General features: G+C 42.5%; 2 protein-coding genes across 2 annotated transcripts; both read left to right on the forward strand.

The window, feature by feature from the left end:
• The first annotated feature begins 3,822 nt into the window (after positions 1-3,822).
• On the forward strand, positions 3,823-16,145 carry npm1b (nucleophosmin 1b). Its single transcript, XM_079228933.1, has 11 exons — positions 3,823-3,892; positions 4,178-4,260; positions 4,925-5,044; positions 5,346-5,439; positions 5,860-5,948; positions 6,183-6,244; positions 6,424-6,490; positions 10,395-10,493; positions 14,416-14,511; positions 14,618-14,692; positions 16,014-16,145. Exons 1-11 carry the CDS (start codon positions 3,844-3,846, stop codon positions 16,065-16,067), a joined length of 888 nt encoding a protein of 295 aa, XP_079085059.1. The 5' UTR covers positions 3,823-3,843; the 3' UTR covers positions 16,068-16,145.
• A 20,269-nt stretch (positions 16,146-36,414) lies between these two features.
• On the forward strand, positions 36,415-46,536 carry fgf24 (fibroblast growth factor 24; the record flags this gene model as incomplete). The annotated part of the gene is made up of 5 exons (XM_079229019.1): positions 36,415-36,446; positions 36,643-36,679; positions 41,403-41,580; positions 44,500-44,606; positions 46,246-46,536. 5 exons carry the CDS (start codon positions 36,415-36,417, stop codon positions 46,522-46,524), a joined length of 633 nt encoding a protein of 210 aa, XP_079085145.1. The 3' UTR covers positions 46,525-46,536.
• Between the last annotated feature and the right edge of the window lie 25,553 nt (positions 46,537-72,089).

Genomic DNA, 72,089 nt, shown 5'->3' on the forward strand with positions numbered 1-72,089 from the left:
CAAATGTCGTGTTTCACATTAGACCTTTGTAACATTCTGCAGTTCATTCGACACTAATGCCAACGAGCAAGGCGTGCAATAAGGTGTCATTCCCACAGATGACCTCACACACATTCCCTCAACGACATCACACGGGAAACATAAGCAGAGGAGACTTCTGTGGGAGAGATTGTTTATACAAAAGCAAGTCGAACCAGAACAGAAAACACCTGCATGTGCATACTTGGAACAAAGTAGCATTGAGATTTCAGTTCCTCAACATGGTTCAGATGTTTTCAGTGACACGTTTGTTGCTTTATACAAAGCAAGAGAAAATAAAGATTAGTCTGGTTTATTCAACATGTTTGTTTAACTGTGACTTGATGGCCATGGGATTATTATTTTATAAAAAAAGGTACCACACATGACTAATACTGGTGGTAAGTAAATACATTTACTCAAGTACCGTTAAGTACACATTTAAAGTACTTGCACTCTACTTTACCCTTTAATGCTTCAATGATTTTTGTTTTACTCCACTACATTTGTCCAACAGCTTAAGTTACTTTTTAGTAACCAAGTATGTCCTTGTCCTTTATGTGTTGAGATAAAAGCTAAATAAACCATTTAAAAATCCTGTTGGATCAGCTGGAAAGATTCCCCGTCACAAAGCTGTGTTTCTGAGCTCGTGACAAGTTGAATCCTCAGAGACACGTGGTGACGCTGCAAACATATGAAGATCTTATAGAATATGAAGCATTGCTGTATTAAAGTAGCCAAAAGTAAAGCATTTGCACATCTTTACACACTAATGCAGCAATCATTTTAAACCAGAAACATCATATAAGTACCAAAAGTAAATTTTTCTTTGAAATACTTTTATTTAATATTACTTGTAGTAGAGTATTTTCACAGTGTGTCTTAGTATTTTTTCTGAAGTAAAGAATCAGAATACCTCTTCCACCATACTGACTAATACGAGCATCAGCCTGATATTGAAATTCTGTATTTTTTCCCCTCCTTGATGCCATAATATGTAATAATAGTGGTTCTCAGCTGCTGAAGCCACCAGACTTTAGAAGTCAGCAGCGGCCGCCTCAGACTGCCAAACTCCAGATCGATGCTGATTGTGTTGACATGTGAGGCTTTTGTTGTCAAAAGGTTGTTGACTTTGAAACGCTGCCGCGGCCCATCAGCATGAGTTACTCAGAACATACCGATTGCATATTGCAGAGGAATTCTGCAGCGGAGGGACAAGTCCTGCGTTGTAGAATCTATAATTCTAAGAGCGGGCCTCCGATGTGACGTGTAGCCATCCGTACAGATGTTCCCCTCTGATGTTTGAAGTGCTCTTGCAGTATAAACGGGGTTTGTAACATGTGTGAAAACAGAGTTGTGAAAATCTTCAAATGGGCACGAATGAAAATGAAAAAAAAAAAAGTTTTTCTTTCACTAGATGTGAAAAATGAACCCATTCAGCCCATTCATTGACGACCCAACATCAGTAATGACTCGACCACAAGGCCCTGGAGATGCATGTTAAGATAAGTTGTGTTATTTTCTCTCAGGAAACACATATGATGCTTCACGATGTCATGTGACTTCCTTTGAGGTCAAACTCCTGAGTGGAAACTGTCTCTTTCAAATGATGGTGACTGGATTGGCTTTGCCTTTTTATATTTATATATATATATATATATATATATATGTATATATATATATATATATATATATATATATATATGTATATATATATATATATATATATATATATACATATATATATATATATATATATATATATATATACATATATATATATATATATATGTATATATATATATATATATATATATATATATATATATACACAGACATATCCAGAATGTCTCTTAATTACAGCTCACATAGGGAACTTTTGACAAAATATTCACATATACTGTCATATTCTGGATGTACTCTTCAATGTGATGATTATTCAACTTAAACTGCCGGCTGCTGAAGCAGGAAAAGTCCTGGAGTGAAGAATGAGGAACTCTCTCTGCAGCCTGACAGCGTGACTCAGACTTCAGAGAGAAGTCGACCTGCCGACCCGACGCGCTCTCATGACCCTCTCTCACACTCATTCAGTCACACACACACATATGCACACACTGCACAAATAGTGATGCATGGTTTGCATACAAGAGGACATAGAAGGACTAAAGACACATATATACACAGAGGTAAACACATTGTCCTGTTAACATTAGTGCAAAGTAAGTGCTGTTAGTGGTAAGGCATGTTATGATCAATCATTTTAAAACCCAGAATGTAAGAATATATAAACAGGCATTGAAGACGACTGTGTAATAATAAATGGACCTTTTTATATCCCTCCACCCTCAGGAATCTGCACTAAAGTTAATGTGTTGGCCAAGTCCAAGTGCAACAACATCATATCTGCCATGAGAACGGATCTGCGGACGTGTCCTGGCAGCCTGTGACACATTAATGCCTTCTCAAGTGTTCAGGCATGCATGAAGACAACTCATTCCTCGTGGGTGAACTACACTGGCACTGCGGATCATTGACTCGACACCTGCTCGCTAATGCAGGCCGGCCATGCTGACTCACTCTGAGGCGCTCATTAAGGTTACAAAGACGTTTCACAATTAAGCAACTCGGTCGTTGTTGCACAGTTTCAGACGTTCTGCTCTCGATGCCGTGAGTGTGTGTTTCCTGAGATGCTTCTTTTTTTTTCATGCAATAGAAACGAATCAGGGGTTAAGTCAGGGAGTCAAGGTGAATCTGTTGGCGCTGAACTGGAAGGTCAGACGCTTGGAGCACACTTTGAGTAAGACGACTCACCAACGGCTGTGGCCTTGATTCAAAATCCTGCAAAGAGGAAAGCAATTAATCTCCACTGCTCTAGGATTGAGAGTACGACGAGGAATCCAGTGACACAAATATAGTCTTTATTAAAAAGGAAGGGTACAATTTACATCTTAAATCCTTCATCCACATAATAATCTGATTTAAATGATACTTAAAAGAGGATATATTTACCAAGACACACAATCACAAACCAAGAATATAATTATCTTCATGCACAAGTTGTTCTGCCCCCCCAAAAAACAAACTATTGATAATACAAATAGATGGTGTGCAGTTTGATGAGTTTCAAATTAATTTCTCTCTATCTGCGACTGCTCTCCGTTTTTATTATCAATATTTTTAACCACCACAGAAGACTCTTTTAGTACCGCAACTGCCCCCTGGGCTGCCCTTTTAATATTACTGACCAAAGGCCTCTTTTATTTAGTCCAAACAGCGCATTAAGTGATAGACATAAGGGAGAATATCCCAATCTTAATATAACAAGCTGTAAAGCGTATTTGAGGAAGCCATTACGAATTACGAGACAAAATACTCAAAGACCATGCAGATATTGAGAAAATCTTATAGAACTTACTTGAAAATTATACATGCCAAGATTATTTGCCTTCTTGTTAACTGTCATGATGCGTATTGCTTTCTCTCTCCTTGCACATATTTAAGTGAATAAGCAGCTAACTAAATAACTAAATAGTAATAATACTACTGTAATATTCTCTGTTGAAATATAATGCATGACCTAAAACCTTTCTGATTATTGAGGTTATCTTTTTTTCATATTTTTGTTTATAAGTTATTTACTTATTCTCTATTACGAGAGCTCCACCTAGTGTTGAGGCACGAGAATGCACTAATTCATATGTCCCGCCCAGTATTTAATTCTATTGGCTCCAGCGTTCATAACTCGCGGGCACGTTCCGCTCTCCAATTGGCTCAGCGACGTCTCCGTCACACCCGTCTACGGAAGTGTAACCACCCACAACAAAGATGGAGGACGATATCTCAGATTTGTGCAGACCACAAATGTACTTGTTTGGTGAGCTCGCTTATTCTGGCAAACCTTTTAAAACATATTCGGTCACACAAACATCATTTCTCTCTCGTCATAACGCACAAATAGTATTTTATTAATTTTAAGCTGGAGGAAGTGAAGCTAACTCCCCGCTTTACTCGCGCCAATTCAGCTCTTTTGTTCGCTGGCCGAGCAAAGCGCGGGGATTCCGCAGCTTCAGCGGGTGTTGTGTGCAAACTATTTAATGTATTTGTGTGTCTTGTTCGAGGGAAGCGTTTAGTGACACGTTGCGCGTATCGTTTTCTCCAGGTTGCACCCTGAAATCGGACAAACGGGAGTTCAAAGTTGACGTAGACGACGATGATACGGAGCAGCAGCTGTCACTCAAAGCAGTAAGGAGGACACTTCATGTTGCAGTAGTAGTTACAGAGTTATTACATGCGTTATAGATGTGTTATGCATTGTTCATGTGTGTTTTTATTGACTTAAAACTAAATGATGGATGCAGTTTTATAGCTCTTTATTATTTTTTGTATTTTATTTATCATAACTCCTGAACAAGCTTTTCAAAACTCTGATATAATAGTTTAATATTTTGGACACATACAGAGTTATGATGCCCAGGTGACTGTAGTTACACATATGTTATTTTGGTAATTTCCATGATTTCACATAGGAATCGCTTTTTCTTTTTTTATTCATATTTTATAGTTTGTAAATCATTTTTTGTCAAGTGTAAACTAAAAGTAAGAAAAAAGACCAAATGGATGTCTGAAATGTAGTTTTTTGCTTTTAATTAAAATGTTACTTTTTTTTTACGTGAAACAAAGAAAATCAAGAAAGCTGTTCACCCTAAAATTTGAGCCGTACCGATAACATCTGGATTTTTAACAGATGGAAAAATGGCCTAAACAGGAAGTATTCGTCTGTCAAATCAATGAATAAACAAACAGTTTCTGGCTGCATCAGCTCAGTCAAAGGGTCTCAGGAGCGATAGTGAAGCATATGGAGCCATGCAGGTGGTGTTGCAGGTGGTCATCTGTGCTGCTTTTCCAGGTGTGTCTGGGAGCCGAGGCGGAGGATAAATTCCACATGGTGGAAATCGAAGGCCTCACGTTTGATGGGAAAACTACCAAAGTGCCACTGGTGGTCCTGAAACCGTCCGTCCTGCCTTCTGTGAGTGACTGACATCATTCGGTGAAGTATTTGAGGGGCTACTCAATGGTATATATGTGAAGAAATACTAGTCAATATGTATAATCGATAACAATAGTTGGTATACTTTTATTTTTTGTAATATTAAAAGAAAAATGTCTCTTTATGCTAATAAAATTACAAAAACTGAAAAGAAAAACTCATCTATGCTGTGGAGTAAAAGTGTGGAACGTAAATGTGAATTCTGCATCCTAATAAATGATGCAAAAAGTGATTAAAGTGCATATTTTGTTGTTGTGACTGTGATCTTTTCCTTGTTTAGATGAGTTTAGGTGGATTTGAGATCACACCTCCAGTTACCTTCCGCCTCCAGTCTGGTTCTGGACCGGTTCACATCAGCGGGCAGCATTTTGTTAGTGAGTATTTAGCAACAGCTGCTTCTACTGATAGTTGCTTCTACTGATAGTTGCTTCTACTCACAGTTCACATCATTAACAAGACGTACTTCACTACTTCACACTAAATCAGTCAAGGTAACGGTTAGCTTTATTTTGGAGGAAGGTTTTCCAAAATATAAAAGCAGTGTGTGTTTGGTGCTACTCTTCTTACTATAACTAATCACAAACAAAGATTTTACAAATATCTTTGCTTTAAATACTTCTATGTTGATTCACGAGAAATAAAACGCTCTATTTCGAAACGATAGAATTTTTTTGCATTTTTACTTGTGGACATGACATCACTCTCTGTTTCCCATAATGTTTGAGTCCACACGAGGGCTGTCCAGGTAAATCTGAGGGAAATTCATCACAAGTAACCGGCGTTTGCTTTTGTAGGCGTGAAGGAATCCGAGGATGAAGAGGAGAACAACAGCTCACCGGTGAAGCGGCCGGCGGGTCTGATGTCGGGGAAGAAGCCTCCATTGGTAGCGACCTCAGTGTTTTTAGCCGCAGACCTATTTCTACACTTTATTTTAAGTTGACATGATTGCAAGATCGGTGCTGATTTGTTTGCTTCACGCCCGCTAAACAATATTTTAAAAGGTTTATTGTTATTTAATCCGAAGATAACAACTTAAAAAATAAATAAATGACTCCTCAGTCCTTTTGTAAAACGATAAAGATGTTTCTGACAAAATCATGTTTAATTTTCCTTATAGAAAAAACTAAAGATGGATTCTGACGACGATGATGAAGACGACAGTGACGAGGACGATGACGAGTATGTCTTTTAATGCTGGAAAAAAACACACATTTATCTCCCTAAAATCTTAAATTCAATGCACAAATAATATAAGGAATATTTTTATGCACCACGTTTTTTTTCTATAATTTGTGCACATCACATTGCATTTTACCCGAGTTAATGTTTTTTCTTTTTCTCTTCCTCCTTGCTTGTAGTGACGACGACGACAGTGATGAAAATGATGTGAAGCCTCAGAAGAACGCCGGAAAAGAGCTCAAAAAAGTAAGCTGGCTCTTCTTTCTTTTTTGTTCTTCTTCGTATCGACATTAGGCAAGGAGAGTTTATTTGAATTCATACATGGCGGCACCTCAAATATGTGAAGATTGTCTTGAGTGTCTTAGAAGCAAGGGATGACGTGTACAGTTGACCGGCAACGCATGTTTTACAGGCCTGTAGTGATGAAATTAGTCTGAACCGATGCTGCTTCTCAGTTACTGCTTCAACCGCTCCACTGGCTTATGAACACCGAATACTTTAAATAGCATTTGTATTTTTAGATCGTGTTTGAATAAAGTTCTATAGATTGAAATGAGACAGTTTTTTTTGGCAGTGTTTGTTACTCATTTCCCATCACGGTTCAAACCAAACTAAATGTCACACTAAACCTGCAGAGCGGATTAAATGAGTTTGGAGTGTCTCCAGTTGTCCACCAGGTGTCAGCGTAGCCACGGGCTTTTTTTTTTGTGTGTGTCAAAGGAATTTCCTCTGTGTCTGCGTTCTGCCCGCTCCCCCCTTTTCTGCTTCTACCACCCCATGCAAACTCCCACAGACTGTATCCTATAGTCGCATTTCATTTCAGCAGGCCCTTCCCATTCTTGCACTCGCTGACCGTCCACCTTTTTTCGTATGAGACAAAACATGGAACTTTTTTTTTTTCCATCCTGTTCGCTCATGTACCCACCTGTTTTCCTCCGAGTAAAACACAGGGTCTGTGTGGCGTAATGATCGGATTTCTCCTCTGTAATCTGCTTGAATTCTCACCGTCTCACCAACAAGACGGCACTATGTTATCCTGCACACACACACACACACACACACACACACACACACACACGTACACTTACTGTAAATGTGTAAGTAACGCATGCATACTTGCATGGTGTGCAAATATTGACAGAATATCTCCAATACATATGCAGAGAAAGAGACACACACACACACACACACACACACACACACACCAGTTATGGGAAACCTCTTCCCTCATTTTTCTGTAACACTGCATATCTTTGTCCCTCTGTCATCCCACTGTTAATATGATTGCTCCTTTTTTATCGTCTCTCGTGCCATTTCAGCGTTGCACCTGGCCCTTTTCCCTTTGAACACTTGTTTTGCGTGTTACCACAATCATTTGCAAGTGTGTGGGTGCATGTGTGTATCTGCCTTTTACGTCGGTGTCTGTTTGTGATTTCTTTTTTTTGTTTGGGGGGGGTTAAAACACGCTATCCAAGTGCAAACTGTGCCAGGCAAAAGATCAAAGCAGGGCAGATGCGCATACTTGCGACGTGAGCGCCGATCCTCGCCTCGGGGTCAGATGACAGCTGAGCATTTCTGTCACCTGTTCTGTCACCTCCTCCAATACCTCCACCTCCACCTCCTCCCGTCTCCTCGTCCCCCTCCCCCTCCATGACCTTAATCCTTTTCTTCACCCCCCCTCTCTTCAGCTCCGTGGTTATCCCCGTCTCATTCTTTAGTAATGAAAGAACTGAACTTAAGAAAGTAGGGCTGGGAGCAATTATTATGTTTTGGACTGCTAAATCAGCAATATGTCAATGTAGTTTTGGTTTTAAGTACCAACCAAAATGTGTCTGAGGCCTTGTGTATGGACAGTTGGTATCCGATGCTCAATCTAGTTTTCTTTGATCAGAAATATTTCATCCAAACAGGAAATTGGGACATATTGCTAATTTTAGAATCCAATGATTTAACTTCCAGCTTTTTTCCTGCAGTATTGCAGTGACTCTGGTATCGACACATATTTTAACTCGGTTTTAAGTTCGACTGCACTCCACTGAAAGTGTCCTGGTGCCGATTTCCGTTTGGTGACGTTGATGTTTTCTGCCGTTTGTGAAGCGCGGACCTGTTCGTGGAGTTGCGTAACCTTCGGGGTCACGTTGCCCACGTGTGCCTTTTTTGTATTTAGATGTTTAAATTGCAATTTGACAGCATTGTCATGAACGTACGTCCTCAATTTGAGATGATCGTCATCATTTTGACAACAGAGCAGCTTTGCTGTGCCAGTGTTGGTGTTGAGAACAATGCTAAGAACAAGACACAGTCTGAGTTACCTGATATTTAAGGAGACTCCTGGCAAAAAAGAGGACATAGTTTGCGGCGCTGAAGGTCTGGGCTGTGAGCCTCCAGACCGCTGCGCCTCGTGTTCAGCATTCTTTGCAGTCATGTAGCTGACCTCCAACTAGTCTTAACAAAGAACGCGGCGAAGACACTAAGTGGGGTAATGAGTGAGTTACTGAAACATAGTTTTTTTTTGCTAATTGTTTCCATGTGGTCATGTGTCAAAAGAGGCCAATAAGCAGGTCCTCACTCCGACAGAGACACCTTCCTAACTTCTCTATCCAAACATCACAGGAACTTTGCTAGAGTCTCCACTCTCTAGTCTTCTAGTGGTGAGCTAAAGTCATTTGGTGAATAACGATTTATATTAAACGCAGAAAGGAGAGACGAAAACCAGAGGAGTGCAGAATAACAATCAGACACTGAGGTGCATCTATGGAGGATCTGAGGAATGTTCCTCTATTTCATTAAAGGATGTCCTTTGTGTATTAATAATATCCCTCTGATTTGCCAAAAAAATAAGTTTGGCAAGTTTTGGCACAGGAACCTCCTTCCAGCATCTTCTCGTACCAGGCTTTGCTTTAGGAAATAACACGTGTGATTGCCTTTGTAGCAGTTATGTCAACACAGGCAATTACACTTCTAGACCATTCCGAGGAAAAAAGGGGTTGGTGCTCAGGAAATGCGGGTACTTGCCTCGGCTATTACGAGGTAATTACACAGGCGACTGAGAGCCACAGGAAAGGCCTCCAGTGCGGAGAACAATGACCAGCATCTGATCAGAGAGGGGTAGGTGTTGCGCTTTGGCGATGACGCCGTTAGCTATCGGCTGGTAGCGGTGGCGATTAGCTGACGGGGAAGATTGTTCGGTGATGTGCGTGCACGGCCGGCTACGTAAACACTCACAAGTTTAAAGAACAGCTCTCAGGTCGACGTTACTCCACGATATCTTTATGTGGGATAGAGGTGTTTGCTGCTATATTATGTCTCTGACATCAGGACCGCCGCTGCTCCTTTAGCCTTCAGAATGACATCATTTGTTGTAGAATATACACTTTGGTCTTCACGGGTTAATGCGTTTTTAACAAAAGTCCACATGTGCAGCGTTGATTATATTATTATGACTTTACACAGGGTGAGTGAAAAAATAACGTGAACACCTCATGGTGAAAGACCGAAGGGAATTTACCAGAATTGCGCTTCACTACAAAATGTGGTTCACATTACGCTCACACGGCAAAAAATGTATTTGTCAGCCATAAAAGAGGCTCGGCAATTAGAGCTTTGATATGGGAGTTTTCATAACAACATGACACAAAGCCCCGAAGGTTATTTTGATATTCAACATAACATGTCAGGAGGGAACAGTCGGAAAGTCCGCGTTCACAAAGAGTTTGAAACCCACAAGGGATACGATGGTGTATGAATATATGAATTTATCAATATTTACACGGCGATCTAGACTTTGCAGCAGAGTTGAGAGATTTCATTCAGTTACTTTAAAGCTAGTCATAGCTTCTTTTTTTTTGATGAAGTACTGATTACATTTACAGCTTCTTTTAGAATCCCCCCCCCATGCTCCCTTCTCACCTTTTTTGGTTTTGTTTACTGCAATGATTCCTTTTATTTCCTGAGCTTAAAATTGTCATTTTAAATATTCAACATAACAGTCTGACACACAAAAGTTGCCTTTAATAGAAGAAAGTTGTTTTTCTTATCCTTTCATTGCTTAAACGTATTTATTTACATGTGAGATGAGCGGTTTCCTGGACGCATAGGGCTGCAGACGTCTTTCTTTACGGGTTTGTGGTTGTGCTCTTTGTTTTCTCAGAGCTCAGAGTTTCCAGCAAAGAAGCCCAACAAGACTCCGGTGAAACAAAACGGCCCCGCAGGGAAACCGTCGGGACCGGCAGGGAAACCCCAGACGAAGGTAGGAACGGCTCGGCGGCGATTGTGGTCGGCGTGCGGTTATTTAATCAGTCGATTGACGGCCTACTGCAGATCAGGGGTCAGTTATTAGGGTCAACTCGGTGGGCAACACAGGTTTACATATTCACTGAAAACAGACCTGTTTTTGCTTCTTTTGTTTTCTTTTTTCAGATAAACAACATAATGTGATGTTTGATATCTGGAAAAACTCCATGTTTCATCCGTCTCCCCATCTTATGCTTGTTTCTTTAGTTTTTTACTATCATTAAAACAATTAGTTTGGTTAGATGTGTGCAGGGGGATTATCGGACTGATTCATTGTGTATGCAGCTATGTCAAACCCAGCAACTTAATTCCTGAAAGACGTCTCATAAGTATGTAGGTAATGTATTGTGTCAGGGCAGAGCAACAAATGTAAAACCTCGTACTTCTTTGTAAAGCGGACTTGGACCTCCCACTTCTGACAGCCAGTCTGAGGTGAACAACCTGATACGGCCTGCCAGCAAAACGCATTGCACAATGCAGTGCGCTTCAAAAACCTTTTTGTGTGAAATATATTCCGGTCAAGCCCGAGCCTGAGAGGACAAAAGGTGTCTGTCTCTTCAGGTAATTGTCTACATTTATTGGCTTTCACAATTAAAACATGCCCCCCCCCAAAAAAAAGAAACACAGCCAAGGAATGTGATGAACGCACATTGCAATTAGCTCAACCTGATAGTTAATTTCTTGGATGGAATGTCTTGGACGGCCGCCTCTCAAAACCCACAGCTTGAACTCTGCCTCTCTTTAAGCAAACACACCTGACCTCCAAACGGGTTTCCTGAGGCAAGGTTTAAACCCGTGACCCCTCGGCCTGACCCCGAACGTCTTGAGTTGCATCCCCCCCCCCACTCCCTCCCACTTTGATGCCCCCCAACTCCCCGCTGCACACATACGCACGAGGGAAATACAAATTGGCAAGCGCCTCCGCGAGCTCACACATTTCACAAGTTATGTTACTGTGATTTATAAAAATTCCTTGGACGGAGACCCGGCTGAGATAAGGCGTTCGGTTCGTTATGTGCCGGCTGCTCGTGGGATAAAAACACGCTGAAGAACATTGTCATCTCCTCTCTGACGTCTTGATAGAAAGCTCTGTGATTTGTATCATGTTGAACGCAGAGCTTCTGGATTGCTGAATTTCTAAGGCGATAAAGCCCCCTTCCTCCTCCTCCTCCCCTCCCCCCAGGGCCCCCGGGGTTTATTTTTTTGGTGTGTGTGTGTGTGGGAGAGTGCAACTAATTCTGCAGTGGCCGCTGTCCAGACATAACACAGCGGCTCTTGAAATGCTCTGGGGGATTAGCCGATGGGCAGCCGATCTGCCGAAAACCATCCCGCCAGTTTAACCCTCTGGCCCGTGGAGCGTCCCCACCCTCCCCTCTCCACCTCTCCACCTCTCCACAACAACTGTTCCCTCTCTACAACCTCTTCACACCCCTCACTTCCTGGACACACCTTCTCCCAATTGCTCCCCATTACCAGCGTTTGATGTCTGGTGCAGCTTGCGCTTCCAGATGCCCCCGAGGAGCCGGGGAAGCGGGCGTGGATGTCTGTTTTTTTTTTTTTTTCTTTCTTCTTCTTTTCTTTCTCCGCTAAACGCAGGTGACCGGTCATTAGATCGAACCCCGTCAGATGTGTTGCCAGCACCGTCGTTCTCACCTCTCCGCGGCCCAGCGTGCGGCCGCACCTCCTCGCCGTACAACAGGCCCGGCATGAGAACCCGGCTAACTGATCTGAAGTCACTTCATCTTGCAGCTGGTGTCTTCTGATTGATGCGTTGGGAGTAGACGATGCCTTCGAGCGCACGTCACGGTCGTAAAGCGCACACACCGCTTGTGTCGGGCTTATCCCAAAAGGGTGTGAGTCATTGTTTTAGCAACTGATTGACACGTGTTGCAGCAGGTGCCTGTGTTGTTTGTGTCTCTGGACTTTTCCCGTGAGTGTAAGGATGTTAAGTAACAACTACATGAATGACATTCACATTAAAAAAACTCCTTTTATTTACTCTAGTCACAGGTTTTTACCCCCTAGACACGGCCCTCCAAAGCTCTCATTCACACCTCTGGGCCGACCCGGCTGAGCAGAAAGTGTCGCACCATGTTGTTTGCGCTGGATTGAAGGGACGAGACGCTGCATCAGATGATGGTGTGCTTGTGATTAAGTTCCATGTCTCGTGGCATCTGTAATCAGTGTCTGGTCCAGATGAAAAAGCTTGCGCTGTGTTTATCAGCTGTTTCAGGTCCACAGCTGTCCCTTGGAAGTCGAGAGCTTCCCATAAATAATAAATACGTAGTACATTTGTCTGGCCGGGAGCCAGCAGCATATGCGCCGTTTCTTTTGTAGTGTGGTATGTGTGCGTCAGGGGTTTCTTCCCTTTTATACCTTTTGATCTGTGCTATAAAATGCTGCTCTCTTGGGGACAGGGACAGATGATTGCAAGAGAGAGAATTTATTTTCTCCAGAACATTCCACCTGCTTTTAACTATTTGGAGTCTCACCCTGTTTTTTAAAGGTGTTTGAAGTAAGAAGTGGTAACACATGACATTTGTTGATTGCAAACATCCAAAGGAACTTATTTACTGACCGCAAAATGTTGTCGTACTGCATCTTACATTTCTGACACATTAGTGTTTATAGCGGAGCTAAATCTGCTTTAAAATAAACAGTTTTTTGCTTTCAATATACTTTGGTTCTGACTCAAATAACAACATGGAAAAGCAGAGCCAGTAAGTAGAAATCTGTATAAAAAAAACGGTGAAAATCTGATACAAACAATTATATTCAGACCTACTTACAATTCCTTTAGGAATCGTGACCTTTACCCCGAAACTATCGGTGCCATTCTGCACCCACTGAGCTCCTGAACTGCAGCGTTACCATAATAAAGTGTTCTGAACGGTCCATTTGCTCGTAGGTTTGATTCCGTTGTCCGACTTGAGGAGTTGCTCGTCTGTCTTTCCTCTCTCACATGCGTCTCTGGCTATCGATGAAACCTGCAATTTGACTGGATTCCACACCGGCTTTACGTGCAGGGACAAGCTCCGTGGCTTGTGTAACATGCAGCCACGCCGTGTGTGTGTGTGTGTGTGTGTGTGTGTGTGTGTGTGTGTGTGTGTGTGTGTGTGTGTGTGTGTGTGTGTGTGTGTGTGTGTGTGTGTGTGTGTGTGTGTGTGTGTGTGTGTGTGTGTGTGTGTTGTGTCACATCCAGACACTTCCTAATTGAGGACCTCTGGGGCCTCGGCTGCCCGGGTCTGAACACACCTGCGGGGGCCGGCGAGTTCAGAAATGACGAAGAGGAGGAGGAGGGTCGCGTGTGACCGTAGCGGTTCAGTCTTGACCGTCTGTAACTGTTGTGACGGGTAGAAGTGTAATCTTTTGCTTGTGGAGGTCATACATTTGAGCATGATTTTAATGCAAATAAATAAATGTAGCTTTTATTCCTTCAGTCCAGTTGTTAGGGTTTGACATCAGAGGAACATAACAATCTCTATTACTCATTGGAGAGTCGGGGCTTGCCCTCTCCTGCTTGCAAACAATAAAACCATAATTTGTACCCGATGTATTTGTTAAATAAAAGGATGGTGTAATTAGGCTAGAATTTGCTGTCCTTTCTGGGGCTTTTATCCTCTTCCAGCTGGTTGCCCACGCCAAGCCCGTAAACACAGACCCAGACTGAACGGGTCATGATAGACCTGTCGGTCAGCGCCTGGATCATCACCAAAAAGAGTTCACGTGAGAACACGGGACAAGAAAACAAAACGAGTAAAAGGAGATGTATCGTGGCCCTAATAGGAAGCTCTCTTTGTTTAATCTACAGCTCTGTAAATCTCTCTCTAGTTGACGTATCAATCGGTGTTTCTTATCTCGTTGATATATTTTTCAAGACACTTGCCCCAGGAAAAGACAAACCCCAGGCCGGCCCGTCTAAGTCTCCCTCTCTGACAGAGATTAAGAGCAGGTTGTCCACGGCAGCCAAGGAGGTAAGGCTGTCATCCTCTGTTTTGCAAATGACCGCTCTTAATTGAATGTCTGACGCGCGGTTAAGCTGATGATTTAATGCGCTCTTTTCTTTTCTTTCACCATCAGGGAAAGCCGCTCCCGAAGACCGAGCAGAAGTTTGAGAACTACGTGAAGAGTACTTGGAAAATCCTCGACAAAAAAGTGAGTTTTTTTTGTATTATGCAGCCTGCGTATTTATTGATTACACGGGGTTTTGAGACCTGGCTACGAGGCATCTGAGACGTTTTTTTTATATAAACGTTTTATGCAATTTATATCAATTTCCAGCTTCTTCTTTTTAAGATAAGATAAGATAATCCTTTATTAGTCCCACGGTGGGGAAATTGCAGTATTACAGCAGTAAAATAATATAAATAAACAGTAATAAAACGGTAAAGAATCTACAATCGCAGTATTTTACATACAGACGGAATAAAAAATGTATTTACAAAGTTTCTGTGTTTTTTCCATCTATGCATTTCGCCTCGTAAACACTCAGCAGTTGTTTGCATTCACACCAGCCTTCATTTTGAGCTTCAAGAGCTTCTTCTCCTTCTGTTGAGGAATGCGTCACTGTTCACGCCGTCCTCGTACCGTACTCCGTCCATTCGGCCTCAAACGTCTCTCCGGCACAGCGCGTTCACTTTGAATTATATTCATCTTGTGTCAGCGGGCTCTTTCGAGATGGAATGGGAGTACACCTGCCAAGGCGAACTCTTTCCCCCGTGATTTACTGGAGTGTGTGTCTTTTGTAGCCTTAATGAAGGGACTGGCGGTATGTGGATGGTACCAGTCTCTTTTGGCATTCAAGGCCTTTTGACCAACCCAAAAGAGGGGCTTTTCTCTCCCTAAATGCAGGACTTAAATCTTTTCTAATGCTGCTTGTCATTTCAGAAGAAAAACAACAGCCCCCTGCACTTTGTTTTGTGGAGCACGAATTAATCACCCAGAACCCTTTTTAGATCACAGGCAGTGAGTCTAGATGGTGAAGCTGTGTTTTCTGTCTTTGTAAGAAGGCGGTCACTCATAAAGGGCTATTCAAATATGAATTAGCGATCACTTGGCAGTGTTAAAGCGTTAGCCGTACAGTTATGAGAGCAGGTGGAAGCTCTTCAGACCGGCACTAGGGCTGGGTGGAAAAGGGTGGGGTGGCTGGAGAGAGCTTGTTGATCCCACTGTGTAGAAACATCTGTGGAAGTGCTTTGGTTTCATCAGCCAAGGTCTGAGATCTGTCAGACCTGGAGCACCTAGTCATACACTCTGGTATGTGCTGTTGCCCCCGCCCAACCCCTCGTCGTTCCCCAGCAGCCCCGGCTACACTCAGCGTTCCCACAGGCCAGACGCACAAAAAGCACGCTGGAGTAAAAGTGAGTCATATATGTGTAAGGCTGTGCAGCACTTCATTTGGAAGATGTCTAATTCCATGTGTTTCTTTCTCTCTCTTCTGCTGTTATCTCTCTCTCCTCTTCCTCGTCTTCCTCAGGTGGTCAAGGACCTTTGGGCTTTTGTACAAACACTGAAGATTGAGAAGAAGTAACAACCCGTGTGTGTTTTTTCCGTCCTGCTAGACATTTAAAGGCACAGTCGGCAATATTTGCCTATATTGCGTCACCATTGCTAACTTGGAGTGAACGGAAAGGTCCGAAAAATGGGTAAAACCATTAATGATGCAGGTGTCATTGTTTTTAAGAAAAATTCAGATGCGAAGCCCCTACTGGAGCGTGTTCGTAATCCACTTTTTGCGTTTAGCAGAGTTTCCCCCCCACAGGGCGGGATGCTGTCCACCTTCATCGCATGCCAACCTGCACCACCTACAGGGGAGGGAGGCTGTTGCAGCGCCACCAATTAGGACCCGCAGATGTCTGTTGCTTGCTGCGATCTTGACTCTCGCGCCACCTGCAGATTTCTCGACAGCCGCAATAAATAACAAGGTCGTGTAAATTGGCAACGTGACACAAGCATGCAGAGCAATACGACAGACCAGAGGGACGTGTCAAGTTAGTCATGGCTAATATTTGTATCTGGCCCGTTACATTTTCTTTCCCACATTTAGCGTCACGTGGCATAGCGGTCATGACAGAATTACAGAAGACGCTCCGTTTTTACGACATTTGCCGAGTCTGGGTTCAGGTGCGTGTCCTCGACGAGTCAACGATGCAATAGGAGATATTGCAGAATGTGCCTTTAAATATCTCGACTGTAAACTGAGATGAATCAGAGACCCGTTTTGTGTGTACAACGATGGTGAAGACGGCCGATGGATGAGAGGCGATGGCCTCCAACGTGTCGCTTTGTTTGTTTTATGGTCCGTCCGGCTTTACGACGCATTTTTAGCTTGCAAAAAACCTTTGAATTTATCCTGGCTTAATATACTTGCTTTACAAAAATTCATCCCCTACAAGTATTTTTTAAGTCTCGACAACAACAAAGAACGTGCCGTATTTGTTGTTCTTTAACAACTTGGACAACAACACCAAGGATCCAGCTGTTCATGAATATATTTTAATTAAAAATGATCATTTAGAAACGGTAACTTCCTCATACGTGTACATGGATGTGTGCAGCTGTAACCCGACTGTCACACGTCTTCTCCAGTCAGTCTTTTGAGTTTTATCCATGTTTTTCCTGGAGACGCTGGTTATTTATCTTTTTCTTTTTTTTTTTACCTTCAATACTCTTTCAAAACGTTCAAGTAGATGAGTTTATATTAGCGTTATCCAAAACCTGCAGATACGATAGAACCTGCTGACCAGACTTATTCCTGACGGTATTTTTTTTGCAGTGTGAATTCACATCAAACATCTGAGAGAGTTCTTTTTACAGTGATTGCGAAATAGCGAAAACAATTATCATAAGAGCAGTTGAGAAAACATTCTCAAACAATATGCTGAGCTCTACAAACCCGACGCAGCTGCCCGGACCCGTTGTGGGTAACATACAGTGCAAACAAAAAGCAAAGCCGGTAGATTAACTAGCACCAGGAGTATGTTGTGGCATTAACACCGCGTTCAATGCGTTTCACTGAACTCTAATGCACTAAAAGCTGGTTACAAGCCCGTGAACACGGAACATCTTATTTATTACGGCTTAATCATAAGGTGTAATGCCAGAGAACCACGTCACCTTTACAGAAACCCCATAAAGAACTCCACCACATAATTGTTAGCACTCTTGTGTATCAGGGCCGCGATGACAATAGGCATACAATGGCTCCGTGCTTATGTGTTTATGATCCAGTATCCGGTCCTGATCCTGTATTTATGAGCCTTTTATGAGCCAAACGTTGGCTGTTAGAGACCATCTTTAACCAATCGAATCGCTCGGTTCGCCCTCCTGTTGTCTGTAAAGGATGGTTTAAACTCTTTGGCTGTAAACTTCTTCAACTGATTTAGGTCATTAAAGTCACCCCGGTAATTAACCTAAATATGACTTAATTTTGACTAATTATTGCTCTTGTATCAAACCAAATTAACTGTTTTTTGTTTCCTTTCTGTAAGTAAATCTCTGGCTTTTATTTACTCGTACGGCAGCTGAACATTTATATTAAGTGCACGCTTCACCTCGCTTTAATAGCTGGTTCTGCAGCTCGGCTCTGTTGCTCTGATGATCTTTGTTTGAAACGTTGTGTTCTAGTTTGGTGTAGAAATGTTTTATGAGTAGAAACTGTTGGTCGTCTTTAAGTTGTCCTTTTGAAGCCAGTATGTACTTATGTCCATGTAGGGGGGAAATAAACATTGTGTTCTTCGTTGATAACCTGATGTGTGTCTAGGGCTCATTCATGTTAGTCATTTTATTGGAATGTGGTTGAAATTGAGCTTTTATTGAAGTATCTACCATCATATCAGACTGAAGTAGATGTATCTCGGTGCTGTTTCGACCCAGTGAATGACCCTTCTGTGTTTTCTTTATGACCTGAAAACCCTCCAGTGAAACATCAGCATGAGGCTCGTACGTATTTACTGCATATGTCAATGCAAACTAAATTGTCATACACTGAAATATTCGGCTGGAGGCGACTCCACCTGTGTTTGAAAGAAAGTGCATTTTGCCCATTTAGTCAAACTTTATTGATTAGTTAATGCATGACTGCTGATGGTGGATATTCATTCATTCATGCTCTGTTGAGATGAACACATACATCCATTGTTGTTGTTTTTTTATTATCTATATGTAACATTTACCTGAATAAAGTAAATCCCAGCTGGTTTTGAGTCACTTTTTTTTTTTTTTTTTAACCAAGTAAATCAGGGCAAAAATATTAGTAATCTGAATAATTTGGCTCGTAACATTTAGAATATGACCGTAACAAATGGATAAGTGAAAAAATGATCAAGAGAAACTTTTTATTTTGTATATTTATCTATATTATGAGATGACATGTGAGTAATTTTTTGTTTTCTGGGGTGATTTCAGTTTTGTTGTCAGCTATTTGACTTCATCTTTCTGGTGCAGCATTAATAAATAAAAAGGTCCGGAAGCATCCTGGGCAACAAGTTGCCAGAACATTGTTGGATGAGTTGCAGGGAGATTTTGACACATGGTCATTTAACTTTTCCATGTTTTGCGCCGTGGAATTTGTTCTCATTATGTCCACAGGGTTATCGGCTGACATCTGGCCATTGAGGAAGACATGAAAGACCAGGATGTTGGATATGTCTCTCTCATTATCAAACAACATTATCCTTTTTCCTCCTTGAAGAATTACTTCACATTTCTTTCCAATTTGTTGGAAAACAAAAACCTGCACCGCCACGTGTCCTTTGAAAGCGTTGCTCTTATTGTTCCTCCTGTTTAGAAAGGAGTCAAGAGGTTCTGAACATTTCTAAAATGGCATTTTTCAGGCATGGGGAAAAAAAACATCTGGAAAAGTCATGGGGAAATTTGCTTTAAATAATTAGTTCCTGTAAATGTGGTTTAGTTAAGATCTGTTGAACAGTAACTTTCCCGAAACTTCATTTGTGAAGTAAATTCCTATGACTTGTCCAAAACTCTTTGGGTTCAATTTTTTTTCCAGCCTGGCCTGCAAATGTCATGGAAATGTACTTCAGTTCAGATCGACTAAGAAAACCTATGTTGGTTCAACAAGGCTTACATATTGGAGCGGATCAGTGACATCACTAGTCCTTTTATTCACAAAACTTGTCTCAAAGGCAAATGTATTGGTAGAAAGGTGTATGAACCATGTTCTTTCTAAAGCATCCAATGTATGTGATCCTCCTTCCTGTAAAGATGTGAGGTCTTGTCATTGTTTTGTTCAAATCAACTTTATCTTCCAGTGTTTTGATATCGTTTGTGCTTTCACATCCAGTACAGATTGATCTTGCAATAGCAATAACAGTTATTGTGCAGAAAAGAGAATGTTTTTGAGAAAATATACTGTATACTGACTTGACAATTAGTTTCTAGTCTTTAATAACTGGGTTTTGTGGGTCCCTTGTCACATCGTCCATTTTGACACATTGCTGGGAAACCACCGACGCAATTAATGGCGTTAATCAAGGCCCCGTTCCATTTCGGTGGGCCGGCTCACTCTATAGAATTGGACCCCAACTGATTGTGATCCGTTACACCTGTGCCTACCCTGCTGTGGGACGTCTCACAGCGGCTGCAGTGAAAAGTGCTTTCAGTCCCTTTTCAAATCGACGCGTGAAAACCTTCCCTTTTAATCGTAACCACCACTGGATGGCACTGGAAGCCCAGGCGACTGGGACTTCAAAGCGAGACCTCGTAATGATATAAATTGATGAAGCTTTTACCTGAAGTGTGAGTCAGGCATTACTTCACCGCCAGCTGAAGCGTCCTTTTGCCCCGTAGCCACGAGGAAGCGAGGCGGATGCGGCCGCGGCATGACGCACCATTCTGTGCTCCAAACAAGACGACGTGGAAATCCCCCCTCTGTGGTTGTCTTGAATTCCAGTCCAGGGTTTGACTGAACCAGCCTGGAGGTATTGACACACACACACACACACACACATACATATATACAGTATATGTATAAGGAATGGTCGGCCAAGTGGCTCTGTGGACCTCCAATGGAGAGGAAATGGAGATGCTTGCAGAGTTTATACAGTTTAAATGCATGTATGCACGGCCACGAGAGCGACGTGACCCCGGGTGACCTGAACCCTTTACTGGTCCTCCTTATTCTGTTAGTGCCTGGCTGTACCAGTAAAGGCTCACGGGGCCGAGGCAGGTGTGCCGTGCATGCGAGACAGACTGCAGGTATCACTCTCCGCTCGTGTGCGGCAGCCAAACACAACATTAGGCCATTAGGGAAATATCGCCCTTTACCCTAATCCAGGAGTCACACGATGCGGGACAGGACATCTGAGGGTGATCTCTTCAATGTGTGTGTGTGTGTGTCCTGAAGCACGGTACGGGCAGATTGTGCTGTTTTAAAACCAACTTGTTCAACCATCTGCCTTCTTAAGAGCCTGAAGCCTTCAAAGTCTTTCATCCATAGTGAATCATCTGTCCTGTTCTGGGACATTTTAGCACAAACAAAACATCATTTGTGTGCAATTTTCTTGAAATTAAATCTCACAGGGATGCTGTGGTCATGAGAGCTTTAAAAGGTGCAGTGTGTCTCGAATCTGTCCAGAATAATAAGGGGAAGAGTTTACAGCGTCGACTTTCTGTCGTGTTGTACAGATTTAAAATGAGCAAAGCGGACCAGCTCGGCCCGGCCCGCCCCGTCCCGGGACACCACTTGGACTCGTACAGCCCTCCGTTAGTGGCAGAACCTTCTCACTCTCCTTAAAACACGTGCCAGCACTTTACAAAGATGATGCTACACAAGTGACTGAGAAAAGAGGCTCATTAACAACATGTTTTTAAACTCCTCCCCTCTTCATCGCAAAACTTTTGCAGCTCAAATTAATTTACACCCTTTTTTCTACAATCTATCCTACAGTATCTCTTGTGCTCTATTTCCAGTCTCCTCCGTGTGATGGTTGTCGTTTGATTGATGATTTAATTCCTGAAAGCAACACCGTGTTACAGCCTTCACCTGGATTTACCTGCTCAATGAGCCGCGGCCGGGTTCTTTGCACTGAGACACTGAAAATATGCAAATGTGCAGGCTGCATATACTGGCTTTTGGCAGATGAAATCCAAATATGTGGCCGTATATGATGATCGAGTTTAACCCATCGCTGACCTCCAGTCACGATACTTGTAGCTTTTCCTTTCTCATAAAACTTCAAACTTTTCTTTTTAAAGCTGACTTTTTATACCATTTTTAAATAAAAAAATACTTCCATTACTTCTATGTTTCCTGGTTTGTAGTCTTCTACTCAGTGACATCCACTGGCTTCTTATAAAAGGCCGTCAACATATTTTTTTAAATATGACTTTAACAACATGGATGAGTCTTTATGTGCCGTCTTTATTTTCATACATTTCTACGGTAGCCCAGAAGGAACAAACCAAACCAGATCTCCTAAACGTGTTGCAACAGTTTCAGTTGGTTGCAATCTGCCACCTCACCACTAGATGCCGCCAAATCCTGAACACAGGACTTTTTACACCGTAAGCGGCGTGTTTAGCCATGCTCTACCCATTGAATGGTGATTTATATAAATTTGTGAGGAAATGTATATATTAACCACATAATTATCATCACATTTCAGTCATATAATTGGATTTACACCTATAAAAAAAACACATTTAAGTGTCCCATCCCTCTTTAAGTCTGCATCCGGGTAAAAGGCCGTTGCGGTGAAGTCATTTATGAAAGAAAAAAAAAAATCTGTTCACATGTGCTTGAAGAAACAAACTCTCAAATTCACATTAAAACTCAGATACATGTCAACACTTCATCGCCTTCTTTTGTGAGTACGGCTTGTAGCAACGAGTGTTAATTAAGCTACACATTTCCATTTGATACAATCACCTGTGCTGCTGCCAAGAGTCTCGCTGCAGACGTCTTGGAAGTGTCAGGATATCTTTCTCAAGACCAGGCCCTCTTTTCCATGAATCTGAGGCACAGATTATGCAACCTCACCCTACACTGTTCTTTAAACTGCCTTCGGGGAATGCTAACACCACTGTCAGGCCGACTACATCTCTCCACTCTCAACGCCCCTGCCTGCATTTTTACAACTCTAGTTTTGATAGCTAAAAGCAGTGGTGGATGGCACCTAAACATACTGTAACTATTGTTACTTTTAAGTAATGTCCCCTTATATATAAAAATCTATTTAAATGTAAGCTCTTTTTATTCGGTGTTGTTTTACTAAAGTAGAAGTTCTGCAAAACTTCAGCAAAATCATGCATCAGTCAATTTGTCTTTCTCGGGTTTACCTGCAGGACTTCTAATTAAGGGCAATATTTTTCATTCTCATCTCTGCTGGAAAGAAATGTAAGGTCATGTCTCTGCAGGCATGTACATTTCCGCCCTCTTTTTTTTTTCTTCTTCTTTTTCTCACGACCCAAAGGAGGGATATGTGATTTTAAACACATCTGTGCGTCGACTCATGTTAAACTCATGTTATGACAACAGGTGTTGTTAACACGTGTTAATACTATATAATAATTCTGCGGTTAGGACATGTGGCCAGTGCTGTAACTGGTGACAAGCATCATCAAGGAAAAAAAAGTTGGGGAAGCAGCTCCAGTGTTTTTCCTCTAAAATGGGACATGCAGATGTGCTGAAAAAGAAGCATTCTTTTGAAAGCTGCACGCTCAGATCTGCACTTTGGCGGCCCCAAGTGGCAGCGAATGATATCTCGGATGTTTGAACCTAATTACCCTTAATCGGCCATGTAGTGTGATGATATTGGACAGGTGGACAGAGTATTATTTTGTATTATGATTAGCCGCTTTGTGTCCTCAAACCAGCCAGCTGATTATCTTTTAATATGCGACGAAACTCTGCAGGCGTCAAAGGGATCGAATGATGTTCTGTTCAACCACAGTTTGAGCTTCAGACTGATGAAGAATGTTGTGTTGTCATACAACAACATAAAAAAAATCATGGATCTCTCAGTAAAAAGCCTGCGAAGACGTCAGAACCTCTGTCACGTTTGAGTACGTTTTTAACAATGTCTGTTTCCTCGGGTAGTTTGTAACACGTCAAACTAAAACTACTGAGTGTGGTCTTTACACACACACACACACACACGCGCGCACACGCACACGCCCATCCCTCCCATGACAATTGTTTTGACCTTTGCTCTGAGGAAATAAGGCCGTCTGTGCTTGATGTGACAGGTTGGCACATCACCTGGATACAAGCAAATAAACGAGCAGAGGGAAAAAATATCAAGGGAACATTTCAAGCATTCACAGAGAGCTTTCAAAATGGAACAATGACTTTGCCCTGGGGGGAAAAAGTGATCACGCTGGTATGTTTATATTAGACGGAAAGGAAGCCATCATTGTCATCACCAGTGATTTTCTCTTTCAGGGCAAGATCTTGACAGTTGACTGTATCTTAATAACAATTCCTTATATGTGTAAGTCAATTGTCACAGTCTGATGCGCTTATGTAAACATTCTTCTGCAGGAAAAAAAAAAAGAGAAGAAGAAGAAGAAGCAGGCAATACTTTTCCTGTCAGGATTCGTGAACTCGGTGGCGTTGCCGAGACGAGTGTGAATACTAAACGGAGCTATTTTTAAGTATTTCGGTCGTAAACTTAAGTCCTCGCTCTGTTGTTTGATGCCGTATTCGCATGATTTGAGCTGCTCCCTCGGCCTTGTGAGGGGATGACAGGGCGGGGATGTGTGAGTGTTGTTCATTCAGGGATCGGGAACGGAGGAAGTAATTGTGTAAATTAGAGGAAGAGGTGGGGGGAGTCCATCATCTATCTTCCCGTAAGTAGCAAAAAAAAAAAAAAAGCCCTGGCCCAGTAAAACACAGCCCAGTTGGTACAGCAATAGGACATGCGGTTATTAATACAGAAGAGGGAGGCGCGCTCGCCTCGACAAGCGCCGACACGCGAGCGCATTACCTCTTCGGCTGCAATGGCAAAGATGTGAGCTGCATTCCTCTGCCCACAAACGCAGAGCTTCTTTTTTTTTCTTCTTCTTCCCCCGAACATACAGGAGAGGCTCAGGTCTGGGGGAGTTTCAGGGCTGAAGCAACGCCGAAGAGAACTCTCTTTCCTCTGCGGCCTCGTCTCCCACATTCTCGCCTCTCTTTAACGTCGCACTCGCTGGACGATTTTGGAAAAGTAGCTTACGTTTCATTAGTTAGCGTTTGACTAAACTGTGGATCACAAAGGTTGAACTATAACGTAAGAGTTATAATGACGGTTTGCAGCTAATTCCAGTAAAACGTCAAATTCGATATGAGTCAGTGTTATTTTTGGCCTGGTTACGTTCACCATGACTCGGTGCACTGTTTGAATGTCCCGGGATCTGAAACACTTGACTTAGAGCCGATTGAACCCAATTCAAACCATCGAACTGTTCAGAAAGGTGAACGCCTGGATGGAAATATGTTTCTGGTCTCGTCCGATTACCGAAAGCTAAAAGATCTCACGTTTACCAAAATGCGGTAGATACGAGATCCTCGTAGGATTCTGAGATACTTATTTAGTTTATCTTGTGAATCCAACCCGATAGAAGACTGCCAGATGTTATGGGATGTAAAAATCCAGAATAAAAAATGTCGCCCACATCTTTCCGGTTCGCCAAGATCAAATGTGCTTTTAACCAGTTGTAGACAGCGGTAGTAATATCCTGCGTATTCGGGAGTTCAGGTACATTTCATGAACATATATATATATATATATATATATATATATATATATAAATATATATATATATATCCCTTATTGGGCAGATGCCACATCTGTGCGAAAAACCTCACAGACAAGCTATGAAGTCGTCACCATGCATGAAGCTGTTTAGTTGCGTTGCCTCTTGATGCTTTGCAGGCTGAACGTCTATCTGGGTTTTATTGAGAATGTTTCGCGCTGCACTTGACAATGCGACTGCCTCTCAGTGCGTCCTCTTTGAGTCTTGAGTGCATCACTTGTTCTCAGTGCTGTCCACTCCATGCATGTTCATGGCAGGTCTGCACAGGGCCGGAGTCGCCGATCAAACCTTCTTCCAGTCGCTCAAACTGTAATTCCTCTATACGTCCTCAAGGAATTACGCTAGCTAATGCCTGTAGTTTGATTTAAATTATTAACAAGTTCCATTATTACTGGTTATGTCCGCACCTTTTTTGTATAATGTCATTATTAAGCCTCTCCTTTAAAAACAACTAACCATAAGAAGCTCTCGCTTGTTCCCAAGCTAAGTAAAGCTCACTCAGAATAGTGAAATCTGAGTGCAGGGCCACTGAAGCCCAAAAGAACCAGCAGGGGGCTGATACCTTACATAGGATTTCAGACCACAGGGTCCAGGTGGATCAGGCACAGCTTGGGGGCCTTGGTGGTCATCTGGCTCTTTTTGCCGTGTTATATCCACTTTGTGTGAAAGGCTGAGCAACACCACTGAACCAAAGTGTTGGTTACTTACAGAAGGTTCTGGCAAACTGAAAGATGACTAAGGAGGAGGAGAACGGTCCTCGCTCAGGTTGAGAACTACTGAAGACCAGAAGACCTCTGTGGAGGTGCAGAGCCAGAAGACTCTAGAGAAGAAACCTTGCTCTTCTTTCTGGCTGAGCTCATTCAGGCAGTCCAAAAGCAAGGAGGCGCTGATGTCTTTGGGTATGATGAGGCTCTATTGGTTAACGCACCTTTCCAGTGTCATAATAAAGTCAGAGCAAGGCTTATGGAAAACTAGACTACGGTAGTGAATCGTATTTTAAAAGAATACTTACCAGTTATTGTAGTATCACATTTCTCCGCCAAGGAAACCTTTTGCTAGGTTGTATACACGTCTTTTTTTTCTTCATTTTTTTTTACACTTGACCATGGTAGATTGATACCGTAACCTTTTAAAAACCCACCTATTGTTAGGCCCTTTCCTTGAAAAAAAGGGTGTATCTCTGCAACCACTAGGGCTATTTGAATAATTTTGGCTACACACGTGAGATTTAATTCAGAAGCGTAAATATCAGTCTATATGTCTCGGTTAAGAGTAAATGAAGATAACACAAAGCAAAAATGAAAAGATGTCAGGTCCGCCTTGAAAAAAATCACTTTTAGGATGATTATTTCTTTGAAATGATGCAGCTGTAAGGTCCAACTCTAACCCAAATCATAGCTCAATATGTGAACATTCTCTAACCCAAATCATAGCTCAATATGTGAACATTCTCTAACCCAAATCATAGCTCAATATGTGAACATTCTCTAACCCAAATCATAACTCAATATGTGAACATTCACTAACCCAACTCATAGCTCAATATGTGAACATTCTCTAACCCAAATCATAACACAATATGTGAACATTCTCTAACCCAAATCATAACACAATATGTGAACATTCTCTCTGCAAAGGTTGACTTTGATGAAGTGAAGCAGAACAAAGTTAGAGAGGGTTTAGAACAGAGAACATTCAGACGAGGTTTTCAAAATTTGCATTGGGGCACATTTGCGCACATCTGTGACGTTTGAATTTTTTCATGTACCAATCCATATATTTCACTTGTATATTACTTATGGTGTTCAACACATCCAAATACAGCAGTTTGGGGCTTTTTTTCTTCATAAAACAAGCTATGATTTACAGTTTTATATAACAATCGCTCAGTCTTCCCTCCCTAGGGGGGATTGGGTTTTTAAAGAAGAAGGTGCAGGTAGAGACTTGGGTACCACGATGACTCACAACCAAGATGAGAAGTAGAAAGTTAATGGACACGCTAAAAAATAGCAGTTCAAGGTAAGTAATGCTGAGTATTCGGATCAATATTTCAAATGAATCATTAATCATTGATGTATAACACATGATTAATGATGTGCAGGTGTAATCTGCAATCTGTGGAACCGCCAGCTTGCAGTCAAAGAGGACTTCAATCAAACATATTTCACTGCCTCTCCAGTTGCCAGCAATTAAGTGGTGAGTAACATGTAACATGCATATGAATGTACAAGTTTACTTTACTCACATTTATCTGTTTCACACTTATCTGTCCACGATCAGCAGCAGCCTTAGGCAGCACTTTCATCATATATCCGACAGACATGCCTCACTCACATCGGTGTAGTTCAACAAGGTAATTTGTCAGTCCCCAAACTTCAAAAAGCTGATATCTTGTAATGACTTCAGCCCCCGAGCTCTGTGTGAGGCCGGTTTGCACCTTGCGTGTTTTCTCTCACTTGACATCCTTTCCAGCTTCCCTTATCCTCTACAATGCTTGAACAAGGTGTTTGCTTCCATTTGAACACACCTGAACTAGAATGCTTGGTTGGTTTCTGGAGAGAAAAAATAAATACTCAATATTAAAATAATGTTAACGCACACATAGGAGGAAGTGCAGGAATAGGATGTTACTACACAAAACATGTTTTTAACCTATATAAGTTCTAAGTGCCTCTTAAAACACCCTGAAAAAAACACACACTTTATCTCAACCATATGTTCCTCCCATGCACAGGTAGGCAAAGCTGCAGGGCTACAGACAATTATGATTCACATTTATGAAATGGATTTCACAAGAGCAGTGCGGAGGAGGCGGATGACGTACAGCTGGCAATGCAAAACACCCCACACTTCATTTGGGTTGAGCTAATGCATTTCTTGACCTACAACACAACGCTGCACTGGGCCTTAACCTGATTTACTGGTTTAGCTGCTTTCATTTCAGCACGGTTACTCCTTTAAAAAAAAAAAAAAAATATGTTTTTCATTAATCCGACCAATTATGAGGAGGCACAAACGGTGTTCATAAGCAGTTATTATCAAAAGAAAAGCTCAAATGTCCAATTCATTCTTTGAGTGTGAATTGCTATGTAATTATGAACAATATTATAGCTTTCTATCGTATTGACGGCTCAATGCATCAACACTGGCAGGGCGGTTGGATTGAAGGTAACGTCAGTATGTTTCATCCTGGACACCGTTTGATCATGTCTTCACGTCTAAGTGACTCATGAGGACAACCAATTGAGCAAGAGCGCTGCAGCAGGCAACAACAAAACATGCGACACTGTAATCCTTCATCTATGCACGTCCACTGAGTCTCTGTTCAGGCTGCCAAATCAATTTGTTGGCATATTCAGATTGTATCCAGATTGATTCTCTGTTCCCGTAATGTTGTCAGACACTTCTGATAAGTGTACATCGACTGTGTGCAACTGGATTACGTTGTCGTCCTTTTAGGGGCTGCAGTGCTCTCGCTCAATACGAGACACATTGAACAAATCGCTGTCCTCATTATTCACTTAGAAAACCAAAATGTGGGGAAACAGGGTCCCTTTAACAGTAACAACATCAAACGTGTTCTGTTCTTTTGGGAACGAGATAACAGGGGATATTCTTGAAACATCCACAAATCCACAATTTCAAGCTACACCGATTAGTCAGTAATGATTTGAAACCATAGGCCTACAATTAAAGAGAAAAACCTGTTTCTTTGCAGACGACTGCACCCTATTGGGTTACCAAAGCTCGGCTCAATAAACAACCTGCATGACTGATTCGTGTGAGTTTTGTTGACAGTCCACGGTTTGTTTATTGTGGTGCAGAGTGAAACTAATTGAACCAAATACACAAATAATACTACAAAGTAAACTATTCCACCCTCGTGCACTGAACAAATGCATGAAGTCAAGTCGCTGTGAGACGCTCATAATTCCAGGGAATACCCAGCCAACTTCTTTTTCTAGCTATTGCATTGTAGTGCATGACTTGAAGCTTATTCTACGGTTGCACTTAGCTTAAAGAAAAGCACACATAAACAATATAAAACAACTCTTTGATCTGTTTTCTTCAGACCTCTGATCCAAATAGGAAATACATAAAAAAGACCTGATATTCCTAATCCCAAACCTTTTTAAAACGTCTTGTATCAATAAAAGAGATGAAGTCTACCCACCATAAACCCATTCATATGAATATTTATATTCCCAGGTGAAGTTCAGCGCCAAATGATGCAGTAAGATCTCTGCATGCTTTGACAGTGAGACTGCATCAATCATATTTTATTTTATCTCACCGTCTAAATTTAGTGCGAGGTGACGCAACTCATCACATAGTTCTTTGAAGGAAATGGCGTAGGCAAGAGCAAAAACAACATCAGCCATATCAAAAGCTGGCTGGGTGTGGACCGGTCCAGCCCTTTTCTGGGTGGGTGGAGGTACCAGCCTGCCTTCCCTTTGTACATCTTACATCTGGAACGGGCACATTTTTTCCCCTCTTTTTCCAAATAACATCTGCAGCGAAAAAAGCCAGACAGGTAGTTAGAGTTGATTGGTCATGGATGGATTTTCTCTCTCTCTCGCTCTCCTCTCTTTCTATGTTGCTCTCTTTCTCTCTCTCTCTTTCTCTCCCTCCCTTTTTTTCTATTCTACAAAGCCCAGAGGCTAGTATTTCACTGATTACAGAGTCCCTCCATTTGAATGGTCGTTTGTGTATTGTCAGAACAAAGGGGCGAGTGGCCTCTGAAGAGGTGCTAGACAGGGGAATGGATTGGGCTCAGCGATTAGGATGAGTGGAACTGCAGGTTCAGGCTAGCTTTACCGGAGCAGAGACCGCTCAAGGAGGGACTCCACTCCAACTGCTGTGGGACCTTTCGGGACTGGGGAGAGAAAAAAAGAGGACTTTTGTGCAGCAGCTGCACTCCAGTGCGACTTATTGTTGAAGTTAAATTGTAAGGGAGAGCATCGGGAGTTTAGGAGGGGGCCGGCTGACCCCTTGTATTGCTCTAGATTGGGGTTGTCACTCCAGATGCTGCAAAAACAGAAACCTCTGTCTTTAATCCCATGTACAATGTTCATTAAAACCTTAAAGTGGCGAATGCTAGTCTGAAACTAGAAGCAGGCCAGCAGTAAAGCAAAGCGCCTCAACGAGATGCCGTATATTTGTCCTATTTATGAGGCTGTGTTCTAAGGTTTGAACCCTTTTTTGTCAAACAGGAAGTGATTCATTAGAAGCAAAAACAGTGGATTTCTTTCCGCCATTTCTCTTCTTTCATTTCTCTAAAAGACATGCATCAAACTTTCTGCATCCAGCTTTAGAAACACACTTTAGGTATAGGAAAGTAAAAATGTTCAAGCAAGTTTTGAACAAAAAGGGGGAGAATGATGGTATTAATTCAATTTTGTTTTATTAATAGATACAATTCAACAATACAGGTCTCCCACAGCTTTCAAAATGCCATAGTTATCATTAAAATGTTCCTGAATTTGATGGAGTTGCACAAGATGAGATCAATCTGGTGTGTTGCCCCAACAAGCGCACACAACAGACCAGTTGCACCTGAGGAAGTGCTTCTCAGACAGCTCGGTAATCAGATAAACATTAGCCTGACAGGTTTCGCCTTTGAACACTCACTTAGTACTTCTCACCCCGAACATGAAGGTAATGACTTAAAATCAAAGCCCTCATCAAATTATGTGGGTGAGTCCGGGTCACACTCTTGGTGGGCTGCAACATCCTTTTGATTGTATAGCGCCACCTTTTCAAAGCTGTTTTCAAGCCCATTTTTTATTTACCGCCAGCCTTTGTGCCGGTAATGAGATCTATACACTGCCGCTCATCAAGGGCTGGAGATGCATTTCAGAAGAAACTAGCTGGGTGTTGTTTTAATAACTGTCAAATATTCACACATTTTGTATGAATGAGTCAAGCCTTCTGGTCAGAGCAATTTTATTACAAACAACCAGCCCCTTAATTAGGTAATTATGGCAATCCAAGAAAACAATTATGGGGTCGTTCAATTCAGGGAGGAAAAACAAATTAAAGTGCTGACAAAGAAACACTTACATCATTTGACTTCCCAGTCTTTCACCGCCAGTCCACCCAGCTCTGAAGGCTTATTATGTCATTAAGGCACTCGCGTTGTTCGGCAAGAGTCTGAGACTTTTTGATTACCTCTGCTCGTCCAAGAGACTTGACATTTATCTGTCAACCGCGGGCCAAAAAAACCTACAACACATGGGGTCTGTCGGCTGGTTGTTATTCAATTGCTGCACTGTGACACATTCTGGCAGTTTTTCCCCGCATCTGAGCGACGGCCAGAGAAATCGGTCCAAGCGAGAATAGTTTAGCGATGTCTTCAAAACGCATGCAGTCACACAGTTGTTTCACGTGTTAGCAACTAGCAACAGGAGAGCAACAACTCTCGACTCCCCGCTGGACGAGACGGAGCGAAGTCGTCACTAATGTCAAACAGGCGACCCCGAAATTCAGTGGGAAACGTATTAATATGTTCGGCATGCGGCGGCGCCGCGCTCGGGGGAGGATTTGTCGAAGAGCGACGCTTTCATTTTCACCCTTCACTCCCACGCCCACCCTTAAAAAAAAAAAAAAACAAGAGCGCCCGCACCCAAATTCTCTGGCTTCCTCCTCCCTCTGAGGCAAAACCCTTAAATGGGCCTTAATGACTCCGTGCAAACAACGTGTGACGGGGGACAAATTACTAAAACACATTTTTTTTCTCTCTCTCTCTCTTTCAGGTGATACTTGAAAGGTCTCCGAGGTAGCTGGCCACCCTCCCTCTCCTCTGGCTCCTCTCTCTGTCACCCTCCGCAATGTCAAGGTGTCGCGACCCCGTTGCGACCCAAACCCACGCTATCCCTTGGACTTCAGTAGCCCGCGGAAGGGCACGGCCGGCAGTGTGAAAAGGGATGTGTGTTTGGAGAGAGGAGGGGTTGCGGGGGGTTCAGCATATCCTAATGGGGTGAGGCTGATTTCAGTGAGAGGAGAGGAAGAGGGCCGTCCCGGTCAGGTCTCACACGCTTGTCGGCCTGTGACTTCCAGTTAAAAAAAAAAAAGGGCTTCTGGGTGGCTTACGAGTCAGTGGTCACCCCTCTGCATCAATCGCCTCACCTTGGGAATTGAATGGGACTCACACACACACACACCACACACACCCCCTTCCGACACACACCACAGCTACCCACCCCTCCTCTGCGGCCCTGGCACCCCTCCTTTCCTTTAAGTCAATATGTCCGTGTCAGAGATGAAAGTGCAAAGTGGGAGGGACGCGGAGGGGGTCCTGACACTAATGTAGTACATTGGGCTTCACTTACTGATCTGCCAAGTTCTTTTGTCAAGCCCTAAATGCCTGCTAGGGCCCTTTGAACCGCCGAGCGCTCGCCCGCCTTCAGATGCCTCCTCCTCTAGCTTCAATGAGATATCCTCGGTGACATTCCCACAGTCCCGTCGCTGAGGACAGACACGCATAGCTGCACGGGGGGACGCGGCGAGGGTCAAATTAAAAAAAGGGGGCTTGAAAGGAGCCCGGCAGTCGTCTAAATAACATCATCCGCCACCGTCCCTCGACTTGAAAGTTGCGTTCATCCGAATTGAAATAGAATTGGCAAAAGCGGCGGCGGAGGATGGTTTCAGGGCCCGTTTGAATCTGCGGTTTCCAAAAGCACTTTCATTGGCTGCCAAAGCACAGCGAGCCAGGTAAACTAAGACCTTTAACTTGCTTGCTTGTTTTTCTCACTCCCTCACTCTTGTCAGCTAATCTCTGTGGGTAACCTTATCCCAACTCTTGAGTGGCTGCTCCCCCCTCCTCCTCCTCCCCCCTCCTCCCTCCTCCCAGCCTCAGAAACCGGACTGTGAAACAGCTCTCCCCATTCATAAAGCTCACTCTTGTTATTGCTCGACCAGCAGCATACTGCACTTGATTGATTCTCGCTGTTTTATCTTTTTTTTACTTTTTCATATAGTGTCAGCAGGCAATTTGTCGGAGCGGCGACTCTTTTGACTGATGGTGTGAAAATGTAGTTTTCAATCCACATGAAAGGTCCTTCCTTTTTTCAAGGGTCAGGTCAACCAAATTGAAAAAAAAACATATATATTGTTAGTTATTTCCAACAGTATCATGTCATGCAGATAGTTTGGATTTTAGTTACTCAGCTTTTTGAGATTTTTGCCACCGCACCATTTTAATGGAGGTCAATGGAATTACTTTGTTCACTCAAAGCATCAACTCATTACATTTAAAAAACAGAGTCCCACTCTGTAAATACTTTGATATTGTACAGTTTAAAAAACTGGATAAGTGAAGCGCTCTAGAAGGTTTATTGTGAACTTTCAAACTCTGCAATGTCTCCTACAGATTATGCATTTAGTTTAATTTAAATGCACCTTGCATTGGACTCCGTGTCACTGTAATCTCCACATGCAACACACGGGTTGCATTCCTTTGTGGATCGGGTGCAGAAACCTCAACAGCTTTAACACAAAGTTAAATGTTAAACTTGACATTGCAAGACAAAGCCAATACAAGTTATTTAAGTCATTAAAAGTCAGATTAAGTTTCAGGCACAAACATGTGTTTTAGTCCAGTTTGCTTCTTCTTTGTGCCTCATATTAGTTTACATTTCTAGAATAAATCTGTCCCTCTGGCTCCTGATTGGCCAGCTGCCAACACGACTGGTTGTCCAGACAAGTGCATTGGCAGAAAGCATCCAACAATTGGCTTGCAGCCATTGCTTATTTCCCATACTCTTAAAAGTGATAGCATGATAAAAGACATTTGTGTTGTTACAGAGATGTGTTTCCTCCTGCTCGTGACTCACAGGTGGCCACATCAAGCCGGCTGCTGCGCGCTCTTTCCTCGCTTGTGGGTTTACAGTCATGCTCCGAGAAGTTTTTGTCACAAACATGTGCTTAAGAGGCGATGAGTGACTCCACAACGCTGGCTCCATCACTGTCGGTACATGTGTGCTTAATTGCTGTTTATCGTGCTGCTTTCTTTTAAATCACTTGTCAGGTGCTTTTTGTTTGTTTTGAACTTTCAGAGAAAGGTGAGCGGCGGCGGCGGCTAACGTTAGCGTCGTTTGATCAAAACGGGAAGCGGAGCCTTGCGTTTGGAAAGAAATCAGCACATCACCTTCCGTGATAATAACTATTTGCCAGTTTTTTTTGTTGTTGCTGTGATTTCCCTCCCTTAGGCAAAGAAAAATTAGTCATGCTTTAAACGACATTATGCATCGGTTGTGTTCCAGGGCTTATGAAAGTGCACTGTGGTTGACGGGATCAAGCCTTCTTGTTGGGCAGACCGCCATGAATCACCGGCTCAGCCCACATCAACCCACTGCATCCACATGTGTACTCACAACACAACCGGTCTCACTCCTCACTGCAAACCAGGAACACTCAGATTAAGGCTTCTTAAAGAAAAGCCATGAATTCCTGTTTTGTTTTTTTGAATTTTTTTTTTATGTTGTTGTTTTTGTTGTTTGCTGATGTTGATCTGCAGCTGGAGCTCTCAGTTAAACACTCCCTTTCATTCCCCAGTAAAGTCCACAGGAGGCCCTTTGAAATCCCCAACATGGGAAGTTTTCTATGTAATCATTTAGATTCATTTTGAATATCAATGGCACAGGAATGCAGAGGATCCCGTTTTAATGGGACAATAAAGGCGAACCCTGTTTTATTTATTTATTTATTTAATGGCAGCAGGGATGCGGGCTCGCTTTACTGCTGCCAGCTCGTAAACGCATTCACACCTCTCTTTCATTTAAATGCGGGATAAGTTATAGCACATTATTGGAAGAAGAAGAAGAGAAAAAAAAAATCGAGGTCGACAACAACCTGCATTTGAATGGTGTCTGGGAGAGCCGAGGCCAATCCACAAAGCAGCAGCACTTTAAAAAGCGAGAGAGAGAGGGAGGGAGGGAGGGAGAAAAAAAGAGAGAGAGAGAGAGAGAGAGAGAGAGAGACTGTTTCACTCTGAAAACGTGGTTGACGTTAAAGTTAAGATAAATTAATGAAATGGTGTAATCAAAACTAGTTTACTACTTAGTTTGTTTATTTAAATCATCGCATGCCTCCAATTAGACGTCGCTCTTTTAAGTGAGCTTGTCTTTATCCATATCCGAAAACCAATTAAATCATTTTTTTTCCGGAAAAAAACCCATTTTATTAATTTCATAAAGCAGTATCTTCTTGTTCTTGATCTCCTCTGCGCCGCGTTCTTGCCCTCCAAGAGGAGAAAAAAAAGAAAGCCCTCTGCAGGCTGATGGTCGCTGTGAGATTACCCTATCAGGTGCAAACCGCTGACATGTTTCCACCCACCAACAACAGAAAAGCCTCTCTGTGCCCAAATCTCCAGCCGCAGACGCGCAAACACCACTGACAGGCACTGCTGCGCCATCACCAGCCCTCAGACCTCTCCAGGGAGCCGCGGCGAGTCTTCCACACTGCTTTTTCTTTGCTTTTGCTTTTCTTGAAAAAAAGCACAACTCTTTTCTACGCCTGGATAAGTTTGGTTGCGACGTGTTTTTTTTCTGGGTGGAAAAGGCGTTTTTTGTTTTCATCCTTTCCAACCGCTTTAACTTTCGCCACCGCAGCACTTGGTAGAATAAAAAAATGACCCACGCAAGGTGTAGACATCCCCCGCAGGTACGGACGGAGTGGAGGAGCCTGCTGTGATCTCTGGAGCAGCGGGATTGGGGGGATTGTGTGCGCCAAAAAACCTCGAAGGATATTGTTTTTTCTTTTTTCTTTTTAAAGGTGGTTGAAATTTCGAATCGTTTCCACTCTTGGCACCGATTTACGGAGAGACGGATTTCGGGGGAGCGGAGGAGATTGAGCTGAGAAAAACAAACAAAAACAAGAACCCCAAATCTTCTGGATAATTCCCCCCACCCCCCAACAAGGAAACACCTAATGTTGCACTCAGTGACTCTGCTGCTGCCCTCCAGTGATCTATCCTTACGCTGGGATTCAATCTCCTACTTACCCCCGGAGTCGTGTGCGTAAAGGACGCGCGGGGGAGCGAGAGAGAGAGGGGGGCGATTTCGCCAACCTTTCCTGGGGCTCTAAACTCTGTGGAAGCAGGTGTATTTCTGCGAGTCAAGATGTCTGTGCTGCCTTCGAGGTTCATATACCTGTAAGTGTTCCACATCTCCGTTTGCCCTTTCCTCGCACTAAACCAATGCATTCTTACCAATAGAAGTCGCCAAAAAGCTTCGTGTTTGTTTTTTTTGCGCGTCGCTTTCCTCCAGGTAGGCTGCGGGTATTCCTCGTGTGATTGCCTGTGATTCACTCCCCTCCTCTGCCTTCTCTCTCTTTCTCCCTCCACGTAGGTGTTTACACTTTCTGGTACTCCACTTCCAGCTACAGGTACGTTTACTCCCTCGATACACACACACAAAATGAGTGTGTGTGTGTGTGTGTGTGTGTGTGTGTGTGTGTGTGTGTGTGTGTGTGTGTGTGTGTGTGTGTGTGTGTGTTTGAATGCCACTGTGACGTTTTTTTTCTTCTGATTTATGCTGATGATGGGTTTAGGTTATTTGCAATGTGGCAAATTACTTGCTTGTATTAAATGCTTATATTAAAATCATATTCATTATTAATTAGGATCTAAAAATCGGCCTGTAATTTAAAGAAAGCATGTGCTGTGCAAAGAAAATAATCAACTTTCAAATCAAAATGGATATTGCGAAAAAGAAGGGTGACAATAAATGAACAGAGGATCATAATCCTAATAATAAAGATAACAATAAAATTAAAAAGTACCACAAATGTAGGAAGAAAAAAAACAACTCAATATGTAATTATTAATGCAGCAACATCGCGAGATATACACGCAGTTCTCGAAGTATATTATTATCTATAACGTGACTAATGGCAGAATAATAACCTGCAGTGACAAATACATATCCTCATCAGGTATATGCGGAACCTCCGCAGCTTTGCACCCGGACTAATCAATAAATATCCCCAATCAGTACGTGGCCATCTCTCTGGCAGATGTAAACTCAAAGCAGTTGTTTTTAATCTGGAGTTCAAGTAGCAGTTTCGGTGTTTTACAACAGAATTGTGTAATAAATGTTTAGATCTCCGGGGTTAAAAGTTGTTCTCCCAGCAGATGGGCTCGTTTGGCGCTCGTTGCCTCGCGTTTTATGAGTCGCGTCTCACTTTGAACAGTAATGATTTGCAGGCATCCTCTCACCTAATTGCGCGCCGTGATTCCGATAAGACGCAGAGAGCACGCTCCCTCTCCCATAAAGCCCTCCGATCACTTTATTGCTGCATGACGTGTTTGATCGTAATGTCCCACGTGCTGTTGTTTTAGATTATGCTCTCGGTGTTGAATATTAAAACAGCATTGACTGATCAAAAAAAAAAAGAAAGAAAAAGAGCAGGTTAGGTTTTCATCTCTCATCCATTTATGGGATGCATTTTTTATTACACACAAGCTTCCAAGAGTTGTTAACATGCTGATTGTAGTTTTTATGTAATTACATATTTAACAGATATACTTGACATTTGACCTTGATAGATGGAAAGTTAGTTTTGTATTTAAAATACATTTTATTGGTTGCACAATTCTGGTATTTTACTTCTTCAAGGCTGCTTGGATCACCTTGTCCTGGTAATAATAATAATAATATATATATATATATATATATATATATATATATATATATATATATATATATATATATATATATATATATATATATATATATATATATATATATAAATAAAACAAAGACAAATGATCAAACCCCTGAAACTTCCCCAAAACTATAAAACCGCAGTGTTATATAAGTCTATGTGCTCCCATTATTCCAACAGAGCTGGCAGGAACAAAGCTATAGTGTCGACTGACCACTCCTCACATGTAAGAGAGGATCCCCTTCATGCAGAATACGGCCCGGCAGATTCAGCTGATGAATGACGTTTTATCTTCTTCTTTTAAATATGGGATGTGCATGTTTTGTCGCGGCTTGGAGACAAATAGAGATTAGATAAAGGCATTTATCAAACAAAGGGAAATGCAGCGTGGCTCTCTTGAGTGCTTCCAGGGTAAGCATCAAACTGAAGAAATGCAGCACTAGCCCTTTACTGCCCTCCTCTCTCGGGCCTCTCCGTGGCGTTGGCCCTCAGCGCCGCTACGTGCGGCTAATGGCTCCTGCATGTCATGCTGCGGTTGTGATTTTCATGAGGAAAGACAACAGAAGCGACCACAGTTGGAAGTAAACTTTGAATGCTCTGCCAGCGAGTGAGTGTGTGTCTCTCCCCAGTCGTGTGTGTGTGTGTGTGTGTGACCCTGTCTGTGTGTGTGTGAGCAGATAGCAAGGTGTATCTTAGATGGATGCGACAACTCAGCTTCCTGGGTGAAGATGAGTGCCAGACTTTTGAAGTTTCAACCATATCCGTTTTCATGCTGTGTCTTTGAAGAAAGGAGACAGCGTGATAATAAAAAACAGAACTGTTGTCGTTGCGTCCATGTGCTTAGGCTTGCCTTTCCCTTGATGCAAAGTGCAACTGTCTACCAAACACACCTTTATGTTTGTTTAGAGATGGGGAGATTTGGGATAAATCCCTCAGCAGCCCAGTTAGGCCACGTTTTGTTGTGTTCAGTTTTGTCTTTTCTTCTTCTTCTGCCTTTTCTTGCTCGTCAGCTTTGAGGTTCATTTTGAGAGAAAGTTGACAAATGCTGATGTTTCACACTTCTGAAATAGATGCATCATTTTCAACACATTGGTGTGCAGTTTTGGATGAATACTTTGCATGTTTTTAGCGGTAATCCGGCATCTTTCTTTTTTTCCTTTTTTTTGTGGTAATATCTTTGGTTCCAAGTGTTCCAGTCTGGCTCTGTGAAGGCCAGTGATAACTTGTCAGTCAAACATTTCGAGCCTTTTCCCTGACATGAAAATCGCTGTAGGTGCTGCTTTTGTCTTTGTTAGTTCAGCCGTTGCTGCTGCTGCTGCTGCCGCTCATGCTAACAGCTCAGCTCCTGAATGCATCATCATTCTCTGGAGCTTCCCTCTGGAACATTTAATAGACGCCATCAAATGTGAAAAAGCTTGTATCCAAGAACATCCCTTTTTTAAATTTCAATATACAGTAAATGCAGTCTGGCACATTTTGTCTATGTGCATTCATTGAAGGGGAGAGTTGGTCGTTTGCGGTTCGATCCCCGGCTCCTCCTGTCCGTGTGTTGTCCTTCGGCGAGACGCGAGTTAAAGCGTCCCGCTGCTCCTAAAGACTTAGGATGGGTTAAATGCAGAGGTCACATTTTAACGTCTGTGGCCGTAAAACACACAGTTTTAGTTTCGTTTGCGGTCACACAGACGTGCGTTGTTCTGCTCACTGGTGTGTGGAAATGAGAAATCGCTGCGTTGGGTTAACAGGTCCCTGGTCTGATGTTAGGTGCAGTACACTGTAAATATCTCGGCCGATGCCTGGTTGTCCTGGTCAGAGTTTGGTTGGAGGCCGACCGTAGATATCCGGTGATCTTTTTTAGGGCTCCACAAAGTACTGCTCTTGATTTCTTTAATTTTTGTTTACAGTGTAACGTCATGGTTGTCAAGGCTGAGCAGTCTCATGCCGGTCGTGTTGCATGTTGGAATACTTCCTGAGAGTAAATGAGAAATTAGAGTGACCTAATTGGGGGTAAAAACAAACAAAACAGAACCAATAGAGCTACAACAAATTTTGGTACTTTCATTTTAAGGAGAAGCTTACTAGCCATGTAAAAAAAAAAAAACATTGCGTGATCTAAAGTCATCACAGTTCTATATTAACAGCACAAATTAGTTGCATCAGTAGGTTATGCGTCTCGATATCCAGCCTCTCATTTTTCCACAGCGCCTGAAGCCAAAAGTAACATTATGGGGCGTGTTTCCTAAATGTCAAGATACAGAAGCTGCGTCCCAGTCCGGGGGCTGGATCCTCCGTGGGCCGCATTTCTAGACCGAATACGTCATGGTGAGCCAACCAAGTCCTTCCGCCCAGAAATGCTGCCTCTGTGTCACAATCCATCGGGGCAAGTTGAGAGGCAAAGTCCTTTTGAGTTGACGTCCAAGCGATGGCGTTGGGGTCCAACATGAAGGACTCATCTTCCCGGCACCTCTCGAGAGTCTTAAGGATTTGTTCCTCCGAAGCCAACGGTTTCCCATCGCGTTCGCTACATGTCGTTAATTCACTGAAGTTAGAATAACACGCACTCTGGGGTATGTAATGTGTATATAATTAGCCACCTGAGAACAGTCACATAAAAAGCCATTACTGTGCAATTACCACACCATACAGCTGGGGAAATGGGATCTTGGCGTGAACCGAGATTCCAGGGCTTCTGAAAAGTATACGTTTCCTCCTGCGCTTCCACGTGTTGGGTGACACGGTTGCTCTCGCTGACATGCCGGCGTCCTCTGCGATTTCCTCTCTTTATGTTAGGTGACTCGTAAAACAGCCGGCGAGTGAATTCTGAAAGGTTGGATCTGGACGATTTGATCAGAAAGGCCCTCCTAGAAGAGTGTTTTTTGTGTGGTTCAAGGTGCCTCTTGCCACCCCTCAGTCTTGTCTTTCCGCCTGCTGCGTTTCCTAATTTATGGACCCTGCTTGGCCTGCAGGCAGATATTTGTTTGATGATAGTGCAACCGGTCTGGATGCTTCAGGTGTATAATTGCTAGTAGCTTGCTTTGCTTTGCTTGTGGAAATGGAGTAAAGGTTTCTCAATATCGCCGGCGGCACATAGCATACGGCTGTCTCAATGTGAAGCAACAGAAGGTTGCTTCACGATGGGCTTCGCACTTGTTCTGCGGCTCACGGTGACTTCATTGACATGCCGCGTGCGTAGTTATCAGCTTGTAAATGCAACGCATATAAAAAAAAAATATGCCGGTTGAAAGCCAGAAGAGAAAACACTAAAATGCAGCAGCCACAGTTTCCCGGTTGGTATCTCACTTTTAAGCCTCGGAGGCACATTTCTTTCTTCTTTTTTTTTGACACAGGGCCCATAAAAGCAACAGCACACATCGCTATCAACACCTGTGCCGTGACGATCTCTCACTGTCTTGTCTCTCTCTCTCTCTCTCTCACCTCTGTGCAGGAATGCCAAAAGACCTCTGCTGATTTCAGGTTTTACATCGAGAACCACACGAGGAACCCGGACGACCTGAGCCGCAAGCAGGTCCGGATCTACCAGCTCTACAGCAGAACCACGGGCAAACACGTCCAGATCTTGGGGAAGAAAGTCAACGCCAACGGAGATGATGGGGGCAAGTATGGTATGGGAGAACTCCTGTGCATCTCACCCGACACGCTAGCTAGTTTGTCACTCGGCGCCGCCCTGCTGCCAGATGTTGGCGCGTCTTGAGACTCTGTTTACTAAACCCGTGGTGCGGAGGCTGTTTTCCACGCTCGGTGTTTTTGGCTCGAGCAAAGTGGACGCTGACTTTTGTAAGCCACCAAGTACTGGTTGGGGTGGCTGGAAACATTATGAAATTGCTGACCGTGCAATTGATGTTTACTGTAGCATCTGGGTATCCAGAGCAAGTCTATGTTTACCTTGATGGATTTATACGTCAACGGTGGGAATTTTTGCCAGAATGACTAATATGGACCAAAACTGACTCGTTGGTTTGCCACTCGGCAGAATATTATATATATATATATATTTACTGTTTTAAGTTGTGAGCTTTTTAGGTCACGTATTATGCAACTTTATTGTATCTTAATTTATCAGAAAACGTGAGTTTTTCCACGTCATTGTGACCGTCCATTTATGGAAATGGAAATTGGTGCCGTCTCAAAACTCTATTGTCCTTGAACTTGAACAGGAAAGAGAATTTTGCGATGACACTAAAGATGAAAAAAATAATTATTCGGCAGATTAAGTCCCTTTTATATTTTCATCTGTTCCATCAACCATAAGCATGCCCTCTTTGTGTGACTCAAAAAGCAACATGGCGGATGAGTGAGCCGCCGGTCAGCGAAGCGGCGGCGCGAGCCACAGGACTTGTTTTGTGCTTTCCTGCAGATATTTTGCTCCCAACAGCTGACTCACGGCTCTGACATTGCGGGTCTCGAATGCCTCTGAGTTTGTGTGTTCAGTCGCAGATGCGCCGAGGCGAAGTTTCCTCACTGCTTGTTAGAGCTTGAGTGGAAGCAGATCCAATTTTTCCCATGAGGCCTTGCCAATTCTGCCCTCCGCCCCTCCTCCTTCTTTCTCCCGTCCTCTTCCTCCTCCTCCTCCTCCTCCTCCCCATCCAGCTGCAGTACCTGGCACCTGTGAACTCCTTTGCACTCACTAATAGCGCTCAGGAAGACGCTGCGCTCGCTCTGATCCACCAAACCTCCACAGCAGAAATGCACTGCGTGGATGCAGAGCTTTAAGTCCGGATCAGCGCGGTCAAAGAGCCGGCGTTATCATTCCTCTTAGGTATTAGCGTAGCATATTCATTACTTTTAAGAGACTAGAAGAATCCTCTTCTGTCGTAAACGATGCCTGTTGTCCGCTGGGAGCAGACCGGAGGGGACGGGGTCGACGGAAAGCCTTTTAAACTGAACAAAATGCTGCAGTGTGGAATTAAAGCAGGAGTTTCAGCTATTTTGACAGATGACCCCCATGCTGAGGTTAATAAAAGCCCGTGGCCCCTCATTGTTTATACCGCCCCGAGGAAGAAAACACTTCACTGGTTAAGAGATCACTGCAAGTGGTATTTAATGAATACATTGATCAGATATTCCCAAATTCCTGTCAGAATTTCTTCATTTTTACATGCCAGCTATGGCTGCCAGCAGAGAAACTGTTTAAAGAAACACCCAGTGTTAATATACAAAACATCACGGTGACCACTCACTGACTCCTGCAGATATTTGCTGTTCAGATGAAGTGAAATGACTCCATTTCTTTGTTATTTCACCATCAGGGGTCACAGACGACGGAGGGAAATGATGTTTTTATCTGATGTTCTGGGCCGAGGCTTCATAGCTGAGGTTGAATTTTTGGGTCTCCGTGCAAAACCAGCAAAGAGCGAGAAGGCCAAAGCGTTGTCAAGTGACTCCTGATTGGACTCGCAGAGCCGACGTATCTTTGTAAACATCGTTCACTTCATTTTCCCTCCAGAAAGGCCCCGACAGAAATCTCTCAGGAAAACACAAGAGAAGGAATAACTTCGAAAGTTTCACCTTTTGAGACAGGTTTCCTTCTTCCCACTTTTCTCCCAAGGTTGGATTTAAGGGTGAGGGAGGGAGGAGGAGGAGGGAGTTACTTCTGCCCTCGAGCCCGTCCCATCCCCTTCGCCTATTCTTCCCCTGCTCCCTTGAGCGCCGCTGAATGGCCCTGTGTGTTAAACAAATGGATCATCTTAACTTTTTGATTGAGTGAGCACAGACTAAAGGGAACTTGAAACCTAATCCTGAGGGGCACATAACCGCTGCACAAATGTTTGGCAGATCTCTTTGCTGGTCGAGGGGCGAGCAGAGACAAAGGTGACCTCGCAGGGGTTAACATTTTGGAGGTGGGGGGGGGGGGGGGAATAAAAGAGCCGCCGGGATGCGTCTCGAGAGTGGATTACTGCTTTGTCAGGCTGAAGTGGCGGCGGTATTGTTGTTTTGGTGCATATATGGTATTGTGTAAAGAAAGTTATACACTTAATATACCTTCAAAAGAACTGTGTGACATAATTCATCTCTTTTGGTCCATTCTTTGGGACAAACGACTTATTTCTTTACTTTCACAGAGAGAATGATGCTCATGCCTTGTTTGCAGTGTGTCAAGTCAATTTATTTATACCGGCCGAATGAACATGTCCTGGATCTTACAGCACTTAGTTGGTTTGTGATTTTAAGATATTACAATCAATTACGTCCTGTAATCCTTGATGTGGTTAAAGAGACTACTAATATTGGTGGTTGATTGTTTTGTAGAGAAATACAGCGACTTAATATTTAATCTTCAATTTGTCTTTATGAGGCTCTCAGTTTCTCAGGATTCCCTTACAGGACGAGAAAATAAACACGACGATGATGTATTATGTCTTGAATGTGTGGGACCTAAAACATTATAAATGGAGTATTGAATAAAAGTACAGGACCCTGTCGACCACACGTGATGATAACACCATACCAGATATGTTTGACTGTGTCAAAGCTCGTGGATGTGAGGTGAAAGACTAACAGTCCACTGTTTTTCTCTCCTGCAGCTCTCCTGGTCGTCGAGACGGAAACCTTCGGGAGCCACATTCGAATAAAAGGAAAAGAGAGCGAACATTACATCTGCATGAACGAGAAGGGCAAGATAGTCGGAAGGGTGAGTCACTTTTATTCTTTTTGCCGTTTTAGGAGCATTGCAAAAGAGAAAAAGCTCAATAAATTCCCCTGACGAGAATTTAAAAAAAAGCCTCTTTCTTATATCAAAATGAATATTTGAAGTGGAGCTCTTAATCCTGGCTGAATTGAACGCAGCCTCAGATCTGCTTTCTCCTGCTGTTTTTTGTACACCCTAACAAAACCCCTTTGATAACTCGCAGCCCTTCTTCCATTACGTAATCGGCCTACTCCTTTGACACTCGATCAGTCAATTACGGACTGCAATCACCACAATGCATTGAGAGACTAATGGTCACTTAGGAGGAATGCCATTGCAATTATATCACTTAGTCACACCAGGTGGCCACAAGCGCGGGATGACTGCATGCGACTCTGCGGACGGCCGCTCTCGGGGTGGAAAAGGAAGTGGATGTTAAAAACGCACACTGCTGGAAGCACACGTGTCACCGGGTTGCATTAATAACTCACTCTGTCAGCGGCGGAGGGGCTGCAGCCGCTCACACACGTTTTCACTCCCTCGTCAAGGTCATCTGTTAGGAACATGGATTTTGTGTGTGTGTGTGTTGTTGTTTTAGTTGCCGGGGCCTCATTCGTTTAAAAGAATGGTCTTTGACTTCCTCCTTTAAGATTATTTTAACAATCGGATAAAACGGCTTTTTAATTATTGATCGCTGGTGGTTTTCAGCTTGTTTAATGATTAAAAAATAATGAGTTAAACTGTAAATCAAAGGCATTTTTGAGAGATTTGATTCAACCTTTAGGTGTCTTTTCACCCACATTATGAAATAAAAAAACCTACCCTTTTTGCTATGAAGACCTGCAAATTGTTAATTATTCAGGTCTCCATCTTTTGAGATTATATTTATTGTCACCATACTTTAAAGGTTCAGCAGCACTATGCTGTTAACGATACTAATAATAATCAACAGGCCTCACGCTAATGACATTTCAGTGCAACTGAAGTATTTTCCTTATAAACGGTAAATGTGACCATTTGGTATCAGTATTAAAAAATATATATATATATTTGTCACCAGCATGTTTAATAAAAATAAACAGTTTTAGATGTTGGGAAATTTGCGTTCTTGCTGAGAACAAGAAGAGAAGATTAATATTACTTTTTTAGCATTCAGTTAACTATGAAGCCAGTCGTTATGCTAAGCTAAGCTAACCACCTCAGACCTTATTTATATAGAGTTTCTCTCACTTAGCAGTGAAGGGAATCAACTTTTCGCCTACGATGTCAAACTAGTCCTTTAAACCACGACAACTACTGTGATGAAGTATGTTAAAGGAACCGGCAGACAGGAAGTAGTTTCATATTACAGTAGTGGAGTAAAGGTGAGCAGCTGATGCTCTAGTCATGTGAACAAGACCTTTTCTATTGGACCGTTCCTTGAAACAAGATTCAAACCCTGCGCTATCCTTCAATTACGTTTTGCCTCAATGCATCTGTTAGCTTATTTTCCAGTGTTTTTAACACGTAGCGTAATACTGTTTTACACTAAACTGGAAAATACAAAACTCAGACAGAGACGCAAACCATGCTGAGCTGCAAAAGAGGCCACGCTGCTGCGTTGCTAACGAGCTAACGTCCCGTTTCTCTTCCCGTCTCTCAGCCCGATGGAAGGAAGCAGGAGTGCGTCTTTGTCGAGGAATTCCTGGAGAACAACTACACGGCTCTGGTGTCGGCCAAGTACAAAGGATGGTACCTCGGCTTCAACAGGAAGGGGCGGCCCAAGAAAGGCTCGCGGACCACGCAGAGGCAACAGGAAGTCCACTTCATGAAGCGCCCGCCGAAGGGCCGGACGGACCCGCTGGAGGAGTTTCGTTTCACCACAGTGACTAAGCGGACACGAAGGGCTCGGCGATTAAAACCCAACTCCAAGAGGAACTGATGGGACCAATGGGACAGCACTAACTTTCCTCGAGGGGGGGGGGGGGGGTGTGTGGGGGTAGGGAGGGAGAGGAGGGGAGGGGAGGGGGGAGAAAACATAAAAAAACTGTAATTGAAAATCTCAAGCTTCTTGTCTTTAAAGAATCACCTGAAAGACTTCACTTCTGTAAAAGAAAGACGGACAAAAAGAACAAACAAAAAAAAAAAAGTCAAAGATGTTTTTATTTTTGTATTTCAGGACGACTGAATATTTCCTAACTCTTGGATTCTTCTGGGTTGATGTCATTGTGCTAACGTGTCTGTCATGTTATTTATACTGGATAAACTAACGGACCTGCGAGAGAATCGTCGTCGCCGCCGTCGCTGTCGTCCTCGGCTGCGTTTGAACCCGCGGCCCAAAGGCCCCGCTTTTTCTTTTTTGACAATGGGGAGCTGACGCAACGCTATAAAAATCAGCCAACTAGACATTTTATTGGAATACCTGTCGGTTTTTGTTTGCGTTGCCCCTGATGACGAGGATCCCATACTTTCCACTGGAATCGGACACCATGGAGATGAAACGGAGAGAGGTGGCAGCCGCAGGTGACGCCGCGCTGCCCGGGATAACTGTGTAGCTTTGAGTGCAATATTTTACAGCTCTCTCTCCTTCTCTTCCTCTCTTTTTTTTCTCCCTTCTTTCTTTCTCTCTCGTCTCTCCACATGTCTCTCAGCTCCACTCGTGGCTCCGGGAATGCGGCTGAAGCCTCCGAGTGCTGCGTGTGATTTCCTTTGACACTTCCATGCAGCGTGTGATTCAGCTAAAAACACGACATGCTTTGACTAGTCGGGCACCAGCCGTGGCTTTAGTCTTGTTTAAACACCGGAAAAAAAAATGCAAAAAAAAAACAACTAAATATTACAGCTCATGTGATTCATAATGGCACAAACGTCTTCCAGCTTCATCACATTCGGGAGACGGATGTTCATCCCTTTTTTTATTCTGGTGTGTTTTTTTTAATAAGCTCTTCCTCACGCGTGTTAGTCGCTCCAGAAAAGGACGCCTGGATTCTTTTTGAGTGCGAGCTCGCTGATGAAGACTTCCTCTACCTCCTTGTTCTTTTGTTTTGTTTATCTTCACCTAGTCTGACTGTCTGTGTTCGGTTAATCTCAAGAACCTTTCAGTCGACGTGACGCTGAGCTGAAGTTTTTTTTTTTTCTTCCTCTCTTCCAAAAACTCATCTTTTGACTATGAGCTCATCTTCGCTCCTTTCACTCTCACTGGATGAAAGTCTCAAAGACGCTTTCTGGGGGAAAGCTCATCCCTGTGCCTTCTTTCTACAGACCGGTGATCCACAGACAGGAATACTGTCGCTCTGACGACCCCCGACCACTTCATGAATACACGTTTTTGACAAATAAAGACTTCTCCCACCAGAAACCCAGATGACCAACGTGTCCAGGATTTTGGGAACATTTTCAACGACATGAGTTTGTGTCTGAATCGTAAAAAAAAAGGGAAAAGTCTGTGCTTCAATCATTCCTTCTCTCACTGACGACCAACTCCAGCCTCTTTTCACCTGTAGTGTGTATTCACCTGTCCGCTGGCAGGTTTTTGTATGAGTCGCTACTAACAACATGACACATTTATGAATTTCTTTCTTTTTTTTTTTTTTTTTTTTAAACAAATGTAAGCAAAAATAATTTTATGACTATTATTAAGATATTTATTGCCTCCCTTTGTAAATAAAATGTGATGAGTTTTATTTGGCCTCTGTTAATAAAATGAGGACTATATTTTAAAAAATGTACTATTTTTTTTTTTTTTTACGTCTTTATTGCACTGTCCTCCGTGTCCGGGTTCAGACTGGAATCTTTTCTGATGTGCACGCTGAATATCGGGCTGCCTGAAAGAGAAGTTCTGCAGGTAGTGATGGGTTGGACATAGAGTACATTCCCTTCTCTGCATACTGCCAAGGTATGCATTTTTATATACAAACCCAAAGTGTGAGGACTGCTTTTAAGGTCAGAGCTTTTTAAATCGAGTAAGGCCGATTGCAACATCTCTGAAGGCTTTTTTTATCCCTGCAAAAGGGCAGCGTGTGCTTTTTTTTAAACACAGATATCATTACATAATTATAACAAGTATTTTTGGTAAAGAAAGTGATGTTTTTATCTTTAGATGTTTTTTTCTTCCAGATACATATAACGGGATTAAATATTGCATCATTAACCACCTCACTGCTGAGTGAGTCACAAACCTAAAAAAAAAAATGTACAGGTATATATATATTATTTGTTGAGCTTCAATAGGATGATCTGAGATCTTTGCTGACCTTTTGAGCACCTAAAACACGACTCACTTTCATGAACACGATCCGACCTCCAGACCAGTAAACGCACAATATTTTAGACATTTTTCCATCTTTTTAAAAAGCGCTCGAGGAATGTGGAGTAGCATGTCTTATAATGCCGTGTGCTGGAATGATGTTTACAGTAACCGTCAGACTGAAAGATGGCGGCTTTGAGGGAGAAAAAAAAAATACTTTTGTTTAAATTCCTGCCGATGCTATCGGCCCCCTCCACTCCGGTAGTTACCTCCAGCGGACCCAGAAGTCCCCCGTTCCGTCATGGGATTTTGGACGTCTAGTCTGCTTTTAAAAGGTGGAAACATAGTGCTTGATGTGTGACCCGGTATCACCATTAACATAATGGATCAGCGCGGACGGTCCTGCTTGTCTGGGGCGGGGGAGCAGTGGGAGAAGTGGGAGAAGTGGGAGAAGTGGGAAAAGTAGCTGGGACCTGGGATGACTGCAGGATGTCAAGGAATGTCCCTTCATCTTCTCATGATCTCTTTCAACTGTTTATTACCTCCTCTGTGTAAGAATGGTGATATTATTGAGAGGAAAATAAGATTTTCTGCAACATATGTGTTTTAGTAACAAGGTATGAATAAATATTTTTTGCACTGTCTGTGGTGTTGTGAAGGACTGGGAGTTCAAGTCGGCCTCCGTCGAGGAATTTAATCAATGCAACTTTCGAAACCATCCAAATTCTATTTATGCGAGTGAGAAGCTTTTCTCTTTTTTTTCATCCACATACTTCAAACTTGACCAAGCACAGCATCTGGGGTATATTGACATTTAAAACGAGCGCTGATGGTTTCCAACGTGTCGGCCGATTCGCAATAAGGAGACGACATTTTGCATAAGCCTCCCGCTAGGCTTTTCTCTGACTCAACCTTTGATCAGTGGAGGCTAGATGCTCTTGGAACTGGACCAATAACTTCAAAATGAAACATAGGATTCCCCTTTTGCAAAAAAAAAAAAAGCCCAGCCCCTTTTCAGGAGGAGGTTTGAATCTTTCATTGCCAAGTAGTTTAAATTCTATTATTAGAAAAAAAAGAAAAGAAATCTCAACGCGCTCACACTGTGCACAATGGATACAGTATGACAAGAAAACAGCGTCAATGTAGAGAAAAACCTTGCGGTCCTGCGTAAGTTACACACATTTCAGTGAAACGACCAAAAGTGGTCCTTTGGCCTCGAGATCAGCAACCACACACTTAACAATTAGCCCTGTCAACAGAAATGTGTTTTGTTTCAGACATGAAACACGTTTTGTCTCTATGAACATCACTGAAATCGTCCCTCAAGGTCAGTTAAAAAACAAACGTCCGACGCCAAACAAAACAGAAAAACAGAGTTGGAGCTATAATATACCGCGTGTCATTAAAAGCAGTTTCACGTCACGTCAGTTACTGTCAAAACAGGACTGCCGCCCTTCTAACTCGCGCTAAACGCTAAACGCTAAACCACAGTCGACTGGCCGCTTTTTTTTACGAGAATCCCAGAGTGTTTCCCTCTGCGGATTTCTCAGAGTATTTTTGAACGCGCGGCTGAGTTGTGTTTTTACAGGATTACAAATGTGCTTACTGTACATAGTTTCTGGAAAGCCAGACCTCTTCTGTGTTCTCCTCGTAACAACAACTTGTGGCCGCCGTGTTATGAATACGGGTCGAAATGAAGGTCGCGAGGTTTAGTGTTTTCAGCACTATTTCATTTGAATCAATGGTAAATTGGAGAGCCAATGGTTAAAGCCCCAATTAGAAGACTTTGTCTTCACCAGGAAGTTGCATCAGCTCTGATATTTCCTTGGATTTAAGGAGTACCCTAAAAGTCGGGTTATACGCCGCTACTACCTTCGGTCATTGTCCCCATTTGCACCCCGCTGTAGCCAGCTGGCGCGCATGCTAGTTCCGCGCTAACTTCCGCTAGCTCTCCGCTAGCTCCCCGACAACCACCAAAGGTAGGGACCAGCCCCGGCTCTACACCCGACTTGGGCAGAGGGGACTCGGACAGTAGCAGCAGCAGCGGGGAGCTAGCAGCAGGAGCGGGGAGCTAGTAGCTGCACTAGCTAGCGCTGCTCCTAGCTTGCTACAGCGAGACACTGACCGGAGGTAGGAGCGGCTTGTAACCCGACTTTTACGGTAAATGCTTCAAATCTGCTGTAGGGCAGTGACAGCAAAGGGAAATGTGAAACTTCTGACACAAAGACTCAATATTCATACTTCTTCATCAGTCACATCCTCTATGGCTGCACAGACAAAGTAAAGACAAGCAGGAACATCGAGGAAGCTTCATTGCACGTTTGGTTTGGTTTTCCAGATTTCTGATATATAAAGTTACTAAAGGGACAGTTCCCCCTGCTTCTACCTGTAGTGCTGTTTATCAATCTAGAGTGTTTGGGTGTAAAGATGTCTGCCTTCTCTCCAATATAACGGGACACTGTATGGCAATAAATCAATTCAAAAAAACTCAACAGCGGTTATTGAAGATGATCCACAGACCTCGCTGTGAGCTGTTTCACGAAGGAACTATTTTCTTCCTACCGAACTACACCCTCCGGCCTCATCACTCATGGACGAGGGGTCCTGAGTCTGGCATTAATGGCATTGTGTGCTAGCTCAGTGGCGCTAGGTGAGCTATTGCACGCCGTCTCCTGCGCCGTGACACAGCTGGCGGATGTAGTTTGGCAGAAAGAAAATAGTTCCTACATCAAAGTCAAAAAACCTTGAGTTAGCGCTATAGGTAAGAAGAAAACAAACATGGTGATCACATGGCACACAAGATGGGGACCAATAATAAAACCACTTCCCCTCTCATGTTCCTCCTCACCTTTTGAGTCCTGACTTTTCCCTGCCTCATTGTCCCGTCTGTGCTCGTTGCAAAAGGGCCACGCCGCGATGAGCCGCATGTAAACATACACAACCACTTCACCGCCCGCTCGGCCTCATGTACACAAACACACACAGACGCACCAGTCAGGCCTCGTCCCCGGCAGCATCAACAGATGCCAGGTGACACAGCTCATTAACTTCTCCTTTCTCCTATTCTTTTGGCTCCTCATTGTCTTGAGATATGAGATGAGCCTTTGTTGAGAGTTTTGCCCCCTTTTCTCTCGGCCCGTAATTAGTGCTTTGCGCTGGGCGTACTTTCTCACAGGGCTACGACACAATTAATCAGCACTTTCCCACCAATGGGCAGAAGCCGCTTGATTCTATCAGGGCCAAATTTTTAAGTTGCGACGCCTTTTCCCCCCCTTCTGTTAATGGAAATATCAGGACACAACAAGGAGAGATGCCACGATTGCAGGATGAAAAATGAATGGGTGCGATACACCATTTCATATTCAGGTAGAGTCAGATATTATCTGACAGTATTTGTTTTAGCATAAGAGACATATTTTGGGGTTTGATGCATAAAATAAAGCAACAACTTACCCGATCCAACCGCCTGGAGCTCCACATATACGGTTTAGGAGTAAATGCTATTTTACTCAGACGTGTTTGTGACGTATCGAGATCTCCTTTTGATTCCTCAATTTCTTTTGTTGACATCAAACTGTCGGAACTGTGTGGCTTTAAGCTATGTTTCTCTTGGTCGATAAATAGTTTTTTCTTTCTCGTTATCTTTCCCTTAATCTCATACCGCTTCACCCTCTTTCATACCAGTATGTTTATTTTCTTTAATCGGTGGTCTTTGCTTGGTAAGAACCGCAAGGCTGTTATGACTCTTTCGAAAACAAATATTAGTAATGTGTGCGCGTGTGTGTGTGTGTGTGTGTGTGTGTGTGTGTGTGTGTGTGTGTGTGTGTTTATGATTGAAAGAATCAGAAACACATTTTTTGTCATGTTTTTTCCTTTATTTCCTTCATATTTATTCGTATCTTGTCACTCATCTCCTCTCCTTTCGGATCCCTGTTTTCCCGCCAGTTTTGATTGTCTGCCCCGCCGAGATCATTTTTCCCCTGTCCCTCGTTAGCACCTGTTCCCACTTCACACACCAGCTCCACTTCATTTGTTCTTTGTCAGTTTGTCATCGTTGTTTTGTGCGTCATAGTGCCTGTTTTTTTGTGTCTTTTTTGGCCTGTAACCTGCCGGACCTTCTGCCGTGTACCTGTAAACCAAATCTTCTAATTTTTCTGGTGCCTCCTCAACTCCCTGCATTTGGGTCTAATCCCTTGCACAGTGAAGGAGGGAGGATAACACAGATAGTTGTAGATCATAACAAAGACACTTTTAAAAAGAGCAAAATGAGGACAACCAAAATACATTCACAGCTACAAACAACACCAAAACCTGCGAAGGAGCCAGAAGAAAGGAAAACATGGCCGTCGCGTCATTGTTCGTAGCTAAACCCACAAAAAGTAATGTAATGGAAATAAAAGCAAAAAGCAAGTATGCACACAATTGAACTCTCAGCAGTGCAGCCTCCACATTTTTGGGCCCTTTTTCTCAAATACTACTTCTGTTAGAACTCTGACTTTGAACCCGTCCCATTGTACATTTTTCTTGTAGGCACGAGAGAGTATGCATCGTAACTTTCCCGGTAACTTTAATTAACTGTGTTAATATCCATCCATCCATTATCAGCCGCTTATCCGGGGTCGGGTCGCGGTGACTGTGTTAATATATTATATAATTACGTCTTTTAAATCATCTTATTGTTAGTTAAAAATTCAACTTCGTGTTCATTGTGTAACATTTCAAGAGATCAGGCTCGCTATGCAAATTACCAGATCAAAGTCTAAACACTTCCTACTTCGTCTCAAAGAATGTATAAAAGAATGAAGAGTCATTAATTCCCTGAACTCATTTTGGTGCCAAGCCTGTTAATGATATTTATAATATTCAGGAGGGATAACTTTAGCCAGCTCTCTCTATTATTGTCCGGAAGTGGCACCAATCGCCACATTTGATAGCGTTACGCCTCTTTAAATCTGCACTAAATTAGAATGTGCACTGTCTGGCTACCATTAGCTAGTAATATCTGGCAATGCTACCTACATTAATTTGGAGATAAAACCATTAACGTGAGTAAGAAATAATACTTGTGAAGGTGTAAAAGAAACAGGGAGCTGCAGTGTTGTATTCTCCAGCCTCTTCAGCTTAGTTATTGTCATGATGTATGTTTGTGCGAGCTAATTATATGGGTGAGTATGAATAGAGTAAATCACTGAGGAAAACTGCAGCCACTGTCAAGTCCTAAATCTACCTAACATATAATTGAGTCCAATCAGAGCTATTAATAAATGGATCCAGTTATAATTGCAGTCTGGGCAGCGATAATAATTTGGCCATCTGTTTGGAGACAAATAACAAGAACAAATATCGGTCAGCATCACGTAATGTGTTTTCTTTTTAATTGCGTGGAGAAAAATTTCAGTCAAAAGGTGAAAAAAACACCGATATGGTAACAGTGGGACTTGCCATGCCCGCCCCATTATAACTTCAGCAGAACTGGCACCAACGTCTGGCGCCAATGCAGAATTGGAATGCTGTCACAATGACGTAATGACCCCTTCCTTCTTTTATTTATTCCTCGCTTTGTCTCTGTACATCTGCACATCGATTTAATTCCACGTTGCAAATCAAACGCTAAGCTACAGAGAAAGGCGTGCCCATCGTCTCCTGGTGGTCAATTGGGTTTTTAGTTGCAATACATGGTCGCTGGGTGGGCGGAGGGCGGAGGAAGAGGAGGAGGAAGAGGAGGAGGAAACGAAAGCGAAAGAAAAGAACACACTCATGCAGACCTTTCACCTGAGGTCGAAGTACAGGTCCTCTGCTGCTAATCTGACATGTGTTTTCATGAGCCAAGACAAGCAACCCTGCCATGGTGGCCGCTCTCCAAAACTAATGATGTCAAGTGATTCCCTCTCCCAGAATCCCTTTTAAAACAGAATGAAAGAGGCAGAGAGGGAGAGGGAAGTGAGGGGGCTGTGGGGATCCAGCGAGGGGATGTCGTTGGAGAGGAAGAGGGGATGAGGGGGTCAGGGGGGTGGGACAGGTTGGAGCAAAGAAGAAGACTGAGACGAGACCCCCCCAAAAAAACAACTCAACATGGTGCCGCTCAAAGACCCTACCGGCTACTTCCTGTGCCAAATCTTACCCCTCGCCACTATCATATCAATGTACAAAGAGAAAAGGGCTCACTTTTTATTTACGCCGCTGTTATTGCCAGAATATTGCTTTTAATTGCTGTCCTGGATTCCCCGCTTGCGGTATAGGACGAGTCTGAGACGATTACTCAAAGTAATGGAGCATAATGATGTCTCGGAACGGCCCCTGGAGCCCAGGTCAGGGGTTGGACAATGTGAACATTCAGCTACTTAGCTTCCTTTGCAACTTTGTGACAAAATCTGTTTGCCCAACACCAATTAAGATGCCTCTCTGTGCGCTCTGGTCAATGGGTTTGACGGAGGGGGTCGTCCAACGAGTTGACATGTCCCTGAGCACGAACAAGCTGGCCTGTGTCCTCGCCTCAATAATTGGTGTCCCTTGCAACGTGCCGCTTCCCAGGGCTGTCCTTTGTGTCCCCATGGCAGTCCTAAATGAGGGGAGTCAGGGCTTTAATGGGACTCCTGTTAGTTTTAAACAAACACAGGGCGACCCCCTACTGTTCAGCATGTTGCATAGAACAGCTGGGAGTCCACAGGGCTCTCACTCGGGAGCCGGCAACCCCCACGGGGGCCCAAGGGCTCGCTGCCTACTCCCCATTGTGCCTCTGATGACGTCCTCTCAGGAGCTCGACACTAATTCTTTTCAGACACTTTTCAGTGGCCTGATTGCAAGGTGTGGTGCCAACAGAGTCACAGAGAGAGGCTGAACATCACTGCTCTGTGATTGGCTGCTAAAGGGGAACGTCCACCTGTCAGAACGCAGCGAGCATGAGCTGTGGCTCCAACTTCTTTCTGGCGATGGAGAAGTTATAGGAACCATTTGCTGAGAGGTTTCTCTGTTCTTCCTCTGCCATGGACAAATATGGAAACACAAACCCGCTCCAAAAATGCAAAAACAAAAAAAATATTCCAAAAGATGTAGCTGTCCGGGGCTGAATTCTATATTATTTCAAGTGTAGACTGTAAGCAGCGCAGTTCAAACGGCAAGGCAGGAAGTTTACTGTTGACTCCTGATGCAGGCTCTTCTCCTCCAGCATTCGTAGCTACGCCTACGGAAAAATAATTTGTAGACATCTCTCAAGAGGATTTTGTGTTAAACGTGTAACCATTGGTGAGCAGGTGCAAAGACCGCCGGCGGTGGACGGGTCCATCAAACGCTGGAGAAGTCCCAGTTGATTTATTCGTCATGTAAGTTGCAGAATCCAGTGACGGCACTTATCATTTTTTTGTCACCCAAATGACGATCGTTTCCGAAACCTCGTAAGGTTGCTTTGTTTCCTGAACCTAACCGAGCTCAATCGTGCAATGACGAAAGTTTATTTTTAAAGATTTGCATGCATGACACGAGCGGGAATTGACACGTGTTGCTGCCTTTCAGAGGGAAACGGTGAGGCCAGCGCAGGTAGCAGACGGACATGACAACACAAACAACCTGAAAAGAACATTCAGTTCATTTTTCACACAGGTCTTATCCACTGAAACTGGTTTTATTCTTTAGTCTTGTCCTTGGCAAAAAGCTAAGCTCAATCATATGAGTTCATTCGTCAGAAACGCACACGGATATAAGGCGTCTTATTCAATTATTGTTTATCTAATGAAAATTCCGCACACTGCAGCTTTAATCAGTCTTCACAGCATCTTGAGTTTCAACATTTGAGCTCCTTGATTTGCTGGGAAAGGAACATCGTGGCTCCTCGCCTGCATTTCATTGAGAAGGCAGGGAGGATTTGTCAATGGGGCTCTTGAGTGCAGTGTTGATGTTGTGTGGCTAATGTGTTTGCGCTGGCTGTGATAGAGGGGATTAGCTCCTTTGTGGTGGTCTGCTGGGACCGCAGACTACTGGACTTTGAAAGCATACTTGCCAACTTACTCACAGGCAAATCAAAGCCTGTGAAAAATTGTTTCCCTCAGCACCTAGTTGACTGCTTGACCCCGGTGTCGGAAAAAAAAGGCACAAGCGTAAACACACACACACACACACACACACACACACACACACACACACACACACACACACACACACACACACACACACACAGAGCCTCATCAGGGTCTGCACCTCACACTGTTTGTAGATTGGCTGAGGGTCAAGGTGACGAATGGCAAACACCAAATAAATCTTCTGTGAGTTGATCAGCCCGCTAACTAGTCGGCCAACAATTAACCTGCTTCACCAAATTGTCCCTGATGACAAGTAAAGAATGTCATTAAGTCCCCTGATGAGGTGCAACACATGTAATAGAGCTAATCCATGGACGACATCTTGGCTTGTCAAGGCAGGAGTAGCACAGGTGTAAAGAACATGGCGGCTCCGTTCCATTAGGCTTGAACTAAGTCACCTAAATGGAATGCAGCCATCAATAACGTTATTAATTCCACCTGTGATTTTCCTGCTTTGCAATGCAAAGAACATGATCATGAGTATATACATGTAGATACTGCGATTGGTTCTTATTTGCCTATCATTTTTCAAAAATGTATTTGATGTATTTAGTTTAATCTTCTCTTTTTTTTTTTTTTTTTTTACAAAAAAGCTTAGTAGATTAATGATCATGACTTTTTTTAAGTAAAAATATTTCATAGACCAGATTCTAACAAATTGTATATTATTTAGAGTATACCATAATCAAAATTAATTTTTTATCTAGCCAATATAAAACCCTTCACTTTTCTCCAGGTTTTCTCTATATTTGCCTTTGATATTTTCTTTAGGTGCACTAATCTAATTGATGCCACTTAAATATGTATAATACATGTCTGTTATCTTTCTCATGCAGGGTTCTCAAATGAGGGTTCTAGTACTGTTCTGGTACCGCTCTCCTGTCCGGGTCAACCTCAGCAGGTCGCCGTGAGCTGATGAAGCTGCTTGATGAGCCTCAGGCTGTCAACGCTGATCCAGGTGCTCGCCGTCTCTCTCTCTCTCTCTCTCTCTCTCTCTCTCTCTCTCTCTCTCGCCCTCGTTTGCTGAAATTATTGATCTGCACAATCTAATGTTTATTTTGAATAAACCTTAGTTAATAAATAATGTTTCCTTGCATGGAAACACACATAAGGGCTCTCCATCTTGTAAGGGGTCCTTTGAGAACCTCTGGGGGTAAACACTATGTGTGCAAAAAATGTAATATATAACCATTGTTTAAAATACTAAAAATAATCCTAAAAATAAATACAACAATTAAAACATTAAAAACCCATATTGGTCAAACTCCCTTACTACTTTGAAAATACTGCAGAGTCTAAATTCTTTTCTACTTCCCCTCCAGTCTTCTGAAGAAAAGTCTCCCTTTCTTCATCGTTTCATCCTCCATCACCAACTGCAACTTAACTATATATGAAAGCACCGCGACTAAAGCCTCCACACCCACACACAAACACTCATGAGTGACCCCTGCTGTGCCCCTGCCACTGTGTTTACAGTAAACTCCAGCGGTCCTAAGTGTACCCCACAAAGGACCCTGCAGCCTTTGTTTCCCAGCACGCTCCCAGGAGACTCGCTGAGGATGAAACGGAGATGCGAGCGGCTAGAGTTACCTCTTAATGAAACGTATCAGCACCGCCGATCACAGCGACACGGACTGCCGGTAGCTCTTCGCCACGACTGGACGAACTCTTGGAGGGCGCGAATGAGGAAAGTCTGCGAAAAACAACCGAGGAGGTGTTCACCTCAGGATGGACATTGCTGTGTATCAGTGTTAATGACGTCATGCATACTTGCTGCTGTAACGTGGTCGATGAGGCTCCAAAACAAACAACTCAAAACAAATTGATACGCTAGCTTCCCAGGTTACCTGAAAGCCTGCGAACATCATTTAGCATTTAGTAGCTATTTAGGTGAGGTGGTCTCTTTCCCATGGAGTCAAATACCTGGGTTTTTACACGACCTGTGGCGTCTGATACCAACGCAGAAGGCACTTCTATATGAAACACACACCGGGCCTTCGAGCTACTCCAACATGAAACACATTCGCGTCAGGATTAGACGCTCAGAGGAACTACGGAGGTCAGGTGGCATAGTTTATAGAACGATAGCGTCTGTTCATGTACCGAGTATGGACTTATTCTAAGGTAGACATATGAATAATTAACTTGTCGCTGGAGTTATGTCACAAATATGGTTATTTATCTAAAACACAACTTTTACTAAAGCTAACCAAGTAGTTTTGTTGCATAAATGTAAGTGACGCTAAGCGGTACCCAAGCATCCGTATGTGGCGAGATGGGAATGAGAACGAGTGTCTGCTGGATATATAAACAAAGGCTATTTTTTGACTACTTGCTAAAGTTTTCCACGACTTTATGAGGCGGTAATATGCCAGTGTTTGTGTTTACAGCGGATTCTGATGCCCTCAAGTGGCCACAAAAGCCAGTTAATGCTGCGTTAACCTTCTTCTTTTTCTGTCTGTGTACTATTTAAAGATGAGGGTCTTCTCCAAAAAAGCAGCACAGTTTACAGACTCTAAATATATATTTATATAAAGAACAGGTGTTACTAATAACACTAATGATGACTGTGTGTGTGTGTTGCTCCATGTCAACATATCTGTGTAAAAGGCCAAGAGCATGAAGCCTAGTTGAGTCAGCTTGAGTCAGCTTCCCGGAAAAGGATATACATTAAAGCGAGTGTAGGCTTTTATCTGCAACAGTTAATCCTCTCTGAGACCCATTTTAAATGTGGATCAGTGATGTCCTCACTCTGGAACCCTGGTCCACGTTTAACGAGATTCATTTCACTCACCGGCGTGAGCCCTCGTTAGCGAGAGTTTGTGCTCGCAGCACACATCAAAGCTGGAGCAGATCACTGAAATCCTCTAATGAGAGGCACTTGGGTAACCGAAATGGTTTCAGTCACCTTACCTTGATCATACAAGACGCCGCGAGCAAAATAGAAAAACGTAATCGCAAAATGTTTTGCAGAAATGTTCAATCGGAGCATTATTCCCCGTTTCATTGGCAGAGCCACGACTTCTAGGGAGAGCGAGGTTAGAGGACGCAATGTCCTGACAAGCTATGTAACGAACATTCTCGTGTGTAATCATATTTATCACACATGGAACAAAACAAAAAAAACACCTTGCTCAATTTGGCAGCGCGTGTGAAACTCTAGATGGCGAGATAAAGAGAGGAATGCCAATGTTTATTATTGCAGCAGCTAAATCATCTGCAAAATTTGTCTCTACCTTTTCCAAAGCCAAAATCGTTGTGAAGTCTTGCGGCTTCCTAATATTCTGTAAGATTCTTCAGGGAAATTCCCAAACAATGCTGAGATCACACAGTCTGCTGTAATGGGACGAGGGTTGTTGCCGCTACTTTGCAGCTTAGGGACAAAAACCACAGAGAAAAGAATGAGAAGAATGACGTTTTTTCCTTCCTTATAGACGACGAGGAGTTTTTTAAATAAATACGGCAGCGTTTTAACAGGTTCACAACATTCCCTGAGTACATAAAAGACCATGTGAAGTTTTGCATTGCAAAGTGCTAGAGCTCATTTCATTTCCATATGACCTGGAACCAACCAGGCAGGTGTTCTCCCGCTGTGGCTGTTGTGGATATATTTGTTTATCTTTTTATGTCGGTCTTTCTTCACTGGCGTGTGACTCATATTGTACTGCTTTTGACTCCCGGATAGTTATTACATGTATTTCTCATGGTTGCATTCTGCAGCTGCGTCACTTTTATGATGGACCTCGCTGATATTATCATTATTTTCTATAAGTAGATGCAAACATGTACCACTATGTTTCTGTAAAATCTAAACGGTGTACAAAGGCCTTTATACTAAAATGTTTAACAACTACTGAAAAGGGTATGAATAGGCCTTTTTCATTACACACATTTTGACTTATAGTGGAGAAAGCACTGTTTTATTTCTAAACCATGGACCTGAAACTGAAGCAGCTTAATGGGATTCAGCATTTACTTCATTATTTACACTTGTGAAATCCCTACTATGACGCTTGTCACAGTAAGAAATGTCTTCATTGAAAAAAGGCCATTTAACAATGTAGGTTTTAATCTTATTCAACCCTTAAATGTGGATTACGGAGTCCAAGACAAAGTTAAACGATAATATTTCCAGTCGCCTGTGCTGGTCCTTGAGTCTGTGTGCACACGGCACTGATCTGGTGCTGCTTATCAAAACTGGAATAGGTCACTTAATCCAATGATAGTCCAACAATCAACACCTTTGTGCTTTCTATACGCGGCCGGCGAAGGCATACTTCCCACACAGCGGCCAGCCAACTGACGAAAATGATTTACCTCATCACTATTTGTCTTCGTTTTTAAATTGTTATCGGAGCCTGCAAAAAGAAAAATGCACATAAATGTATAAAACATGACTTTGTGGGTTACGACTGCTTGCACGGCCCTGCTGAACATTCTTGCGGGGGAAAGTATTCAGCCTCGATTTCAAAGAAATATACGTTCGACCAATGACGTCTTTTGTTCCAAGTAATGTCACACCTCCAGGTATAGCTCCAGGTAGCCTGCTGCCAAAAACACACACGCACACACGCACACACACACACACACACATTCCCGACTACCTCAATGACCCAAGAAAGGATCATAGATGGCTTGAGATCGCCCTACTACAATAAATACATACGATATACAGATATGGGATGTAATAAAGATGGTAATGTAGCTAATGTTGATCACAGGACAGAGCAAATAAAAACAGCTTGTGTTATCGTATGTGTGTGTTGAGTTAATGTTGGGTTATAATACATTTTAGTTCAATGCTGTTTCGGGGGATATTACAGCGTTTATACTGAACAATGATGTTATATATATATATATCATAGATGATGATACATATATATATATATATATATATTTATATATCTCTTTCAGTAGTAATCGGCTAAAGCTTTACCGGCTTTTAAATTCCTAAACACAGACCTGAATATCACAAAACACAAACATAACATCCCCAAGAAAGTGTTCTTTACTACGATTATGTTGTACGTTTTCTACTGACGTTTTTACGCTGTTGCTCTTAGTCATCACAGCGACCGGTTGCAATATTAATAAAGCTCAGCTATTCAGTGCATGGCGAGAATCACCGGCATGGCTGGACCGCTTCATTGACCGATCACTTCTGTTGGCTGTTGCGTAATCGTCTGTGTGGTCTGACTGAGCATATTAGGCTCCACAAGGGAGGGAAATGGCTCTGAAAGAATGACAGGTATGATAAACCTTTCTCTAAATGTAGTCCAGTTGGAATGCCGGTCTAAATAAAACACAGACGAACATGTTGCTACAGGTGACAAATAAAATAAAACAGTGAGAGTTTAACAAATATGAAGAGGTTGTTTCCAAACAGCTCCGTAAGAAGTCATGGTTACTATCACTGGCGCCGACACCACAAATACCAGCGACTTTTTTTATAGCTGAAGAAGATGATTTCATATTTAACTGCTGTAACTCTTCCAACAGTAAAATATCCAGCGAGCGTTGAGGCAGGTCCTCTCTGGGTGGTGGAGCTCTGAAACAATGCAGGAACCTGAAGTTCCTCTTTTCTCACAAGACCTCCACGACCAATCAAACGATAGTACTGTGAATAGTACTTTACATAATACTACTACCGCAAATGGTACTACTAAGATCACTACTGCTTATGCTACTAATATTATTTCTGCAACTAGCACAACCTGCTACTCTTGCTACAATCATGGTTTGCGGTTTTGTATCTTAAAAATGCACAAATATTAGCTGCAAAATGTATTACACACTCAACCATAAGCCATAGAGGCATACTACACACTATTTAGCATTAGTAAAGCATGAATAAACACTTAATTCATCATTTATAACGCATTGTTCCAACATGAATACTCATTAGCAACTCATTAGTATGCAATTAATACAATACAATTAATAAACACAGTTATAAAAGTTTAATTCTTGATTGTTAAGCTTGGGTAATACATTAATTCAGTAGTTACTACTCTTTAGTTAAGTATGTTCTGTGACCTCATCTAAAGTGAAGACTATCTATTCTTTACAAAGCATGTATAAGCAGAGCCTCGTAGTAGTAATACACTCAATGAAAGGAGATACATTTTCATATATATATATATATATATATATATATATATATATATATATATATATATATATATATATATATATATATAGTGCTCCATGCTATACAGGCAGATACATGGAGAATGGAAGGGATCACAGTGCTCTATGAGGGATCCACAGATCCGTCTCAGCGAGAAGAGGAGAATGATGTCGGGCTGGTTGGTGCTGGTGCTTCTATACAGCCACCAGGTGGAAACGAACAGCCGGAGCGCCCATCCGTGACCGTCAGTCAAACGTGACTAAGATGGCGGCTGACTCCTCTCTGAGACTCACGGAGACTTTCCGTCCCGACTTTTTTGATAGTGGACCGTGTGAGCTGCGATGAGTTCAGGTGCTTTAGAAAGTTTGGAATTTCTAGTCTCCAGCAATACCAAACATGTTATTGTATACTGACAAGATAATTATCCTGGTTATTTTTAATACAACTTGCTCTTATATTTACGAAGGTTATTATTTGTATGACTTTGTTGTTGAATTTCTCTGTAATAAGACAGTTTGGACAACACATAGTTCTGAAAGTACAACAGTACAACATGCATATCTTCTATGAATTGACCATCTTCCATCACAACTTTTTGTAACAAAAGAAAAAGTATGAATTATGTAATTAAGTGTCACAGTAAGTGTGTTGTTTTTTGGACTGAAGGCAAATATAAAGATATGTTTATTCTTATCAAGGCTACATTACAATAAAGCCTCACTGCTGTTACAAAACTGCATTACAACTACAGTTCTATGACTACGGAAAGTGTCGATATATAGATGACTAATTGAACAATTTGTTGTTGTGATAGAAACAGCAAAAAATAAAAATAAAAAACAGCAGCAAGCTATAAAGTGCATTTCAAGGTTCACACAGGGGGAACAGGCTGATTGCATGAAACCCGCCAACTTGTGTGCAATGCCAGGACACACATGAAGAGGCTTTTCTTTCCTGCTCCAGTGCTAAACAGAAATCCTCGAACCTGTCTGTGTGGGACTTTCCACCGCGACTATAGCTACACTCATTAATCAGCCCCAAAAAGCAATGTCAAACCATATTTGTCACATTTTTATGATTCATTGCTTTGAGAGAGGAGGAGAACAACTCTCCCCTGAAGCCGGGATATCACCCGCAGCAAGCAATTCAAAGGCAATTTGTTGCTTTGTCATGTAAAGGTTGCACAGATAGTGACGGATGACCAGTCATGAGGTTTTTGTTTGCACACAAGTCGTACAAGACGTCGGAGGAGTTCCAAACGGACACTGTTTTTCATATAGCTGTGATGTATGACCGCACAGATTATCTATGATCAGATTACAGCGGCTCCTGCTGACCTGTCAGATGTTATAAATGGGAGATCAGACTGCTTCAGTCCGGGATGATTTGACCAAGCTGTGAGGAAGATGATGAATGCCTGCAGAAGAAGTAAATAGCAATGAACAGGATCTTTCCTTTCACGAGTTAATTGACTCCATTCCTCAGTGTATACAATACAATCTCTCAGTTAGTTTTATTAAAGACACTATGTGCACAGTTGTGTATGGTTAGAGAATAATTCAAATGATTTTGATGCTAATTTTGTTTGTAGACAAATGACACAATTATAGTGAAAATCGATGCGGTGTATTCATGATTCACTGTTTGCCACGGTGTTTTTTACACTACCACAAGGGGGCGCCAAATAAATTGTCATGCCCCTTTAAAATGATTATTTTGCACCGCACTGCCATTTTGTTGCCCAATTAAACAGATCAATTTATGTCTTTTTTACGTTTTTGTTGCTGGACAACCACAGAATGAATGCTAACGTTAGCTCATTACATGAACTGTACGCTATCAATTACTTGATCGTGCAGTTTAACTGAATGAAAAGAACGTACCCAAATTCTCACGTATACCGTTGCCTCCTGCTCTTCTCTCTTCAGATCATGGTCTATTTTTTTAAAACTCATATAGATGCTAAAGTCACTCGTACATCTCCATCTCATCCACGATGAAACATCACAGCATCATCCTGTATCCTCCTCCTCGCTTGAGAATGCATGTTGAAATATTTTCTCACAGATCCTTGAGCATAACTATAATCATAACCATAACAGTGTTCTAAAAGTATCACTTGACTGTGTCAGAAAAGCTCTGCAGATGTGGGCCTGTGTTAACTTCTTCTCCCCAGGGAGGAACAATATTATATAAATGCCTTTGCAGATTTGTGTCCTTTTGCTTTGAATGTCGTCTCTTTTTTTTCCCCACAGATTTTCTTAAACTAATAAACATCTGGTTTACATTGAAGAGTGCACCACACAAGTGAAAAGGGGGCATTTACTGTGTGACCAAAAAAAGAAAGAAAACATATTCAGATGCTTTGAGTCTGGTTATTTTATCAGTTTTTATGGATGAGTGGAGGACGGACAAAATAAGTGGAATGCTTTAAAAGTGCCAAGAGGCAATAAAAGAAAATGTCTTGGTCTTAAACAGAGCTTATCTTGTAGATGATGATCATGTTTCTCTGTCATCAACCCCAGTAGATGTGTGATGCTCAGGGTCTCAGTACAGAGGAGACTGGAGGCTTCAGATGATTCCAGTGAAATGAAAAATAAATATCCATGTAAATACAGTGAGGTGACCTATGAGCTAAGCATTGCTCAGAAAAAAGCTCATGCGTTTGTACTAAAACTGAAGCATTTAAAATCTAATAAGCAAAACTATCCATTTGTTTGTAAGGACATTGATGTGTATGGGTATGGACTCAATTTAGAGGAAGAAAGAATAGAACAAAACATCTGTAAGTTCTTTAACAGTCTCATAAATAGTACTACAATTTATCACAAAACAGCTCTGGATTCAATAATGTTCTTTCGCACAAATATTTATAAAAAAAAATTGCTATTGGAGTTTGTCTGTCAGCTAAAAAGATCTGCAAAGAGGAGCACCGAGACCCGTGAGACAAAGCTTCGGATTCCTCCATCTAATAACTTGTGGACAATTGCCAGTTTCAGCTTATAGCGAGGGTGATGTAATGTTTATACAATATAGGAATATTTCACTTCCCTGTCAAGGCAGTAACTCACCTGCGTTTATTCAATCTCCAAAGAATCTGCAGAGGTGGAGAGACAATGATGGGTCTGTCACTGAGCGGTGGGCGGGGTCGGGGGACGGAGGCGGGGTCCCGGCTGAGGCCTCGGCTTGAGCTGGATCTTCAGTCGCTGAGGGCGGGGCTAATGGAGCACCTTCACCACTTCAACCTGAACTGAACCAAGCTCAACTAAACTGAGCTGAACTCAACTGTCTGGCCCTTTCACATGCTGATCGTATATTGTGTCATCAAACAAGAGTTTACATGATAAAGTATTCTTAAAATACACATTTTGAGCCTGTGGAGTCTCCAGACACACTTGTTATGGTCAATTAGGACATTGCATCCACTTCCATACATTCTGTCATCCTACTGATCTGTACTTAAGATCATGTATATCAGCACTTCCCTGATTGACAGGTAAAAATCTGCTGTGTTAATCCGATTACACATGCTTATTAAGTGCATCAACTCCATTGAAAAGTGTGTGAAAGTGATTATAACATGCACTAGATTCACAGTCTCATTATGCTAATAAAGCCGAAAGTCACTCATTAATCACAGGACGTAAACCGACACAGCAGAAGTATTAAAGTGATGCATAAACTTCTGTCAGAATGTGATTTCCCCACATCGGTCCTGATGATGCAGGATGATAATCGCCAAGACCGTCCAATGGAGGAGTTACCAGTCACTCTGTACATCTTCAAGTTCACCCTCTTGGTTAGTTTGTAAAAAAAGTCAGTGTACAGAGGAACTGGACCAGAACCAAAATTACTTCAATGTACATTGTGTTCCCCAGGTCAGGACCAGATGAACTCAACTACAGGCGTGCAAGCACCCTGAGACGCTAACAAGGCAAGGAAGGCTTATTTGTATCGCACATTTCAACAACAAGGAGATTCAAAGTGCTTCATATAAAACCATTAAAAGCATGAAAACATAATGCAGAAGAAAACAAGGTTTAAAAACAATTTAAAACATTCATTAAAACATTTAAAAACAGCCAAGAAGCAAAGAATAGAAAACAAGTTGCAGTGCAGTTTAGGAAATAAGAACATCCTTAAATCTGGATGTAAAGGAGCTGAGGGTCTGAGCTGACCTGCAGCTTTCAGGGACCTTGTTCCAGATTTGTGGAGCAGAAAAACGTGCGTGTGACGGGACCACCCACATTTTGTGAACGCTTTTTTTTGCCCTCTGGCAAATCACAGACATGCCCCGCTGTTTTTATATTGTGAACTTAGAAAGGTATCTTAAATGATGGATCGGGACCGCCAGTTTCCCCATACGAGCTCTCTGGCTCCCCCGTAGGCTTCACTGACGTGGAGTCCTCACAATGTGGGGGTTTGAGCAGGTTCACGTCCCCACAGTGTCATTGATACAAGTACACATGAACACACTGGCCAGAAGTGTAAAAGGTGATTTATGCGTCTCTGTTGAGGAGCTCTCTCTCTCTGTAACTCTCCACTTGATGGGTTTGTTATTCATTATGAACCCAAAATATTCATGTTCATACTCTAATATTGAAAATGTAAACTTTTGAAACATGCAATCACTTTATTCCCTCAGTAATCATGACTCTTTCACCCTTACAAGCCAGAGAGAGGGTCATTTTGCACATGAAAAGGCATTGTAACTGTGTATATATATATTTATATTTGTGTGGAGGAGCATGTTGGTGCCGCTGGTCTCTCAACCTTTTTAAAATCCCAATATTTCATGAGTCCATGGTAGCAGTTACGAGTGTACGTGTGACTAAAAAGGACATTTGGTGAAATCCCTGTAGCTCGCTTCACTTGGCTGCACGCCACCAAAAATATGCAAAGAGTGCGGACGAGCGCGGCATCTCTCTTAACGACGACGGAGAGGATATTTGGATATGATTTGATTTGAGGAGCCGTTTCGCGTGTGATTAAATAAGTGGCAGGAGAGATGAGAGAGGACGTATAAGGAGGGGGGATGGGGGGGGTGGGGGGGGGGGGGGGTGAGACGCAAAATAAATAGGATGAAAGAGATGAGAGGATACGGTATCTCAGATTCTGTTGTTACCGCTTGTACCTGCAAGTCTTAGCAGGCAGGAGGAGAGAGGAAGCCAGACTACTACAACTACTTCTACTGCTACAAATACCAAAGCAACTGCTACTACTACTACTGCAAAAGTACTACTACTTCTATTACTACTAACACCACTGGTACTAACACTGGTGCTACTATTACTACTACTGGTAATGCTAAATGTACACTGCTGCTATGAATCTATTACTCCTACAGTACTACATTTAGCTGACAATACTATTGCTATACTACTGCTTTATTATTCATGTTGTGTAAAGTGTCTTTGAGTACCATGAAAAGCGCTATATAAATTAAATGCATTATTATTATTATTAATAATACAATTAATACTGCTTGTACTGCCCTTTTGCTTAGAGTTATAAGTGCTAGTACTAAAGTTCTCCATCTCAGGGCCAGTGCTGCTTTGGTAACTGCAAATACTACATGTATAGTGGAAGTAAAATGAGTAGTGGTGTACTTGCATCAAACTTAACTCAAGTATTTATATTGAAAGCTAATATATTGGATAGATAAATATTGGATTTGTTTCTTCTCTTTTTCGTTTCAGAGCAAGTTTTTTATTGAAAGAGACTTTCCATAATGATATTAAAAAAACCTTAGCTTTAATGTACTTTTTACTTTAAAACTGCATTCATTATTCATTAGTTGATGGATTTTACACACTCAGTTTATGACATATGACGCATTGTTAAATATAAAACCACCCAACAGTTCAAATCCTTATACTTATACTTTTACTTCAATACTTGTATTTTGACTGCATCCTTGAATTTAGGTATTCTTACATTTGCAATGTTTTATTAAGTCAATGATTTAAATGAATACTGCTTTCACTACTTCTGGATGACTTTTTTTTAATTATTTATTTATATATATATTTAAATTTTTTAATTTAATTTTATACATATATATATATACATTTATATTCTACTTTATTTTTATTTTATTTTATTTGTATATATCTTTCATCCCTGTTACTTCTTTATATATTTGATCTTTTATCTTGTGTGTTTATTTGTATCTTCAAGTTGTACGGCGCTACTATGACAAGAAATTTCCCCTTGGGGATTAATAAAGTATATATCTATCTATCTATTAATGAAGATCTGAAGAGCAGTCCTCCAAATACTAATGCCTAGCTTTATATTCCAATAGGACTGAACAGAGAGGAAGAGAACTGTTGAAATGGAGAGAATGAGGCATATAGCGGGGGTATAGCCAGTGTGAGTGGGGTCACGGGTTTAGCATTGCTCAGTCATGTTCTCATGCGGCGGCGTTGCGAGCGGACGGTGCCAAGTCGAGGCTCACGCTTTATGGAACGCTTCAGAGCTGGAGTGCCGAGCTCTGCTCAGAATCAAAAGACAAAAACGCCCACCAATCGGTGACGTCGGAATGTACGCTTTTTGACAGATTTTGCAATGTGATCCGAAATGATTGGCATATTGTTGAGCTGGTCCAATTCATCGGTTTGTGAAGAAGTCGCAGAAGGTTTATCTCTGCATGACATCATCATTGCATTAAAGTCCACCGTGCATTTTGATGCAACTGCTATTGAAGACGCAACTTTACCTGAGCTGCACGGTTTGACTTGTTTTTTAACATTTCACCAGACAACTTCAATTTGTGTTTTACAGCCACATGTTAAGACCGCTACCTTGTGTTATTTTATATGGTACGGCTCTGATCTGGTCTTTAGTTCTATGCAATTTTGAAAGCAAAGTACCCTGAAAGCTTTGGTTACATGCTACTATAGCAACCGTACAAGCAACCGCTGTAAACACCAATGTGGGGTCTTTTCGGGAGGAGGGGATGCAGCCGCTCGGGCCTCCAGTATCGCTGCTTACAGATTTCTCTGCACGGCTCATCCACACAACTTCACACACTCAACACTGCGCTTCCTTGTGTCCTCAGCAATGCGCCCTCACTTACTTTACTTGACGCATATGCTCCCTTTTTATGGAGCGTAGGCCGTTGATCACAGTTCAGCAGAGTCTCCTGCCGTGGGCTTTTCCTTTCCAGTTGTTTCAATGGCAGCCCGCCCTGCTTGAGGTCGGTCCCAAGGTCCCTCTGCCAGGTGTTTTTGGGCCGGGCTCTCGTTCTTGTGCCTTTAGGGGTTCTGCTTGGTGATGCTGACAGCAATACACCTGCCGACGTACAGAAAGACAGAGACTCCTTCTGTTTTAGTTAGATTTGGCGGTGTTTTCGTTCTTTTCAGCAACCCTCCACTGGCCATTTAAACATTACATTGACAATATATGTTGACTACTCTGTAACTTACTGACAACCTCCAGGGATTCAAGGATCATTGAATGTCATTCTGCAACACAGGGATCCATAATGAAATGCAGCTGGAGTCCATTTGCATCATAACCAGCAGCCACATAAAGAATTATCTGTGCAGATAATACGGCCAACATCCTAACATCGGAAATTGCACATCAGGAAAACAGGGTCCATACTTTGACTATGTCTGAGTCCACTAAAGTCCTGCAGCTTTCCTGTGAAGTGCAGCTTGATCCAGGATGCAACGATGGAGCCAGGTTTTTGTAAAGATGTGGGCTCAATAGTCACCAACCTCCCGCTGCTGGGTTTCGGCTGGAGTTTTATTTCATCCATCTTATTTTTCTGCGATCGGACATCAGACAGTAGACTTGTGGTGGAGTAGCACTAGGTCCTAGCTGGGTTATACATGCAGCTAAATGCAGCTATGTGGAGAGAAACAGCCACTTGTTTATGGTAAAATACCAATGATTTATTAGCAGAAAACAACCCTGACCATAGGAGACGAGTTGCAACCATGTGCTAATGCTGCTAATGCTAATGCTAGAGTCACAGCCATCCCCCTTGGCCTCCTATCGAAGAGGTTCTGCAGAGCTACTAACAACACGCTACTTCCCTCAGATGCATAACTCAGAAGAGAATAATTTGTTCTGGACATAAACTGCACTGAAATAAATAAAAGGCAGAAAATAAATAAATGAAAAAGGAAAACATACTGTGCAGTGACGAGATAACAAAGTAGCCCAGTGGAAAAAGTGTTTTTTTGAGCAGAGCGTTGAAGAGATTGCGCACATTCTTTATTGTAGCCATAAAATCCAAGAGAGGATTCTTCAGCGTGTTGTTGTGTACACGATGACGTGGCCTCGCACCTTTCCTTTAAAACCGTCGGTGTGAATGAATTACAAATATGAGACCGACACAGATTGTCCTCGAGCTGAGTTATTATCGACACCATTTCCAATTTTTCATAACATTGTGGGATTACCGACGCGGCTGGAACGCATCAGCGACCAATCAGGTGGCTTGGCTGCAACTGTTCGCTGTATAAGAGGCTGTGTGGTCTCATCCTGAGAATGTGACTGAGCATATTAGGCTCCATGAGGGAGGGAAATGTCTCTGAAAGTATGACAGGTATGATAAACCTTCCGCTAAATGTGGGCCAGTTGGAATGCACGTCTAAATAAAACACGGGAGAGACAGTTGCTACAGGTGAAAAATAAAATAAACTGAAGTGCATTTCTCAAATGCCATATATCTATTTTTGTAGCGGAAAGTAAAAAAATCCATTACTCGAATTGCATCTCTAATATGTGATCTGTGAACGTGTCTTAGCAAATCAAGGCCTCGAGTCGACTCTTCCCTCTTAAAATGCCATTGAGAATTGGAGGCCGATGACTTCACCTCATCGTTGTTGAAGTGCGTGTAACATCGCGGGCCACGTCTTATCCGAAAACAGAGTAATCTCACCCATCAAACCCTGACAAGGTGTTGCAGCACTAAACTGTGTTGATAAAGAGGAACGCCATGAATGCGGCGGTACTTGTGAACATCATCATCGGGTCTTATCTGGCCTTATCTGGCCGCTAATTTGTTTTTCATTTTTTCAATTTTGTTTTTTTTTTTTTTT

The sequence above is a fragment of the Taurulus bubalis genome (genome assembly GCF_910589615.1).
Source record: "Taurulus bubalis genome assembly, chromosome: 13".
NCBI classification, from domain to species: Eukaryota; Metazoa; Chordata; class Actinopteri; order Perciformes; family Cottidae; genus Taurulus; species Taurulus bubalis.

What these genes read in the sequence shown, in the direction of transcription:
- npm1b (XM_079228933.1), top strand. Translation starts at nt 3,844, where the DNA reads ATGGAGGACGATATCTCAGATTTGTGCAGACCACAAATGTACTTGTTT. An exon ending in CCGGAAAAGAGCTCAAAAAA is followed by an intron (nt 6,491 to 10,394) that starts GTAAGCTGGCTC and finishes TTGTTTTCTCAG; the next exon opens with AGCTCAGAGTTTCCAGCAAA. An exon ending in TGTCCACGGCAGCCAAGGAG is followed by an intron (nt 14,512 to 14,617) that starts GTAAGGCTGTCA and finishes TTTCACCATCAG; the next exon opens with GGAAAGCCGCTCCCGAAGAC.